The following is a 67,709-nucleotide window of genomic DNA, read 5'->3' on the forward strand; positions in this document are numbered from 1 at the left end:
GGTGGAGTCACCATCCCTGGAGGTGTTTAAAAGCCATTTAGTTGTGGCATTTGGGGACATGGTTTAGTGGTGGGCTTGGCAGTGCTGGGGGAATGGTTGGACTCAATAATCTTAGAGATCTTTTCCAACCTAAACAATTCTATGTTCCCCTTCTGGATGGCTGAATCCATGCTAGAGACCCTGCAAGGAACCCAGATTGGTTGATCTTTGACCATTGCAAGGCAGAAGCTGGACTAGCAGCTATGGGGAGACCACTTTCACACCATTCTCCAGAGGTCAGGTTCATGCCCGCAAGGCTCAGCCCAAACCTTCTCCTATTTCCTCTCACTGTGACCATCAGAGAGGAGCCCCAGATCAGCTCTGACTGTGAGCCAGGCAGGGGCTGTCCTCCTTGCCAGTGTGTTGGGGTTCTTTTTCTGTCCTCACCAGGCTGACTGCCATAAGAAGCATTATTTAATTCTGTGAGGTGGTTATTTACTTGGAGTTGGGGATTTTTTGATTGTTTTGGGGTTTGGCTATTTTTTTAATTTCTAGGTGAATGGTAAAATGATTCCTATTTGTGCTCCCCTCCTCCTCCCAGTCTGGTAATAGACACAATCAATGAGACGGCCTTAACTGGTGTTTCCCTGCAGCCACCTGCCCTCCAAAACAGAGCAAGGAGAGAAATGCAAGGTCACACATTGCATTGCCCTCCCTCTGCCACCCACTGCACTTCACATCCTGCCGGGATCCCGGTGCCTGTCCCGTCACACCCCCTCCAGCCGGGCAGGAGGTCACAGCTTCGGCCTCACGGGAGCGAGGGCAGTTGTCCAACGCAGCCAGCTCGCCCCAGCCCCTGGGGATGATCAGGGATCTCCGTGCGAGCAGTCGCTTCCCATCTCTATTATTTTTGATAAATATGCACATTGGAAATGTCTTGTTCTTCCATAGGAGCTATGGAAATGCACAAATGTGCTTTTAACGTGTGCATCCTTGGAGTGCAATAACCTCCCCTGGCCCATGGCTGTCCTGGACTGGGGCCGTGGCTGTCAGCAAGGCACAGAGGATCCTGCTGTGGGGGGACAGCCTGATTTCAAGAACCATGTAGCAAATATCCAATGGAAGAGCCAATTGGAACTTCAGTCCATGGTGGGCAAGGCCTGTTACAGTGCTGAAGGCTGACAGGGAGACGTGTTTTCCTTTTCCCTAAGAATTACCTACTACGAAACTCTGAGTTTCTTCAAAGCTCCCCGTTATGCCTATATCATTCCTCCATAAATCTCTCAGTCTAATACAGAGGAAAATTTTTTTATTGTCTGTATATAGTATATATAAATAAAAAAATATATAAATTATATCTATACGCAAATTTATGTCTTGTTTTACAAACAAGAAAGATTAAATATATTAATCTTAATATCCAAACTAGCATTTGTGTCTTTTTTAAAGAACTCTGTGGAAATGTAGCTATTCTTAGATGTACAAGACACTGTTTGTAAGCAAAACCTATTTTTGTTGCTGTGGAAATGCAGATTATCTCACACAGGTTTGAAACGAACCATTCGACTTGCCAAGGTCACTTTTACTTTGTTAATGGTTGTTTTGGCTTAATTCTCCCCCAGAAGGGGAAGGCAGCAGCAGTCACCCCTTCAGCGCTGGCACTGGGCACTGTGGCCATGCTGGGACACCCTCCTGCCCTAAAGCTGGGGAGAAAGGGGTGCTTTAACAAAGCCCTGCCTGATCCCTTTCAGCTGAGCCAAGGTGAGCACCCACTGACCAGCTCCAGTCTGTGTTTTCACCCAAGCCTTTCCCTGGCTCTCCTGCCTGGGAAGAGGTGACAGTGTGGACCTGCCATCAGTTGCCTGATGGTTTTGCTGCCCTGTGGGCAGGTGTGTCTGCAGGGGAAAGCCCAGCAAAGCAGAATGCCACACCTGGGGAGAAATCTGAGCCAGGCAAACAATTTCCTAGCTACAGATGATATCCAATGTACATCTTTTTGCCTGGCACCACGAACTGCTCTCTGTTTATCAGGGAGGAAGGAGTTGATGTGTGTTCTCTCTATACATCCCAAAGCCTGCAGGAATTATAAAAGCCAAGTCTAATAAGGATCCAACACAAAAAAAACCCTATAGGAACTGGGTCATTCTCTGTACGGGGGTTGAATGTGTTGTCTAAAGCAAAGGCGGCAGCACTTGAGACTCACACACATTCTCTGTGCCTCCAGGCTCGTTATTTTAATCTGCATCACACCATTTCCCATGCTGAACTAACGATGACACTGAATGGGACAAAACCCACCTATTTATAAAGCTGGATATGGATCAAAAACATGGAAAAGCCAAGAGGTTTGATAACAACCCCCAGAGCCCAAAAATGTTACTGAAAGCAGGCGGTTTAATCAGCGATTTCAGACTCGGTGCTTAGTACCATCTAGAGGGCAAGAAGCACACCATCAGAATGTTGTTATTTGTACAGGATATATTATCCAGGAGCAGCCAAATGTCCCTGTGTGAACAGAGCAGCTGGACTGGTGCATACCCTGAAGGATGATGTTGCTGTACTCGTCTCTTAGGTGCACTCCCTGAACTTATTGGGGACTTGTAAATACTCTCAAAGGAAATAGTCCAGGTAAAACATTCTTGTTAATGGTTCTGAATCACGGATATTTCAAAAAACTGCACCTCAGTAACACAGCACAGAGAATTAAAAGTGGTTTTTCCCCCCAAATCTAGTTCCCATTTCACTGCCCATCTAGTTTATCTCCCCACAGACTGCCTGGTTCTCATTTAGCATCAGCAGTTCCTCACTTCAAAGCCACTGTGCCCCAGGAAGTCAAAGCAAGTCTAAATGCTGTGTTGTTTCCAGGTGTGTCTGCACAAAGATAAACCAATTTTTCTGCATCCCCTCCCACCAGAGCAATCTGTCTGAGAGTGGCAGGTTGTGTTTGCTGCCCTTCAGCACCTTCTCAGAGCAGCACCAACAGTACCTGCCCTTCTCACTCTGCCTTCACCCCACATGTTTTGCTGTAGCCTCACAGCTGGTGCAGATTTCCTCCAGGACCTGCCCAGCTCCCAGGAGCATGGCTCAGCCACAGCATGCACTCCTGGGCATCTGATATCCCTGCACCCCCATAGTCCACTCCCTCCCTTAATCTCCTCTCAAGGAGTTCTCACCAAGGCTCTATCAGTGATGATGGATAGGAAAGGAACAGAATTTGGGCCTCTGCTGGTCCCTCTAATGCTCAGGAAACCAACAGAAGACCTGGTGTGCTGGTTTTGGCTGGGGTAGAGTTAATTTCCTTCACAGCAGCTGCTGTGGGGCTGGGTTTTGGCTCTGTGCTGGAAACAGGGCTGATAACACAGGGATGTTTGAGTTATCACTGAGCAGGGATTACACACAGCCAGGGCCTTTCCTGCTCCTCACCCTCATCCGTGAGGAGGTTGGGGGGCACAAGGAGCTGGGGGGGGACACAGCCAGGACAGCTGAGCCCAGCTGAGCCCAGGGATATCCCAGAGCATACAGCACCACCCTCAGCACATGAAGCTGGGGAGAAGGAGGAAGGGAAGACATTCTGGGTTTGTCTTCCCAAGTCACTGTTCCACGTGATGGAGCCCTGCCTTCCTGGAGCACCTGCCTGCCATGGGAGGCAGGGGATGAATTCCTTGTTTTGCTTTGCTTGCTTGTGCAGCTTTTGCTTTATCTGTTCAGCTGTGTGGTGCTGCTTTGCCAGCTGAGGTTTAACCTCACTACCTGGCTGTCAGGGGTTAAAGTGTCAAAGGCAGAGGATGGAAAATCAGCAGGCCTCAAGCAGCAGTCCCAAGATAGGTTTTGTGTCTCCATGGACTTTGCTGGTCACTGTCAGCTGGAGACAACAACTGGGCACCGTGGTTGAGAGCACTTTGAACTCTAATCCCCATGGCGGAGCAGACGCATTCTCCTGTCGGGATTTCCATCCTCTCCAAGGTCTTGGCAACACTACACAGGACTTGCAGGAGCCCCAGATACAACAGCAGAGTGAGCTGAATAGCTGGGACCCACTGCTGCTTTCATCATGCCCAGGGGAGCTGACAGTCAAATGGAAATGAGTAATGTCTAAATTTTATCCTCATTTAAAGCACAGTGTCTGGATTCCTGTGTGAAATATCCTAACAAATTCCTCACGTGGCCAGTCACAGTGGGGCTGGGCAGGACACCTATGGCTTTATGTGGACATGGGAGAAGTCTGCCTGGAAACACAGGTATCTCAGCCTATTTACAGCACCCAAACATATCTAACATACATGAAAACAGCCTGTACACTTGATAGGAAACTTTTCCAAAGGTTTTTGTGTCAGGCCATGTAATTCCATGTCAGGGCATGAGCAGACACCTCATCCCACTGCAGCTGCTGCACAGCCTCCCAGGACGGCTGAGAGGGTGCCCCTTGCTGTCACTTGTCCCCCACATACAGAATGGATGGAGGGGGCTTTCTGCAGCGGGAATATTAAAGTCATTAAAAAGCAAACACACCATGCCCGAAGTGGCAGAAATTCCAGTGCTGCCCCTCTAAGGTTTGTTGCCCATACCAAGGGCTGGTGAGAAGATGAAAGGGCTGGAAACATGCACCAGGTCAGGACATTTTACAATGCTTTACTAAATCCCACTTTCAAAAAGCACCTGGGAAATACTCCTAAATCTAATGAATATTCACCTCTTCCTAAGGCAAGACAGCTAATTCCTCAAACTTTTACCTGGGCTCCTTAGAAAGGCACAGTAAAAACGCCGAGTGGAAAGATCAGGAACGCAAAGGGAACCAGTCAGCATCCTTTAAAAACGATCTCTCAGATCTCTACGTCTGTATTGTTGTCTAGTGGAGATTTGACAGCACCATTTATTTCCCAGGGTTTTCGCCTTTTCCTGACAAATGGTGTGCTTTTCCTTGGTGGGTGTGGTCCAGCGATGTCCTGTGCAACTCTGGTAATATTTACAGTGCTAAGGGTGAGCACCATTCCTAAACACTTTCCCCCTCTCCGCCAGCCTCTTCTTCTGCCCTCATGCCGGTGTCTCACCCCTTTTTGGCCTCTATTTCTCAGCCTTCCAAACTTTTTTGGCATTAATTTTGTTCTCAGCCTGTACTTTCCTATCCATCCTCCCACCCTATCTCTGCCTCTACTTTTCATTACCTTTTTTTGACCTCCACTCTTCTCCGGCTCCGACTTTCAGCCACCAAGGCAAAAGGGCAGAGCCCGGTGTTATTTCCATCGAGTGCCATTCATTAACAGAATCGGCTGTGAAGCATTGAAGTCACAAGGCAACAGAAAGAAATAACAGCCCTCAGCCACCGGCTTTTTGCATGAAAATGTGCTCTTGATTAATGGCTGGTGGTAATTGAGTGGCAATTGTATGCAGGAAAGTGCCAAGAGGGGAACATGGGCTACTTGTCTTGATTGACGTGGCCATGAAATTCGATGCTATTAATGTGCTGCTTAAAACTTCCTGGAAAATGCATTCCCATCTCGCGACACACGAAGGTATTTCTGATTAATTGCATCTCCTTAGAATCAGGTAAGTAAAACCGATTTTTTTGCTGTTTGTGTGTTTTCAGGTTCTCAGTTGGACGGTAATTTAATTCAGTTTACAGAACTTGAGGGAACACAGCACCTCAGGCTATGAGCTTGTCCTTTCCGCTTGTCCAGGCCAGCTTGTGCTTGTCCGTACTGTAAACAAAAGGAAAATTAAATAAAATTCTTTAGATTGAAAGTAAGTAATTCAATTTATTGCATTTTGCTTTCAGAATGAAGCAAGCCAGCTGGAATGAGGTGCTTTAATTCTGAATAAGGGCATCCACACAGGAGTTCACATACTCCAATGCACTTTCATGATCTGTGATCATTTCCCTGAGCATCCTTTGACAGAAAATCTGACTTCCAAGCCAGTGCGAGTTTGGTTTTCAATGGATGCAACCACACAGTCTCCTTTCATCCCAAGAACCAGATAAACCTCTCACTCTTCAAAGCTGCTTCTCCTTGTCCCTGCATGGCAAAGCAAACTGCTCGTAGACAAGCTGTGGCTGAGGAACCTCCTGAGCGAGTTTTTTGCTTTGTTTAACTTAGACTTTGGTGCATTAAGAGCTTCTCCTTAATCAAATCCCTGAGGTTATCCTGTTCCAAGAGCTTTGTGAGTCGTTAGTGGAGGTGGACTTTTGTCCTCAGGAACAAAGCGCTGTCTAATCTACAAAGGCTGAAAGACTGAGGAAAGCAGGTGGGTGTGAAAACACACCTGGCCGCCAGCTCAGAAAGGGGAAAAAATAGCTTTGATTTTACACATAACAGGTTGCCCGTTCCTGGTTTTAGGATTCAGGAATTAATTCCTTTTTTTTTTTTTTTGGTCAGATTTTTCACTCCTGCAAGTCGCATCTCTGTGATGCCAGGAAGAACCTGATAGGAAAGCTACTTCCAAAGTCCTGGGTAGGGAAAGCCAGGAAGGGCTCATCAATGAGAGGCATAATTTGCATGTTTAAATACACCCTCAGCTGCCTTCAGGCTCAGGATCCCAGTGCCTGCTTCACAAATAAACTGAGGGGAGCCTGGGATGTTGGGGAACAGAGGACTCTCATTCTGTATTCAAGAATGGGGGAGAAAAAAATGGAATTTAAAACAAGAGTGAAGCAAATACTTCAAAACCAAGGTGTGCCCCAGACCAAAGTCCAGGAGTCAGTGGTGAATGGCTGCAGTGATGCGGATTTGGGGCAAGAATGTGGCTGCTGGAAATTTGGGAGGTATCCACAAATCCCATCACTTGAACCATCAGGTAGCCACCCACCAGTGAAGTTTTCTTCACCGCTGAGATTAATTTTGTTTGTTAAGATGAGCAATGATTAGCAACAAATTAGAAGGGCTTTATTCTTCCTTCCTCATTGCCTGGATTTGTTGTGTGTCACAGCATCTCACAACTGCTACAGCTACACCAGAAGATAATCAAAATTACCATATACTGATATTCCAGTTCCCAAAGTATGGGAATCAGCATCTATTTTAATCCAGATGAATCCCAAGTTTAATGACACTGTACCAAGTGTTATAGAAAAACTTCCTCCAAGTATGGTTTTGTAGTCATTAATTTACGGGTCCTTGGGGATAATGGCAGCAGCATCTGGGGCCAGGACAGCTGTAAGGTGAAATAAATAAAACATGGCCAGCACCCCCCTTGATTGTGGATGATTTCTTCTGGTTGAATTCTCAAGGACTCGAAGCAAATCAATGTCAAATTCACTGCAGAAGTTTACTGTCTCTCAGTCAGTCAGATAACACGAATAGGAATTACACAACTGCATGAAAACTCTCAAGAAGCTGGCTGTGGCTTATTTTCTATATTTCTTTTGTATATTTATATACATGTGTCAATCTTCCTCCTTCACTGTGCGGGGAAAATAACAAGCACAGACAGGGAGTGCAGAGTCACTGACTTGGTGTCATCATTACACTGGACTTGTGTTGTGTGTCTGACAGAAACACAGAAACGTGAGCAATTATCAATTCCTGCATTTTCTGTGTTGAACCACAGGGCCTTTTTTTGCAGGGTTTATAATAATACATACATACAAGCTAAAATTTGAGTATCATTTCCTTCAAAATAGTGAAGAGTAATTTCAGGTAATTAAGTCCTTAAAAAAGGACAGGACTATATTGGCCTATTAACAATAAATAGAGACTGGATCAGAAATTTAGAATGAGAATAAACCACTATAAAAATCACATTAGCGGGATTTTTGGGGGTGTCCTGTGCAGGGCCAGGAGGCAGGGCTTTGACAACCCTTGTGATTCCCTTCCAACCCAGGATATTCTACGATAAAATGATATACAGGTTTAAAGGTTAACAATCCAGGTTTAAAGGTTAAAAACCCTTAAGCACTATGTTTATTTTCGCTAAAGATAAATTAATGGGCATAATGCAGTAACATATAGCTGACAGCTCACAGAAGACTAATTTGGTAGTAGTCTACAGTTAGTTACATATATAATTTTATGTAAGACATAGATATATACACACACATCTGTATATGTATCTATGTATATGTATCAATATATAATTTGGTATGGAATTGGGTACAAAATCCCGACTATAAACCTAAGAACCCCACAGAAGCGAATCGCCCTGTTAAAACAGCCCCCACGCGGGTTGCAGCGCGGATCCAAAACCAAAACAACCTTTGAAGGGCACGGCCGGGGCCTCCGCAGCGCTGCCCGCACGGCCCGTCCCGGGGCACGGCGGTGCCGCAGCGGGCCCGGTGCCACCCGGTGTCACCCGGTACCGCCTCACACGGGGCCGCCGGGTGACGCCAGCTCAGCGCAGCGCCGCGCAGGGCGGCGGGGGACGGACGCGGCGGGCGCGGGCACGCCGGCATGCTGAGGTAACAAACGCCGCGGCGCCGCGGGGCTCGCAGCCGGCGGGTCCGGCGGTGAGAGGCGGGCGGGGGGCGCGGGCGCGGCGCTCTGAGGCGGCAGCGCGGCCATTGCCCGCTGCCTTCCCCGCGGCGCGCTGGCAGCCATCATGGCCGCCGGGGGGGGCGGCTGCCGCCGCCGCGGCCACGTGGGGCAGGGCCGGTCGCGCGCTCCGGCCGAGGCCGTCCTGGCCAATCGCAGCCCAGGCTGCCAGGCAGGGACCAATCGCAGGCCACCTCCTGCGCTAGGCCCCGCCCCCAGCGGGCGGCCGCGCGCACCTTCCCTCGCCCTCAGGGAGAGGGAGGTGCCCCAAGCCACGCCCACCACTGCTGTGCGGGCGAGCGGGACCCCGCCCCCTGCAGCGGCGGAGCCAATGGGAAGCGAGCGAGGGCGTGTCCTCGGGCAGAGAGGCTATAAAGGGTTGGTGCGGCAGGCGGGAACGGGTAAGATGGCGGCGTAGGGGCGACTGGTGTGACCTGTACCCACCGTGCCGCGTCCTCGCAGGAGGCGGGCGGGTCCCCGCGCGGCAGCCGCGGGCACTGCGTGGCGGAGCGACGAGAAGGAGGGGAAAAAGGGCGCCGCTGCCGCAGCCGCCGCCATGCCCAACATCAAGATCTTCAGCGGGAGCTCACACCAGGACCTGTCCCAGAAGATCGCCGACCGTCTGGGCCTGGAGCTGGGCAAGGTGGTCACCAAGAAGTTTAGCAACCAGGAGACATGGTGAGTCGGGGCGGGGCGCGGCCGCACTATAGCTCCCGGCGGGCCGCGCGGCGCTGCGGTGCTGGGCACGGCGCGGCCTCCGCGCGGGGGTTGATGGGGGTTGTAGTTCGGGGGCCGTGCGGTCGGGCCCAGCAGCGGAGCCGCGCTCAGAGACACCCCCGGAGCGCTCCCGCCGGGCCCCTGCTGGCCCAGAGCCCTCGGGTGCATCGCGCACGGCCCCCGCGGGCGGAGCCGGGTATCGGTGCGGGGCTCCGCCGGGCCGCGATGCGCCCCGGGAGCCATGTGCGGCCCGGGCCGTGTCTCCAGCGGCCCCCGCTGCACGGCGCCGGCCCCGCGCGGGCTCCCACGGCCGCGTTTGGGGCTTCCCCCGCACGCGGGGTTCCTGAACTTGGAGGATTTGTGTGACCTGGCCGCTGTGGCAAGTGTTGGAGCGGTGGAATTCCCCACCCGGAGCTTACCCCTTCCACCCCAAAGCCGCGAGCTGATGGGATGGCACCTCTCGGAGTTACACCTACACTGCTTGGGCTTTTTCGTGCCTAGAGCTAAACCGTGATGACTTGAAGCTTGGTATTTTTGTGCTCAGTATGTAGCTGGTATCTTTAAGCTACTCTGAAGACTTTCAGAGTCTTAAAAAGTATTGATAGAATTCTTGAGGAAAGAGAAGAGGCTCACACCTCCGTGCATCCCACGACGCATTTGCAGTCATGCAGTCTGTTTCGCTCAAGCTCTGATACCTAACATTTGCCTTGTGTTATGTATCTGTGCTTTAAAAATCTTGCTGCCATCCTACGTAAAGATAAAAAGGAGATTTAAAGTTGTTCAGGGCTCCTGAAGCTTGTTTTAGTGAGTACACTAACCGTGTATACACTACAGAGTATAATATGAAGAACCTTGGTTGCTCCAACCCACTCCTTTTGCAAACAGTAATTTTTTTTTTCCACGAAAGTCCAGGATGTACGTGTGACGTACAATATTATGTTTCTCTTGCACGGGCATTGATTGTAAAACCTCAGTGGTAGTACAAAGAGTTGTAGAGGAGTTAAAAAAAGTTCCGTTTGATTTACAGCCCTTGCACTGTTCCCATTGTTCTTTATTAACTGCTCTTACCCATCTAGTTGGCTGGCTGGCAGGTTCCTATGTCAGTCAGTAATTTGACTTGAAGACTTAAAAGACATCTTATTTACCCCAATAAACTGACACCAGGTGCTTCCCCGAAAGAGTAAGACTGTTTTAACAGAATAATTCATAGCCATTTTTGTACCATAAATGTCTTAAATCACCCCAATATTGGAGATTGGGGGCTAACTGCTGTTAATCAGACACTTACCCAGCAGAGACTTCTCATTGACTGAAACTCTCCATGAGAGATGGATGCATCCTGTAAGTCAGTGTGCAGTAAAGATGACAGCAGCTCGCTGATGGATATTGAGCAGTAAGGCTATAAATAGATAATAGTCATCAAAAAAAGTTGGAAGAAGAGATCAGAAAGGTCAGAGAAGGAAATAATAAAATCAGAACTTACCCTGAGGGCTTATACAAGTGAAGTGGTTTCTTTTCCACTGTTTCTGGTGCAGGTGTCTCCATACGTGCGCTGGAGCTGGCATTTTGCTGCTGGCAAACAGGACCTTTGGCTTGTATTCAGGGATTAGTGTGCATTGCATCCAGGAGGAAATTAACCCCAAAAGCCTTTCCAGAGTGAAGTGCTGGAGTGCTTCTCTGCTGGAGCCAGTGGATGGCTGTTATGCCTCTCAATCTGATAACTGGCTGTGGTGTTGCTTTGGTAGCAGTTTGACCCCACTCTGTCTGGTAATTGGCTGTGGTCCTTGCTCCTTTGTACACTGCTGCTTTTAGAGGTAGCTGTGCTTGTGAGTCCAGGGGAACAGGGCCTGCTCTGGAGTGTTTACATGCTCAGCTTGCATTGAGACCGAGAGTACAGGCTGAGTGCTTTTAGCTTTACTGGCTGGACCATTAAATCTGATCAGTGAGCGCTGTAAAATAGCCACTGAGCAAATAAACAACAGTGTTCCTGCTCAACAGCCTTGATTATGTGGCACTGTCACCCACAGACCCTTGGGAGTGCAGTGCCTTAGTTGCTCTGCAGGCACGGGTGACAGCTGTGCTATAATTTGTGTTTGGCTACAACTCTGTTCTCATCTGTTTCCAGCGTGGAAATAGGCGAGAGTGTTCGTGGGGAGGATGTCTACATTGTGCAGAGCGGCTGTGGGGAAATCAATGACAATCTGATGGAGCTCCTCATCATGATAAATGCCTGTAAGATTGCCTCAGCCAGCAGAGTCACAGCTGTCATCCCCTGCTTCCCTTACGCTCGGCAGGACAAAAAGGACAAGGTAAGGCATGGGGTATAGGTTTCTACAGGGAAGTTAAATACACACCTTGAAAGTCCTGACTGCTGGAGAAGATTTAAATGCAGTTTTGTTGCCTCCTCTGCATATGCAACTTCTTTTCAGTTCTTTAAACTTCAGGATACTGGACTGCAAAATAATCTTTTCATAAAGATCTAGTTCTTCATGAAAATATACTAAAGTCTAATCACTAGCTGATGCAAAGATGCAATGTTAATGAGTGCTCCTTTTAGTAACTGCTTGTGAATCACTGCCTGAAAGCAGAAGGCTGACATCTTGATGAAGGAGTTGAACTTGTCTTATACTGTCTTTTTTTTTCCTGTACTAGAGTCGAGCTCCAATCTCTGCCAAGTTGGTTGCAAACATGCTCTCTGTGGCAGGTGCAGATCATATAATCACCATGGACCTGCATGCATCTCAGATTCAGGTAGGAGCAAAAATCAGGAAAGGATTTAACAGCTTCCACTCTGAGCTTCTTGACTGCTTTACAAGCTTTCCAGTCATCTGCTTTTTTGAGGCACAGCAGTGATCAAGACTGGGGAATTTGGGACCGGATGGGGAGGTGGATAACAGGTTAACCTGTAAATGAAAGTATAGTTGTTCATGATCAGACTGAGTGTATTGAGTCTTATGTAAATGAACTAGGAAATGATCACTACAGCTTTGTTGCCACACAGTGCCACTGTGTATTCTTCACTAGACCTTTGAGGAATGTGAGGCGGAGAGTGTCCTTAAATTCTGAGTAGAGATTTCTGATACTTAGTGTGTTGTCTTGGAGAAGTGAGCAGTTAGTTCTGCCCTCGGGTGTCCTGGCACAGCTGCTTTTGTGGGTTTAGCTGACCAGGACGATGATCTGATAGCTTGCCTCAGGCGAGACGGGCAATCCCACTTGTATCCATTCAGTGCCACCCTCTCAAATAAGCTGGGTTTGGTTCTCTGCCGTGCTGGTGGTGAATTGAAAGTCATTCATAGACTTTGTTGGCTTATGAACAGAATATCTCGCAGAGCAACTTAAGTCTTGACCTGGGCTGTGTAAGAAAAATGGCAAGAATATTTGCCAGGGAGAGGAGGGGCTGCAAGCTGTATTTGGTTTTGTTTGTGTCCACCTTGAGCAAGTGCTCAAGACCGAGAAACCCAACTCAGTGCAACTGAGAGGGGTGTGACAGAGGGAAGGCTGTCTCTTGTATTGTTGCAAAGGGTAAGGTAGCTACTGCCTGGTGGCTGGCTGTCATTGTGACAGTTGGAAGTGCAGTCATTCACACTTCAGTATGATTTGCCCAGAAATGCTGTCTCAGATTAAAAAAAAACCTGTGGGGGCACCGCTGAGAGGAGTCTCAGAAAGAGCATGAAATAACTGAGCCCAAGGGGGTCCCCCTCTTCCTTAAGAGCTTGGAGTTGATGAGTGCCATGGGGCTGACCTTGCAGCAGCAGCGGTGAGATTTAATGGGATCATATGTGCTTCCAGCATCGCAGTGAAGGTGAGAAGGGTCTGTTATCCCTGTACCTTGAAGCATTCCTCAGGAGCAGCTGCCCCCCACTCTCCTGCTTGCTACTCCAGGTTAGCTTCGGGCATTCAGTGACCTTTGAGGTTTGCCTGGAGAAGTCTGCAGGGTCACTGTAAAGTTAAGGAACCAGCTGCCTTAGTTTAAGACAGATGTTGCTCAAGCCTATTTTGTAGATGTGAACAGTTTGGGTAATGAGCTTTAAAGACTGACTGTAAACAGGCAGCCAGCTGCTCTGGAAATGAGTGCATTTGATGCGGGCTTTCTGCACCCCTTAGGACAGAACTAGTTTCATTTTGTGGAGGTGTTAGATGTAAAGTGTTATTTTATGCTGCTGAACTATTTCTGGCTCTGAAGACTTCTTACATTACTATTCTGTGTATCCCAAAGACTACTGCACTTACATCAAGGGAAGTAAAAAGGAAAGCTGAAAGCTGTGGAAAGGTGATGACTCCATGCCTGATCATATAGAAGGCTTCTTGCAATTGTTTCTGGAGTGTGACTTTCAGCTACATCTGTTTCTGTTGTCTTCCTTGCAGGGTTTTTTTGATATCCCTGTTGATAATTTATATGCCGAGCCTGCTGTACTGAAATGGATCAAAGAGAATATTCCAGAGTGGAAGAACTGCACCATTGTTTCACCAGATGCTGGTGGAGCCAAGAGGTGAGCTGTCAGACAGGTAGCTTGGGATGCTGCTTCTGTGTCTACTTCAGTTCCTAAGAATACTTGAGACCCTATTTTTAAAACATGTTCTTTCTGCCAGTCTGCCTTCTCTCAGACAGTCTGGGACAGCTGGTGAAGAGTGGTCAGATATTCTTCCTAGGGAGTGTTTAGAAGGTTTCTTGGGCTGCATGGAGGATTAAATAGCTTCTGGAATCACAGCTGCATAGGTAGGAATTGCACAACAGCTACATCCTGTGGACTAAACCAATTTGTACAGGAGTATTTATGCCAGTTGAAGGAGGAAATAGTGTAGCTTACACCCCTATGCTAAGGAAAGGTTACTGCTGCTGATTAATGATACATTCTTATCCAGGCTGCTTTCTTTGCAGAATTAAGCTTAATCTGTTGAGGCATTTTCTTACTTTATTACTCTGGATTTGACTATCTAGCTGTGATTTAAGTCTGCTGCTGCTCTTCATCTTCCCTGAGAGTGAGGAAGATAGATGGTTCTATATGCAGCATATGTTATAGCACGTTTCTGTTTTGAAAGCCTGACAATCTCCCATCTCCCTGCCGACAGACATACCAGTTTTTGGGCAGCTCAGAGTGTTCTCAGGTGCTTTTTAGGAGAAACTAGGCTGTTCCTTGATGCTTCTGTCTGAGGGCTACATGTGGACAGTAAAGGGACACAGATGTGTTCTTTAATCAAGGACCATCACACCAAAATGTTGGCGTGTGCTGATCTGATTCGTGTGCCTCAGAATGTTTTAAGTTGTGTGTTACAAGCAGCCAAGAGACACACTGTAGTCACTGTATGTCTTCTGTAGCTTTGCTGTGGTCTGTGTATTGAGCAGGACCTTCTGTATATTCAGCTATTTCTGTAGCTGGTTGCATAACAGTGTATGAAATACCAAACCAGCCAGATATAATCTGACTCATGAAAAAATCTGCTCAAAAGCCTCTTATACTGAAATGTGTCGATCTTGGCTGGTGCAGTATTTTATGGAGATACGCAAAGCTAAATACTTCAGTTTAGTTTAATAGTCTTGTGTAGGACCCTCAGGATGATAAGTCTGATCTAGTGGGGCTAAGAGTTTGCTTATCTAAAGTGCAGAATTTCCTGGGGGCATGTGTGTTTTATTCCTTCCACTCTTAATGCTTTTAAACTCTGTATTACTCATCAGTATCAATATATAAAGTTAAGATCCCTCTAGTAAGGTTGTTCTGCAGTCACTTGAGTGGAAATAAATTTGAGGTGGTGTATTTGCATTTGCTGGATGTGTAATCCTGCCATAATCTGTGCCAGCACTTGTGTGCATGATGATTGAGTGCTTACAAGAGTGAAAGTAGAGCCCTGTCATAGCACTACTTAAGCCTTTCCAGTGTAGTGTTACAAAGATGACAACTGTCCAAGTGTTTGGATCACTTCAGGTTTGCTGACCTTGCTGGTTAAGGTTTGTTTATCTTAAATGCAACCTAGTTTACAGTGGTCATGATGAAAGATGAGATCTATATGCTGTCACTGAGAGAGATTAGATCAGAGATTGCAGTTTAGCTGCTTGAAGGGAAACTAAGGTGGCAGAGTGCCTTTTATTAATTGCTTGGGAGCAGTAGCAGATGTGGTGACAGCTCCTCTTAGTGCAGTGTGCTTGATATTGAAAGAGCTTTGATGGAAGCTGCTGTGCGGAGTTAAGTGTTGTTTGGAAACTGTTCTCTCTTCAGAGTGACCTCCATTGCAGATCGGTTGAATGTAGACTTTGCCCTCATTCACAAGGAGCGCAAGAAGGCCAACGAGGTCGATCGCATGGTGCTGGTGGGGGACGTCAAGGACAGAGTGGCCATCCTGGTAGATGACATGGCAGACACGTGTGGCACCATCTGCCACGCTGCAGACAAGTGAGTGGGGCTGACTGCTGCCTTCCTAATCCAGGAACCTGCTCGTACTGAACACTGTGGAATGAGTTAAGCAGATTATTTGCATGTTGAGTTTCACAAGGTCTCCTGCAGTTTCTTGATTATTCGTGTCATACAAAATAAAGGAAGAAAACCCAGTTAAAGTTCTTGCAGTGGGAATAGGCAGAAGACCATGGTTGTCTTTTTTTTAATTTGAAAAATGTGTCTGTTGAAAATGGACCATCACTGACCATGCCAGGTAGAACTAAGTGTTGTCTGGTCCATCATCTGATTTTGTATTAGAAATAAGCCTTGCAAACTTTGATATTGTTCATGCCCTTTACACTAGAAACACCAATATATGTAAGACTGTTAACTATGAAATACAGTATTAAATATTAGCTACAATTATTATTAGCTACAAATATTAGCTATAATATTTAATATTACATATTAAATATTGAATATTTCATACTGTATTAAATACAGTATTAAAGTATTAACACAGTATTAAATATCTGCTGCCTTGTGTAGGCAAAAATTACAGGAGGTGATTTGTATGATCTGGTCCAAATATTCCAGAGCTAAGAACAAAGGGGTTTTTTCAGTGTGTGCTTTGCCTGTGGTGGATTTCATGGGACCTGTAAAACTGTTTTCTTCCCCCAAGTCAATAGAGAGGGGGAATCAAAGGTAGCCTGTCCCCTAAGCACATGGTGCTGTGTCCTGTCATTCTTACCATGTGCCCTACACTAATGTCAGCTTAATACTTGCTGAGAATTACTCAACCTTCTCCTTTACTACTCCCTTGCAGGCTTGTGTCAGCTGGAGCCACCAAAGTTTATGCCATCTTAACTCATGGGATCTTTTCTGGGCCAGCAATTTCCCGGATCAACAATGCCTGTTTTGAGGCAGTTGTAGTCACAAACACAATACCCCAGGAGGACAAGATGAAGCAGTGCCCTAAAATCCAGGTGAGCATCTATTTTCTGTCACACCTGGTGGGCAGTAGCCTTGTCTGTGCACCTGTTGGGGGGGAAAACCCCACAATAAATACTGTGTAGTGCCAACTGTGGTTCTGTTGGTACTGCCATCAGTGTTGGCTAGTTCTCTTGGCCCTATTGCTGTGGGGTAACAGATGTGTTACACTGATATAAAACGGCTTCTGTTCCACACTGTCTCAAACAGTTCACTAAAAGATCTTTTTTTTCAGGGCTTGTTTTACCTACATCAGGTGTCTGATTTAATGGGGCCACAATGTAGGCAAGTAGTTGGATGTGTGCCCTTTGGAGGAGTGATGTGCTGATGATGTGCAATGCTGAAATAGAGGTAGACAGGGACTTCTGATGCTGGTGCTGACAGCTTTGTTGTATATCTGTCACTTCATGCCCAGCCTTTGCCATCCATATGAAAGCTAAAAGCTGATCATGAGTCCCAGAAGCTGCTGTTCAGCCAGTTGTCAATCCGCTCATCCAGTGCATTCTTCTTGAGTTTGCCTGTGAGGATTTCACAAGAGACAGTGTCAAAAACCTTGCTGAACTCAACAATATCCATGGCTCCCCCCTCACCCATCCAGGCAGTTGCTTCATCATAGAAGGTGATTAGGTTGGTTCAAGCCTGATGTACCTTTGGTGAATCCATGCTGACTATTCCTGATCATGTTGATGTCATCCACGTGCATAGAGATGGCTTCCAGAACAGAGTGCTCCATCACCTTTCGAGGGATTGGGGTGAGGCTGGCTGGCCAGTAATTCTGGGTTGGCTTTGCTTTCTTCCAGTCCTCAGGCACCTTTGCTGATCTCCAGAACCTTTCAAAGTTGATCATGAGTGCCTGGCTGTAATGTCTGCCAGCTCTCTCAGTACTCACGGATGTATCCCATCAGGGCCCATGGACTTGTGGATATCAAGTCTTTCCAAGTGTCCTCTAACCCAGTCCTCCTTGACTAAGGAAAAGTTCTCCTTCCAACATTCCCTTACCCTGGTCTCCTGTTTGTCAGTGCAGACTGATACAAAGAAGGTGCTCACTAACTGCTTTCTCTGCATCCTTGGTCACCAGGGTCCCCCTTCCCTTTAGTAACAGGCCCACATTATTATTAGATTTTTCCAAATACATCAGTAACAAAAGGAAAACATTCTTGTTTTCCTTGACATCCTTGGCCAGATTTAATTCCAGGTGGGCCTTGGCTTCACAGCACAAATACCTAGGACACAGGCATTTGGAGAAGTTCTGGCACTACTCAGACTCCACCAATACTGTGGTGTGAGTGTAGAAGCTTCCTTACTACTGGGCTGCTGGTGAAAGGGAAGTTGAGCTGGTTGAAGCTGCAGTCAATTTTAAGCTGCTTTTGGAAATATGTTATAAGCTGATTTCAAGCTGCTGTTGCGTTGTATTTCTTTCAGTATCTGGATGATACTCCTGCAACATCTAAAACATGTCTGGTGCTTTACGTTGTTTTCAAGCTCCACACTGCAGCTGGTGTAGGCAAAAATGTTAAACTGGCAACCTCTGTGTAAATAGCTGTAGCCAAAGATTGCAGTGGAGCGGTTTTCCAGGCTCTCCTTAAATACCTCACTTTTACACACTGATGTTTGATGTTGAGGAGCACAGAGCTAAATGATTTGTCACAAGTCACAGGCTTTACTCTGCAGCTTGTTGGTTTTTTCTTCCCTTCAGAGACAAACTTAGCCAAAAGATAAAAAATATTAAGTATAGTTTTCACTTGGTTTCCTTAATGCACCATGAATATGGTGGTTCTTACTAGACTACGTATATTGAAATGCTTTAGCTGTGGGGATTCAGAGCTGGATTTGGCTGAGACTTGACTTTCCCTCCTGGTACCTCTGTGACCCCACCAGATGGAGCCAGCACAGCATCTGGGAGCTGAGCTGCAGCACAGCAGCTTCATCTCTCAGGCTGCTGGCAGCAGTGGTAAAACCTCTTGGCTCAAGGGAAGTGATTTCATCTTGATTTAGACTGCCCTAACTTCTTTGCACAAAGTGAATACGAGTTCTGTGGTAAACAGGCTGAGCCTAGGGAGTCTGAGCAAAGCAAGGCGATGGTAGACCGTAACTCTGACAGACCAACTACAGTATTTGTAGTGCTATTTGTAGAGTATCTTCGGGCTTATATGTAATTAAATCCTAATCCTGTGTAGAAGTAATTTGTCTGCATCTGGCATGTTATAAATGTGGGTGATGAGTTTATTCTTTAGGTTCTCCCTGACTTCCCAGCCAGTCTTTCAAGCTTGATGCCTTTTCTCAATGGCACTGATGCATCTTTCTTCCCTTCCAGGTGATTGACATCTCAATGATCCTTGCGGAGGCCATCAGGAGGACTCATAATGGGGAATCCGTTTCCTACCTATTCAGCCATGTCCCTTTATAACAACAGATGTCAGCTGCTGCTTGTATGGCTTTTTTTTTTAAAACCAAAAGTTGTTCAGCTTGTTGTAAAGTTCAGTAGAAGACTCTGCTTGTTCCAGTGCAGTTCTCCACAGCTCCTGCTTAAGTCAGGCTTACTGGCTCTGTTCCCAACACTGGGAGGCTGGAGGGGGAAAGCTCTTCTCTGTAACAGCCAACTCCACCAGCACCCTGTGCATGGAGCTGATCAGTAGCACTGACTCAATTCTGCAGGTCTGTGGAGAGCAGGACTGACACATGGCTAATTGCCACAATTATTTTGAGGGGGGGAGGGAGAGGGTTTGTCTGTGGGCAGGGTTAGATGATCTGGCATGCACACCCTAAATTGTTTGGGAAGTAGAGCTCTCTAGGACATGTTGATCTGGATCTACAGCAAGAGCCCAAGAGACTGCTGGCTGTCTTACCACTCTGTACCTGACAGAGCCCTTGGAGAGTGGTGGGGAAGGCTTGTGTCTTGGCCAAGCTTGACCCTTGGTGAAGCCCTAGGGGACACCTAGGAGGTGGTTCCACTACAACTTCCTCCCGTGAAAGGAGATCAGTGTAGCTTGCAAACTTGAATTCCTTGTAATTGTTGATGAAATTAAATGCCCTTTAGTGTGCTACACAGCAAAGTGAGGATGAGAGCAGGGTCTGTGCAGTGCTGTGTTAGCTTAGGGAGGAAGGTGCATCCTGGGCAAGTGTTGTTTTCCAAAAACTCTTGACGTAGGGAACTTGGGATGGTTGTGTGCTTTGGTTTCTTAGTGCAGGCTAAAACCAGCTTCTCAATTTCACAGCTTCCTGTTAGCCTTGCTAGCTAACTAGAGGACTGCTGTCATGTACTGCAGCTGCACCTTGACCTGCTGTGCAACCCCCGACCCTTTTTTTTTTTTTTTATCAGTACAGTAGTAAACAGAGCCTCTTTATCCAACAGCAGCAGGATTGTTGCATCTAGCAAGTGCCTGCTCAGATGCTGGGGTGACCTGAAACACAACAGCTTTGTGTCCAGCTGGCTTAGCCTCTCATTCATTGCCTGTTAACAGTCCTGTTATCCTATAAGTTACTGACACATCATTTGTCCTGCTCAATTGTCTGCCTTTCCTTGAAAGCATTGCTTCTTGCAAAATACCTTAAGCTAAGGAGCATGGCAGGTTGCAGGACAGCAAAACCTGAAGGAACCCTTGGAGTGGGTCTGATGCGTCTCAGGAGTGTTTATGGCAATGGGTTGAAGAGGCTGGTGATCCGTAGTACAGGGAAAACGGCAGATTTAACACCAACCTGACAGGCCACAAAGTGCCTGAAAAAAATACCAAAACTAGAGCTGGCTGGATGTAAGAAGTATCATCTGAAACTTGAATACTTAGAAAATGTACCAGACAATCGTAAGGTAAACTGCTAAGTCTCTCTTGAACTCTTATGGTTTATAGACCAAACTGTTTTGTTCTGGTTTTGTTTTGGTTTTTGGGTTGGTTTTTTTGTTTGTTTTTTTTTAATAAGCACTCCTCTTTTATTTGTTTTTGAGCTGGAGGAAGGGAAAAAGGGAAAAGAAGGAACTTGAAATTACTTTCTAGAGTAACCAGCATGACTTTGAGGGGCTGGGGTATAAGTGGAACTAACTGAAAGATGTGGTTAAAATCTAGGGAAGTACTTCTTTAGCTGTGCCTTTTACTGAAGACTTCTCTCCCTTCCTAAACTCCTGTCCTGTGGCAACGTTAACACTTCTATTAGTGTAGAACTTTTCTTTTTGTATAAGAATTGATGTTTGTCTGGAAACTGTGCATCTCTTGCTTCTTTGCTTTGCATCCTGCACTGAGCTCTCCTGAGAGTCTGTGATCCCACCTCCTGTATGGGAGCCCCTGCTGCCATCCTGCTGCTGCTCTGAGAGCCAAAAGCCAGGACATCAGAGCAGCGCTGGGAGGATTTTCAGCAGCATTTGTGTTTAAAGTTAAGACCTGATGAAGGAATTAAACTTTTATTTAAAAACCACGGCCTCTGCCTGTAAGTGCTTCTAAATATCTTAAGTGACATGAATCTTCCGAGTTGGGTCATTTTAAGGGCAGATCATGAAGTAATTTTGTTTGGAAGGGGCCTTGGAAGGTCATCTGGTTTAACCCTTGTGCATGAGGCCAGCTGTGAGGTTCAGCTTAGCTCTGCTCATATTGCATGGAAAGAAAAGCGTGGGACCAAGCACTGAGCAATTGCTTTTGTGCATATTTGATTTCCTGGACTTAATTGTCAGAGGTGGTAGTGCAGCTTCTCTTGTACTGTTCAATTATGTATCTGAGCAGATTTGTTCACATAATGTTCAGGTGGGGGAAGCTTGAATATTTTAACAAGTACAAATGAAGAATTTGTAAGTGTCTTGCACAAAGCTGATGATCAGAGACAGCAAGATTATGTCCTGAGAAGCACTTGTTCTGACTAAACCCTGATTCTTTCTCATTTTGTGTGGCAGATGGGAAATGAAGTCAGAAGGATGAGATGGCAGGTCTAGAGAAAGGTCTTTGGTATTACAAATAGACTTCCAGGTCTAGACTGAACATGACCATGGCCTCAGGCAGACATTTGCAGAGGATCACAATTGTCATCCATCTGTTAAAATGTCTTGCAGTACTGGCCAGTGAGTAAGTGGAAAAAGTGGGGGTTTTTTCCCCCCAAATAGCAGGGTGGGTGCTGTGGGTCTTGTCAGGATGATGTAGCAGATTTCACCCTCTCTGACAGCGAAACAGAGCAGAGCTTTACACCTATTTGTACACAGGAGACCATTGCTATTAGTGTATACAATGTTTTCTTAGTTACTTTAATAGAACCAGGGGTTCAGGTTGGGAGAGGGCACAGGCTTAATATGCTGTATGACATTGTAGCTCTTAAAAAGGATGGGAGATACCTCCTTGGGACCCTTCTCATACCTGTGTGAAGTTACTCTGCTCTGAAACCTTCAGATAGGAACGGATGGAGTCTTTACCAAAGTCTGGAGGTGAGCTGTGGGGTGCCTTAGGCTTTCCTCACAGCTGCCTGAGTTACTACTATAGAAAACAAGTTATTCACCAGGAGAAAATCTCAACAGAGTCATTTGCTGTGCTCCTGCAGTTGCAGGTCTGGAAGAGCAGGACAGAGCTCCAGCAGCTCCCTCTACCACAGGTACAGGAGTGTGGCTGCAGGTGTGAGGATGGTGGTATTGGTGCCAGTAGCCATCTCGTGCCTGTCTGCTGCCTGCTGTTAATTCAGCGGGAACAAGGAACACATCAGTCACTAGTCCTGTATCAGCCCTGCTCACCTGCCTGGGTACCTGAAACTAATGCACAGGGTGGGAGCTGAGCTTACCAGGTGTGCCTTGCAGGTAGCAGGATGTGTCCACTGTTTAAAGCAAAATGAGACACATCTCAAAATAATTTGCTGGCAGCTCCCTCCTGCCTTACTGATACAAGGAGGTCTCCTGGAGCTGGTGTTTCTGTGATCTAAAGAAAGCAGCACCTTGTCTTGCTGGTGTTGGGCAAGGGGAAAATGGTGTTAGCAAGCCCTTCTGTAAACTGCAGCAACATCCACAGGAGGAATGAGCCCAGTAAGACACAACAGCCCTGGTATGTTGCTGCCTTCCTGGGGCTCTCTGCTCCTGTCCTAATGGATGTGAAGAGTTGTGACAGGAGGCTGGGCTAAAAACGGGAGAAGGTGCTCTGGCCCTGTGGAATGGCTCAGCCTGGCAGCTGTCATGGTGGTGCCCTGCAGGCAGATGGGTCAGGAGGCTGAGAAAAACGTCTGATCAGAGAAAACTTCCTGCCTCCTTCCTGTACAGGAGAATAAAGCATTCCTGGAAATGGCCATCAAGGAGGCTGTATCAGCCTTGGCAGCCTTGTTCTGTGCGAGATTTAAAACCCATCTAAAATGGCTGGCACTCAGTCTGTGCTATTTCAGGTCAGGGCTGTTTTTGCTTTCTCCCTATCTGTTGATGTCTCAGTTCTTTTGTTATAAATTATTGAAAGCAGAAATGCCAAAAGACGTAAGAAAGAAGCTGGTTGTGCAGTTACGGGAGGCTTTGCTAATTTGTCAGGGGGAAAAGCTCTTGCTGGGATATAAGCTCCTTTCTTGTTCTTTGTGCAAGATGGGTTTTAGCAGCTCCCCGGCAGCAGCCCCACCTCTCCCCTGCTGGCAGCGCAAAGGGTTGGCTTTAAAGTGCTCTGGCCGTGGTTTGTGCGAGCGTGGTGGTGCCTGTGTGGCTTGAGGAAGGGGGAGCTTCCCTTCCCCTGCCTTCGTGGCCACCGTGGTGGCTTTGTGCCCAGACAAAGACCCGGGAGTTGCAGCATTAGGAGATGCAACACATTACCCAGGGGCTGTGCCTTGCCTGTGGCGGGTGCAGCTGGTTCTGCTGAGGGGCTGGGAGGATGGTGACCAGGTTTTTGGGTGCAGCTGGTGCTGGCGAGGGGCTGTGCACAGGCAGGGTGGGGATTGGGTTCTTTCACACTCACTGCCTGCCAGGGACAAAAGCTACGTCAGACTGCAGCATCCACAAAGGAGAGAAGCATGTGGAGAACAGGCAAGCAAAGGGGGAAGCTGAGGGGAAGGTGAGCACAGCCAGAGAGTAAACACATGGTAAAACACTTGTCTGACTATTTGCATGAAGGCAAAAAGGATTTCCTGCATTCATTTTGAAACTGCATGGATGTTTTGGTTCCTGCTGGCTGTGCAGGAAAGATGAGCCTTTTCTCACTGGGGCTGGGCTGTGTGATGCAGGCTCTGCAGGGTGGGTTTGAAGGATGCTTGTGAAGGTGTCCCTGCCTGGGCTTGCAGCTCCTGGCTCTGTGGCACTCTCCAGACCTGGCCCTGCCGGGGGCTGCACCACCAAATCAGAGCTGCTCTGGGAGCAGCCTGGCCTGGAGCTTTGCCTGCAGCCTTTCCCTCCCTCCCCCAGGCACAGAGATGGGAGGCTGTTTGCTATCCCGACTCCTCTCGGGGGAGCAACCTGGCCTTAGATCTTGGCCTTTGCCTTTTCAGCATTTGCCAACTCTTGGCGCTGCTTGAGTTCAGAGCCCATATTCTGGCTGGAGTGAGAAGGTGCCTCAGGGCTTGTGGCAAAGGGCCACCTCCGGCCATGACCTGCTGTCGCTGGATAGCACCAGTCCCGCCTGCCAAGACGGCAGTCGTCTTGTTAAAGAACAAAGCAAGTGTTTCCTCCGGATTGCTGGGGATTTTCTCTGCAAAATCTCCAATAAGCCCTGAGCGAAACCCAGAGGCTGGCAGGCCAGGAGGAGGTGGAGGTGAGAGCTGCTGCAGCACAGCTGCTACCCCTCGTGCTCTCTAACAGGTTCCTGCTCACCATGACACCAAGATGTCTGCGGAAAGATTTTGGCAAGCCTCATCTGCAGTCAGGATACTTTTTCTTTTGCTTCCTCCCCTTCCCCTCATTCCCTTCAGCACCTACAGGACCCTCCTGGCCCTCTACCCCCTCTCTATCCTGGTGGCCAGCATGCAGGTGCCCCCCATACTGCCACTGTCCTTCCTGCTGGGATCAGATAGGCTGCCTGCACTGCCCCTCGGCTTTTTCCCACCAAAGGTGTTTCTTCCAATTGCATACCAGCCCATTTGCACAGTTTGGGCTGCTCCCCAGGCTTGCTGCAGCCAAGCAAGAGCCTGTGAGTCTGGTCAGGTTCTTGCCCACCCGTGCTGCTTCTTTAGTGACCAGATCTCCCCAGGAAGCGCTGTGGCCAAAGACAGGGTAGACATGAGCTGGCCACAGTGGCCAAGCACCTCTCACAGGTGTGAGAATAGGGCGCTGGGTTTAGCCCAAGGCTTCCTTTATTCAGGTTCTGCTTCAGCAGCGGGTGCATCCCTGGGCACACACACGGGCCACAGCTGCCTCCGTTGCTGTAGGGAACTTGCTGCTGGCGGGAGGGGGAGGGTGGGGCTGGGACAGTGGCTTTGGAGTCACCTGGTCTCATGGGAGCCGGCCTGCTGCCCCTCACACCCGGCACCTAGGTGCGTGTGCGCACAGGAGGGGCAGTGGGAACCATGCCCGTGTGTGGGGGCAGCAGGAGCTGTGTCCCCGCGCGCGCGAGGGGCTGTGCGGCCTCTGCCCGTGTGTGTTGCGAGGAGGTGCGTGACCCGCGTCCCCGTCCCCGGTGCCCCCCTCATTCGGCCTCTCCCTTTCCCGTTGTCCGCTCTCTCCCCGTCTCCCTCACGCCCCTCACGCTCGGCCCCGCTCGCGCCCCCGTCGCGCGGCGCGGCGGCAGCGGCCGCCCCCTGGCGGGCCACGCGCTTCCCGGCAGGCGCGGCGGGCGGACAGCCAATGGGCGCGCGGGCTGGGCGGCGGCCGGGGTATAAAAGGCTCCGCCCCGCGCGGCGCGCGCTCCAGACTCACCTGGACGCGCAGGGAGCGGGACCGGCGCCGGCACCGATCGATCGCGCACCGCACCCGCCGCACACCGCATCCGCCGCACATCGCACCGCACAGCGCCGCAGGTACGGGCTGGGCCGCGGAGGGGGGGGACCCCGCGCAGCGCTGCTGCGAGGAGGAACTCGCCGGGGCGCCCCGGGGTGGGGGCTGCGGGCGCGGCGGGTCCCGGGGGGGACATGGCTGCCGTATGCGGGGAGGGCTCCCCCGGCGTGTGCGGGCACCGGGGAGCCGCCCCTCACGGCTGGCCGGGCCCGGGGAGCGGCGCGGTGCCCGGGGCGGCGGCGCGCCCCGCCCTGCGCTATTGTCCGCGGCGGGGGCCGGGGGGGGCCGGGGCCGCCTTTGTCTTCCCGTCCCCATCCCTCGGCTGACTGCGGCGGGGGTCTCGCAGGCAAAATGTGCGACAAACCAGACCTCTCGGAGGTGGAGAAATTCGACAAGAAGAAGCTGAAGAAAACCAACACGGAGGAGAAGAACACGCTGCCCTCCAAGGAGAGTGAGTGCGGGGCCGGGGGCTGGCGGGGCGGGGCGGGGCGGGAGGCACGACCGGCGGGGCAGTGCCCTCGGGGGCCGGTCTCGCCGCCGAGGCATCCGGGGGAGAGGGGCAATTTGGAGCGGCAGGGCTGTGGCCCCGAGAAAGCCACGGGCAGAGGTGTGTGCAGCCCGGGGGAGCGGGCATGGGCACTCGGAGAGGGCTGTTGCGCCAAACTGATGCCTCAGGGCATCGCTTTCCTGCGGACGGACGCAGACAGGTGCCCGACTTGCTGCCACGCACGCGTGTGGCTTGCCATTTTCTAACTTGACTGTAAAACCACCCCATTTGGGGTCAAATCACAAAACTGGGCACCAGGGCCTGAGTGAATCCTCTGAAACCTTCTCCGGTGGGTGCTTCCACAAAAGAAAAAGCGCTATAGACTAATGGGCCTCTATTCTTTTGCAGCTATTGAGCAGGAGAAGGAATGTGTGAAGTCTTCCTAGAGAGAGATTGCCTGGCAGGAAGAGCGACTACTCAATTATTTTGCTTTGAAATGAATCATGTGGGTTTTTTTAAATTTACATCACGTACATGTATAGAAAACAGCTGTATCACCTAACACACTGTCCCATTTTGCTGGCAGCTTTGGCAGGTGGGGGGACAAAGCGTGGTCCTCTCAGTCCATCAGTAGCCTGACCTGATGCCATCTCTGCTGCCCAGCTGCCTCCTGTGACAGCACTGATCTTGCTCTGATGCAGTGGGGAGATGAGCAAGGGCCATGGAGGCTTCTGGGGATGGACCCCTTCTGCCTGGGGGAGTGGGGAACCTTTCTGGCCTCACCTCCAGCTTGGGTCTGTCTTGCATATTCTTCACTGACAGTGTTCTGTAGCCTCACTCACAGTTTTTTGTCTTCCTTGGGGGAAAAATGAGAAGTTTATTATAAAATAAAAAATTGTAATGATCTACCTATGGCTCGTGGCTTCTTCACTGGCAAAGGTTCTGGCTGTAGCTTGCCTTGGAGGGTGGGGAGGTCTCTGCCTGGTGCTGCAGCAGTGCTGGTTGTTCAGCATTGCTCAGAGGGTGATGTGGGATGGTTCCCTGCAGGGTGAATCCAGGTTGGTGTTTGCTTGGGGATCAGTTCCTGGAGGAACTGGGAGCATTGCTGGCGTGACCATGGCCACTGTGCTCCACCACCATTGTGGTTTCTTGGTGTATCTTAAAAGTAGAGGCTGATCTAGTCCTTGCTGCCTGTGTGAAGGCAGAGCCTCCTGCCTTGGTATCCCCTGCCTAAAGCCTTGTGGAGCTGAGCTGGTGCCTTGTCAGCATGGCTGGAGGTGCTGGCAGTGGAGATGCTGGCCTGGGTCCTGCTGCTGTGCTGGCCAGGCCAGCTCTGCCCACCCAGTTCTTGGAGCACAGTTCTCCCATCACTGCCTGGCAGTGCCCTTCTGTTCCCCTTGAGCCAACCTCTGCCCCTACCCTTGACTGAAGGTGGTTTTTGCAGCCCTGTAAGGATGGGTTCTAATGCAGTAAATCCCTTGGATACTCTCTGGGGTGATCCCAGTCCTACCTCGCAGGGGTGGAGATCCCTGGGTCCTGCAGTTGGCCACCAGCACAGTGTGGGTGAGCTCTGACAGTGCCTCCAGGTCTATGCTGAGGCTTCCTGGCTACTGCCAGGATTTCCTCACCTGCACCTGGCCTGCAGGGCCACTGAACAGACCAGGCCACTTATGGAGGAGGTGGAGGCAGATTAGCCAAAACTTGCCAGCTAACAGTTTTGGTCAGTGTTCCTAATGAGCCTGGTCAGCTGGGAGCAAACATGGGGCTGTTGTGCCTGTCTGGACATGGTGCCTATCTGCCTGCTGCCTCCACCCACGCTGCCTGCCAAGGACTGCAAATAACACTGCCTGTGTGGTTGCCCTTGCCTCCACCCCTTAAAAAGCAGAATTGAAAGAGCTGCAGGTAAGATTTGGTGTTTGTGTGCTGTCGGGGCAGTGTGTGGGGTTTTCCGTGGGGTGAGGGCAGTGGAGAGCAATGCAGAGGCCCAGATGGGGCTGCTGCTATGTTGGGCTGAGCATTGGGAAGCCCAGCGCATGCCAGGGTGGCTGTGCCCCTTCAGCACCCTGATGTCCCCAGGACAGAACCCTATCCTGGATGTAGGAATCTTTTCCCAGTGCCACCTGGCAGGTGGTTTGTCAGGGTGACAATGTGTCCCTGCTCAGGGGTGGTTTTTCTCATGGAGCAGGGGCAGGCAGGTAAAGCCAGCCTGAACCCTTTCTGCATCCCTCAGAGCCAGAGCCTGAGTTGAACCAAGTGAAGCTTTTGGGATGGAAACACAAAGAGGCAGTGCTGATCTCCCCTCCTCAGTGCTGCTTTTGGGGATAGGGAGGTCCCAGTCGCTGCCCAGAGCACCCTGGCTGCTCCTGACACCGCCTCGCTGCCTCTCCCTGCTACGTGCTGCAACGGGCCCCTCTGCCGGCATGGAAAAGCACCAGGGTAAAGCACCAGGGTACTTATCTCTCCCTGAGTCACATGGACGTCTGCAAGGCCGCAGCAGGAGTGTCCCCTCCCTGGCACTGCTGTGCTTACAGTAACTTTCCCCTCACCCTGTGCTCTGCGTACAGGCAACAGAGCCTGCCAGGGGTGCTGGGCACCCCAATCCTACAGAGCCAGCTGGTTTGCCAGCCAGGACCAGGGCTCTGGGTTGCTCCACATGGCAGGGTGGCTGGTGCCACAGGCCGGTGATGCTCCAGCATTGACCCTGAGTCTGTGGAAGCAGCCCATGGGACCCCCATGCATCCTGGGGAGCTGTAGGGGTGTTGATGCATCTGGGTTTGGGTTGCTTTTTCACTGCAGCCAACCCAAGCATGTAGTGATACAGATTTAGACATGGGGTTAAGTGCTGGCACAGCCAGGTCTGTGCCCCAAGGAAGCCACCCCAGGGGCTGGCAGTCCCAGCCTGGACCCAGGGACATCAGCTGGAGCTGGGAGCAGCTGCCCAGCAAACACATCTCCATGTGTTTTATGGCCAATGTGGCTGTGTTCACCCAAAATGAGGGCAGTCCAGGCGCTTTTCCCAACCACATTCCTGACAGAATGGTGCACAGGAAGTACCAGAACAAGTTGCCTAAATGCCCTATCCTCAATACTGAGGGTAAAGGGTTACCTATTCTGCTAACCAGTGTCCAAAATGTCCCTGTTGCCAGCAGAGTGTGAGCCAGTAAGGGGAGAACCATTACAGAAAAGCTTTTTATATCAACATTTTCTCTCCCCATCCCAGACCTTCCCCTTTTCACCCTGGCACACAGCTGCCAGTGGTGTGGGAGGCCAGGACACATGCCAGACTGATGTCCTCTAGAAACGTGGTGGCTTCAACAGCATGGGCTGCCCCAGCAACCACCCACGCACAGAAGATGCTATCCCAGGAGCTGGGCCTTCCGGACAGGGCTCTATGACCCTTCCCTCGCTGGGTACCAGGTGAGTTACTCATGTCAGCCCCTCTTGGCAATGCCAGGAGAATATAATCCGTGCCTCTCCCATCTGGGGCCCATCCCACTGCTTCTCGGTGGTTTCCTCCCATGCTCAGTGAGATGGTGAGCTGTGGCCTCACTGCAGAGGAGGGAGGAGAAGGCTGAGTCACCATCAGGAGGAATTTGGGAAAATACCTGGTGACCAGCAGCATGAGGTGAATTCAGATCAGGGCTTGTGGCTGGGATGGGTGTCTGCCCCTGCCACTGCTCCATCCCCTCTGACTCAGACAGGAGAGGATTTGGCCCAACACACACATGTGTGGAGGATCATAACAACCCCATTTCTGGCAGGAGGTGCCTGAGTCAGCCTGTACATGGCCCTGCACTGGGCTCCCCTGTGCCCCACTGCTCCCTGCCAGTCTGTGGCACCTTCCTCATGTCCCTCAGCACCACATTGGTTTGTAGCACCACTCACCCAGGGCAAGGGAGGCTTTTGCACTCTGACAGCCGGGGTTTTCCCTTTGCCACTTGTCACCCAGCAGCCCTCAGAGCTGTGGAAGAAAGTGGTGAGAGCCAAGAGGTGTCAGCAATCAAGGCCTGTGACAGCCCCTGAGCAGCAGGAAATTGCCAACCTCAACCTGAACCGCAGCTGGTCCAAGCAAACCGCCCTTGGAAGGTGTGTGTTTGGCACCAGAGCAAACAGGATAAGGTGAAGCCAGGCTGCACAGACAGGTGGATGCTGCAGCTCCCCAGTGGGTGGATCCTGCCTACCCCCACCTCCCCGCATCCCTGGGGAAAACACATCACCACCTCTGTGTCGCTTGGGTTGGCCTTTCCATGCCGGGTCTCTGCTGCCTGCATGGACACATTGCCAAGCACAGAGCTCAAACCATCCCATGGTGGCAGGGGTTGAGAGGGGAAGCAAGGGGCAGCAAGCATGAGCTGCCAGGGAAAACCTCTGTTGGGAGTGCTTGGGGAGGATCTGTGCATGCGTGCATGGGGACAGTTAAAGAGGAAACCATGTGGCTGTAAAAGAGGAAAGCAGAAGGGAAGGAGCAATAGTGGGGAAATGAAAGTGTTGTATGGCTTAGTGACCACAGTCCTTTGGCAAAGGAGTTGATAGTAGGCCACCATGATGTGCAAGAGTTGTGTGATGGGGCCACTTGGTGACACAGGGGAAGGATGGATAGACAAACTGTCCCCATCCTGTGGTGGGGAGCAGCACTGTGCTGGAGAACCCCCATGGCCATGGGGAGGGAAAGCCACCGTCCCTGACCAGTGGGTGCAAAGGCACCCACACAGCAAGCCAGGAACCTTTGGACACCTGCACTGGCAAACTGACCTGTGTGCTGCACCCACTCAGCACAACCCAACACCTTCCCCAGCAGCGCAAAAGTTATTGCTGCTCTTGAAATAACGCCCTGGAGGTCAGGTTTACCAGCAGGAGCTTATTCATCCCCTGCCAGCGAGGGCTCAGCATGAGTAGTGGTGAACCGGGAGCACGCAGAGCTTCCTGCTCCCGCCAGCACCTGGCTCTAAACAAAGCCGGGAAGTCACGCACTGAGCCCCCCTGCAGCCCCGCGCTGCCCGCATTTGCCGGGGCTGTCGCGGGCTCGAGGCGCAGGTGGCAGCAGCCTGGCTGCGTGCCTTGGCCGGGCGACCTGCGCGCTGCCGGCGCCGCGGATGCCGAGCCCTGCGGGGGCTCCCAGCCCGCTCCTGACCGCGGCCGCAACTCAGAGCTCACTTCGGGCCCCCCCCGGTTGCATTCTGCAGATTCCCGCGGGCCCGAGGGGCCGTGCCCGGGGCTGCGGCAGCATGTGCTCCTGCGGGAACGCGGCTCCGGTGTCTGCGGCAGCGCCCGCACTTGCACCCGAGCCGGGGCAGCTGACGGAGCAGAGGAGCGCTTTATTTTAGGAAGCAGCTGGCTCACACAGGAGACATTGTTTATCATCTTTCTTGCCTCTGGTGTTTTATTACAAAGGATTATGGCATGAAAAGCCATTTTGTTCCCCTGTTCCCAATGCATAGCCCCCTCTCCACGATTTATTCCTCTCCACAGGCAACAGCTGGGGTATGACATCCCAGGAAGCGGCGGGGGGGGAAATAAGGTGGGGGCCCGAATCCATGGCAGTGATGGCAGCAGGGATGTACCCAGTGCCCCCAGTCATGGCACAGCTGGCAGGAGTTTGCCGGGGGTGCCTGAGACTGCTCATGCACCTTCATGATGTGAGGGGTGGAAAAACAAAATCAAAGCCTTTCCTCGGTGGGTGTCACCTGTAAGACAATGTCGGACACTGCTGTCCCCAAGCCTGTGTGCCCCACTGCCCGTGCTGGTGGCATCCTGTGGTGTGACAGCCCCAAACCTGCTTGGATGAACGTGTATGGGAGTGTCCTGCTCCCCACGGGGAACCTGGGGCCAGGCTGGGCACAGCATGGTGCAGGGTACAAGCTGGGCACAGTGGGTGGGATGCAGGGTACAAATTGGGAGGTCAGCTTGGGAATATGATTCTTTGCCACTCCCCCCAGCATCACCATCAGGCAGGGTAGAGGCAGCTCCAGAGCCACAGCAGGAGCAGCTTCTCGTTGTCCCTCCGACCAGACGCTTTCCTTGCCAAGTGACAGCCAGGGTACCATGTGCTCCCTGTCTCCTTCCTCTGTCCTTGCTGCCGTGTGCCTTTCCTGTGGGTCCCAGAGCAGAGTCCGTGGCAGCACAGGCTGAACTCCCCTCCCCCCGGCTGCAAGCCAGTGCCTGACAGACTCCTCTGTGGTTTTCCAGGAACCAGCTCCGGAGCTATGGGCAGCAGATAAGCATGTTGCAACAGATGCCTTGTGCTGTCTCCAGAAGGCCCATCCTGTCTGTGCACCTACGTCAGGGCAGAACTATGTCTGGTGCTGCCTCCTATGGTGCTACCTGCTCTGTCACCTTGTCATTTAACATGTCCCTAAAAACCAAGAGGTTCTGGGGAAGAGCTGGGGATGGGCAGGGAGGTGAGGGCAGTGGTGTGTGGCTCAGCCACTGCCAGGTCTGTGGTTGCACTGAGGCTGGGACAAGCCCCTGCCTGCAGTGCTGTGTCTGAGAGGCAGCTCCACAGCCCAGGCATGTCCCCCTCCCTGCTGCCTCAGACCCTCTCACAAAAAACAACCCAGGCCACTTCTTTAGGGCAGGTTGAGCTGTGTGGGGTAGAGGAGGATGAATGATGGGGTCTTCCCCAGTTTTGCTCTAGCTATGGAGCTCTTTCCTAGGGAGGTAAATGGATGATGGGGTACCTGGCAATCACTGCTCAGAGCTGTAGGCTCAGGGCAAGTGGGGGTGGCCAAGGCTACGGGTGCTAGGACTGCTCAGGAGGTTCCTGTGCTGGAAGTGCTTCAGAGCAGATGCCATGGACTGGAGCTGCTGCCGGGTACACGCCTTGGAGAAGCAGCTGCAGAGCCGTGCATCGGGGCTGGAACAAAGGCAGAGGCCCAAGCCCCAGCTGCAGCACGGGACGTGTGATGAATTAATCGGGGCATGTGCTGGCAGCATTGTGTGACCACAGGCTGGCAGGGGGTCGAAGCTGGATCAGAGCTCCTCACCTTGGCACCGGCTTCCTGTTGTTTGCCATAACTTCCAGAGCTGGCAGTGAGAGCCAAGCAGCCGCACACATGCTGCAGCCTCTCTGGGCAGGGATGCAGCTGAGCCAGGGGAGTTAAACCTCTCACGCTGAAGGAGCCCTGCACCGTGCAGAGTCCCTGCCCTGCTGCCCCAGTGCAGCTCCTGCAGCCCTGGTACTGCTCACCCAGCACATGGCTCCTGGGCCATGTCACCATCTCCAAACAAATCCCCCTGGTGCCCAGAACCCACAGGCAAGGTCCCATCCTGCCCAACAGTGCTGCTCTCAGCGGGTTCCCACCAGCACAAGGCCATGTCTAGATAAGCCCGTTCCTTAACTTGTGCTAAGTGTGCTTTAGTCATAGTAGTTACTAAGTAGGCAGCTCCTGTTGGGTCACAGTGTTTCTTGGCTGCATTTCTTATCTCTTTACTTTGCTGGGCTTTGGGAACATGCTGGTACAAACCATAGCTCTGTGCTTCGCCCAGGCGCTGCTGGCCTTGCTCCGCTGGGGGAGCTGCCTTGTGGAGAGGATCAGGGAATACATCTCCCTCTGCTTACCCAGGACTGATGTGGGTGGCATTACTGTGCAGGCTCGTGAGGTCCCTGCTCACCCTTACATGGGCTGTTTAAAACTACTAATTAACAACCGGGTGTTTGTGGCAGCAATTTACAGTCTCTGCAGGAAGCTCCTCTCAAGCGTGAGGGCAAGATATCTATCCAGGGAAGATCTTGTGAACTACTCAGGAAAGTGGACCAGCACAGGTGAAGGTATCCAGCACCTGAGAGAATCAAGTGGTGCTGGAGGTCATCGACAGTGATCTGGACAATGAAGACATCGACAAAGATCCAGAAGGTGTCTTGTGCACACCGTGTGGAGGAAGGTGATTCAGAGTGCCCCAGTGTCATTCTGACAGCTTGGCAGCAACGTATTGTCCAGATATGAAAACACCATCTGTGAAGAACACATCATCTCTGCTCCAGAACTTTGAAGAAATATCTGTCCTTCCTCATCCCTAGAAGCCAGTGCCTTGGCTGTCAGGGCCACCCCGACAAGTCAGTCCCCTCCTGCCCTGGTCAGAGGGAGAGTGAGCCCCAGGTGCATGTGGTGCACTCTGGTTCCTCTTGGCTGACCACGGGAGCACAATAAGCAGTGGGATGGTGAACCCAGCTTTAAGCTGGAAGCCCATGTATGAGACATGAGAGGGAAGAGAGCTGTTAAGAGGAAGAAATCCCAAGGAAGCTGCCAATGTAATTACTGTAGAGACATAAGAAGGCAACCATCTTTCAGAGCAACTACTATGAATGCTTAAGCCCTACTTCCCAGACAGCAGCTGAACATCACCTGCTGATGGGAAGTAGAGAATAAATCCTTTCCTTAGCTTCTGCATGCAGCTTTTGCTTTATTAATCTGCCTTTATATTGACCCACAAGTTTTTTCCATCTTACTTTCTCCCTGCCATATCCTGCTGAGAAGGAGAATGATAGAGCAGCTTGGTGGGTACCTGGTGTCCACCACAGATGCCAAACAGGTTGTTGTCCAGCTCAGCAAGACAACCAGACTGCACAGCCACTGGTAGCCAAACTAGACCAGGCATATCCCTGCTCAGGTGGGCAAGCAACTCCAACAGCTGCCAGCACCCATGGATTACCCTGGAGGTACATGGGGGCCCCTCCACCATGAGCACGGTCAGCTGGGGTCACTGGCCATGTGGTGTCTTTGGCTGAGCTGCAGGGACGTGCTGCCCTCCCTAAACCCTGCAAGCAGCATCCCCTGAGGATTAGGTGTCTGCCAGGCCTGACAAGGGCGGTGCAGGAAGGCAGAGCATGGCACAGTGCTGCAGCAGAGCACCATGCCCCTGTTGCCTTGGCAGGATCTGTCGTGGTGGCTCTTTCTTGTTCAGGATCAGGGCTCACCCCTTACATGCTAAATCAGATCCCTAATCAATAAATACTGGCATATAACAGGACTGAATGGTTGCCAGGCAAAGGGAACTTGGCAGGGGCAAGAGTGCCACGCTCAGAGGCTTCCTCCAGCAATGCACGGTCCTGACAGAGCTGCCATGGGGACCTAGACTGGTTTGGAGGGATCTCCCAGCAGATGGTGCTGGCTGGGTCTGCCACTGGTACCAGCAGCAATCCTGAGCTTCTGCCCTGGCGCTGCTGTTTTCAATGGTGCCCCAAATGCAAACCCCCAGAGCTCCCTCATTTTTCCTAGGCTCCCCTGGTCCCCGACTGCCAACACCTTCGACCTTGGGCCCCTGTGCTGCCCACCCCCTCCTCACCCCCCTAGGCTTCCCTTGTTCCCCATCTCTTCTGACAGATCACCGAGGTCGGTATTAATATAATCCCTGGCTTAATTTAAATCCTCCTCCCATCTCATGCTTTTCCGGGGGGAGAAGGAAATTGGTGCACTTTTGTGGCATCCACTCAGCCCTGGAGCTGATGCAGGATCCAGAGGGCCAAAAGCCCCAGCCGTCCATGCAAAAGGTCCCTGCTGTTCCCCCCACCCCATGGAAGGTGTCCAGGGCATGTTGCAGCCTCAGTGGGATGTGTCCCCAATTTTCAAAGGTGTATCTTAGTGAGCACCAGGCACTAATAGGAAGAAGAGCTTGATTATGCCAACCACAGGGGAACACATAAGTGCCTCCTGCTCCCCAAAACCCCTCTGCAGCCATCTGGGGGTCTGGTTTCCCCCTCCCTCTGCCCTCACTGTCTGGGCGAGGCCGGCATGACCTTGCCACTATTTTCCCCTTCAACTCTCCGTAATGTTCGTATTAGCCGTTCTTCCCCAGAAACCTCCTTAAAGATATTCTTGATCCTGAGCCCGTGGGCTACTGTGAGGGTAGGGGAGCCTTGCTCTTTCGGGCAGCTGTCACTGAAGTGACAAAGTGGAGACGGGGGGACTATGAGAGGAGTGGCAGGGGCAGGCAGCGAGGGGGCACAGGGGGGACTGTGAGGGGAGTGACAGCGAAGGGCGGTGACGGGCTGCGGTGCGACATGTGCGACTGTGAGGAGACGAGAGATCGGGGAGTGACAGGGCCTGGCACTGAGGGGGCTGCGGGGGGCAGGGGACATGCGGGGACTGTGAGGAGAGTGACAGAGGGGACTGTGAGGGGGCACAGGCGGGACTGTGAGGAGAGTGACAGAGGGGACTGTGAGGAGAGTGACAGAGGGGACTGTGAGGAGAGTGCCGGGGACGAGCAGTGCGGGGCTGCAGGGCACAGTGGGGACACGCAGCGAGTGTGGAGGGGAGTGACGGGGGGTACTGTGGGGGGCTGCGGGGCGACATGCCGGACTGTTTGGGGGAACGACAGGGCGGGCAGTGAGGGGCTTCGGAGCACAGGGGGACACTGAGGGGACGGGATCTCGAGGACAGCGAGGGGGCACAGGTGGGACTGTGAGGAGGGAGTGTGAGGCGGCTGAGCAGGCACAGAGGGAACATGCGGGACGCACACCAAGAACGAGGACCCGGCGGGGCTGCGAGGGGCTGCGGGGCGGGTCCTGCCCGCCGAGGGCGGGCCCTGCCGGCCGGCGGGAGGCGCGTGCGCGGCGCAGGCGCGGGGCTGAGCGGCACCTGCGCCCCGCGGGCCGGGCGGCGGCGGCGGCAGCGGCCGGAGGGCGGTGAGGGCGAGGTGAGGGCGGTGCGGGCGAGGTAAGGGCGGGCCCGGCGCCGCCGCCCCCGGCCCGGGCTCCCGCAGAGGGGGGGCTGAAGAGCCGCCCCTTGACCCCGGCTCCTGGCGAGGGGCCCCTCGCGGGTGCCGCTCCTCGGGTGCGGGCACCTCCTCGGCAGCTCCCGTGGGGCGGGAGGGGACCTGCCGGAGGGTCTCGCCTCTGCCGAATCGGGGCCTGGGGAGCGGGGGGGAGTCGGGCCCGGCGTGCCCACCCATCTGTTGGTACCTGCACACAGGTGCTGGCGCCCTGCGAGAGCGGGTCGGCCCTGCTGCAGTGGGGTTCAGCCTCCGGAACAGCTCGCAACGGGGCCAGCGATATCCCGGCTGTGTCACGGCTGCCGACAGCGTGCTGACCTGCAGGCCCTGGAGCAGCCCGATGTAGCCTATTAGTAATTTTTTAAACGAATCACTTGCTAACTGACCATTTCTAAACAGAAACTCTGCTCGGGGCTGATGGCCTGTGCCAGGAGGGGCTTTGGTGACAGCGACTGTCTTAAACATCCCTCAGGAAGGTTTGGGAAAGGAACCAAGGGTATTGAACAGCTCTCCTGCTCATGGGGCAAGAGTTCCCTTGAGCCATGGGCCATGGGCGCCTGTGCTGCAGTTCCTGTTTGTCTCTTCTGACATTTGCATTTTGGTCTTTTCTTTAGAACTACTGGGTCACACACTGCTCCTCAAATAGCCCATCAGGTTAGCTCAGCTGTGCTTGGTTTGAGGCGTTTCTGTCCAGGGAAGTGAAATTTGTGAGCCTTTTGTGCACAAAGTGCAGAAACTCACTTAAAGCAGAAGTTTCTGCTTTTGGCTTTGCTGTAAGCTCTGTTTGAAAGGGCTGCAAAAAGAGCAGAATCAAGATTGAACAGGGCCCCTCGAGGTTAAGGCAGAAAGCAGGGTTTGGCCTGGAAGGAGTAGGAGTGCTGATCTGAGCAGTGCCACAAAATCCTGCTTCAATGGGTTGGAGATGTCATCACCAAGCAGCACTACTCATCCACACCCTTCCCAGGAATGTTGGTAGCAGGTGTAAGCAAGCTCCATCTCTTCATACCAGGCTCTTGCCAGCTGGCTTACACTCCTGATTAGCAGATTCAGGTGCATGTTCAATCCTCAAATCAGATTCCAGGGTGTGTGAGTAGGCAGGATAAGCAGATCACAGTTGTTACCATCCCCTGGATTGAGGGGAGGCACAGGGTGCACATCCTGTGCACTCATGTCAGAGCTCCTTCTCTTTGTTCTGTTCTTATCTGGGGTTCAGCATGCACATTGTACTGCCTCTGCCCTGGCCAGAAGTGGGCTGTGTTCCATTTCACTCAGGGCAAGGGAAACTCTTCAGTGCTTTGTTCTTGCTGTTTTACTCCAGATGTCAGTACTGTGTGTGCAGGTTCCTAGAGCTCTGCTGTTGTCCTTCCATCCTGGATCCACATCACAAACTGAAAGACAACGAGGGCAGCTCTGGTAACCTTGATGACTGATGTTTGTTTTTTAGTGACTGTTACACTGGAGGAAGGTGTTCCCTGGACAGTCCTGGAGACAGAGCAGGTACAGTACAACAGCCAAACAAACACCTTATTCCATGTCAGGCCTTTACCTTCGCCTGCAGAGTGTCCCTGGGAGGGGTAGGATGCATCAGCACTTGGCCTGGAGGGTGCTGACTAAGAAACCTGTGGTGTCTGGGTTGTTGCAATGTGAACTTGCAGCTGAGCCCAAGCAAACGGGGCTGTGACAGGCATTGCCAGCAAAGAGCAGCTGGGTGCCTGGGAAACCCCTTCTGTGCCATGGAGATCACGTGCAGCTCCACTGGCAAGGTGAGTCAGCATCCTCGGGGTGATTAAGAACTGGCTTGACAAATGACTTGTATCGATATTAGACCTGCACATCTATTATATCCTTTCAGTAGAGCAAGTCAGAGGGGAGAAATTATTTAGCTGGTGATGATACAGTGGAAAGGAAGGCCTGGTGGCAGTGATTTTGCTGTTTCTGTGATAGCCTCAGGATGCAGGCCCGGAGAGATGTTTAAGTAGTGATGATGTGTTTGGAAAAACTGAGCAAGCTTTCTGATACAAGAGTTTTCACCACAAGTGGTGTAATTGATACTAAACTCTCAGCAGTTGTTTTCACCTTGCGCTTAAAAGGGGTCACCTGCTGCATCCATTTTGGACCTGGTGGAGGACTTGAGTGCCTGAAAGCTTGTCCAGTTCCTGGTTCTAAACTCTCTAGTAAGAGAGATTAGGATACTAAGATCTCTCTAAAAAGAGATATCACCTCCTATATACGAAACTTCAGAAATGGGGATGGAAACACCATATTCTGTTCTTCTGTGTGTCTTTCTGCAGAACCCACAAGTCAAATGGCTGTTTTGTGCTATTTCTGAACCCTGCAGATTGCCTTGCTACCCCGCCCCTCCGTCCTGCTGCAATGAGTGGGAAGTCCTTGCTCCTGAAGGTCATTCTCCTCGGAGATGGTGGAGTTGGGAAGAGCTCCCTCATGAATCGGTATGTCACCAACAAGTTTGACTCGCAGGCGTTCCACACGATTGGGGTGGAGTTCTTGAACCGAGACCTGGAGGTGGACGGGCGTTTTGTGACCCTCCAGATTTGGGACACTGCGGGACAGGAGAGGTTCAAGAGCCTGCGGACCCCCTTTTACCGGGGAGCAGACTGCTGCCTGCTGACCTTCAGTGTGGATGACCGGCAGAGCTTTGAGAACCTCAGTAACTGGCAGAAGGAGTTTATCTATTACGCTGATGTGAAGGACCCTGAACACTTCCCATTCGTAGTCCTGGGCAACAAGATAGACAAACTGGAGAGACAGGTGAGCACAGAGGAGGCCCGGGCCTGGTGCATGGAAAACGGTAACTATCCGTACCTGGAGACTAGTGCCAAGGATGACACCAATGTGACAGTGGCTTTTGAGGAAGCCGTGAGACAGGTGCTGGCGGTGGAGGAGCAGCTGGAGCACTGTATGCTGGGCCACACCGTTGACCTGCACTCCAGCTCCAAATCGGGGTCTTCCTGTTGTTGAGAGTGGCTGCTGCTTCAGGAACGGCGCTCGAGCCAGCGGCTGGATTGGAACACACCTGAGCAGCCCTGGGGCACTCTTAGGAGAGTGGCCACAAGGACAAGAGGTGGTTTGCTCACTGGGGAGCTGCAGCCTCACCATCTGAATCCTGCCTGGAGTTTTCAGGCACAGAGCATGTATCTGCAGGAGGGAGGTGTTAACAGAGCATGTGAGCATAGTCGTGCTTCCATCTCTGTTTTAGCAGGTTTGAAGGGCTGGGTTAAAGTCCTTTAAATTCACTAAAGACGATAGGGATTTGTTCTGTACCAAGAACTGCCTGCAGAGCAAAGCTGAGAGCATCCTAGACACTGAAGTATTTTAGTCCTGAATTTAAAAAAATACTAGACCCACTCATGACCATACTGCCAAAGGAAATCCCACTCAGCATACTGAACAAAACCTGTTGTAAAGACTCTGGCCCATATGACTGTGAGAAAGCCAAATATTGGAGTGGCTGGGATGTGTGTATCTGTTGTTTGGGATAAGTGCATTGTGTCCTGAGGCTGAATTGTGATGAGAATTGTTAGAGCTCTGACCTGAAGCAACATATGAAGGAGAGATGGGCCTGTGTTAGAATGTGACAGCATTGTTTGTTCATAGCTGCCTATTTCTGGTCTGTTTTTCCTCACCTCTGACTTTGTCTTGTGTGAGTGTTATTTTTTGGAGAGACTGTCTGCTTGTTGTTTAATACATGTTTCCTTGTGTCTTGTGGAGGCTCAGCCTTGAAGCCCTCTGTGAAAAACACTGATGTGGACACTCACTGGGTCATGTCAAAGGATTACTCAGGAGATCTGGAGTGTGAAACTTCAGCTGGTTTCTGTCACAAGTAATCACTGTGTTCAGGTGATGTGCTCTAGCAGACCAGATGGCGGGTGGGTGGGCTGTCTCCTAGGTGTGCAGGTGGTTGGGGGACTCCTGTGTGGTCAGCTGTTAAGCCCACTTGCAGTCTGGCACTGGTGGCCACTGTGCCTCGTTAACTGGCAGATCCATGCCTTCAGTGTCTCTGGCATGAGAATGCTGCAGCATGGCACCATTCACCTGTTGTGTCAGGCACAGGTCTGCTGAACACAGTTAACCCATGCCATTGGCCTGGCCCTTGATCCCTCGTGGGAAATCCAGGATGTTTTATCTGTAATTCCTATGAGAGACTGGTCATGAGTGTCTGCTCCGTTAGCTGACTGCTGTGTTCAGTCCAGCGGGGAGAAAGCTGCACCACTTCCTCTGTTCAGGATGGCTGAAAAATAGGCATGGGGGCCCCAAGGAACCTTCTAGAAGGGATGCCAGGCTTTGCTCCCATCTCCTGCTCCCTGCTAGGTGTTAGTCCCAGGCTGTCTGTGTAGCAGAGATGAGTTTGCTGACTGCTGTCTTTGCCATTCAAACCTCGTGCCGTGCAAGCATTTGCCCACAGGCACGTAGGAGCCTGCCCCGAGCACGTATCCACTGGCTGCCGGGTGTGATTCCCACTGTGATCAGCTGCTGGATGGTAAATCTTGTAGCTCAAATCAGGCAGCCCTCCATTAAGCTGTGCTTTAGAGCAGGGCAGTCTCTGCAGCTTGTCTCCATCACAGCACAGTCTCTGAGCATGCAGAGCATGAACATTCCCCCATTTCCTCTGGGGTAATCCAGGGAGATCTTGTCCTCTGCAGGGCAACTGTGTGTGGAAGGCACTGGAGTATTAATGCTTTAGGGGGGTCTGATTTCCAAACAGGCCTGAACAGTTGTATTCATGGGGAGTGAATGCTATCCAGGCAGCTCTTGCAGCCTCTGGAAAAACAGGTCCCTTAAGGTTCTGCCTCTGTAGGGTGCAAGATTTTACAGGATGTTATTGTTCCTGTTTATTTACCTGGCTGACCTCCCGAGGCCTCTAGATTTTTCTTCTTTAACACTGCTTGATATTTCCTTCAAGGTCCCAGGCTCTGTGACCTGTGGTTCCAGTTTCCATCCCTGAACAGCCTCATTCCTAGAGCTGGTTTGCACATGGGCTCGGGGTCAGAACAGACTCAAGCCCTCGTGTGCTGGCTGGCCCTGGGAGCTCCCTGCAGGTGAAACTGCCACTTCCCCATGGATCTCCTGGGATCTGTGTGAGGACTGGCACATGCTGTGGAAGAGGGCAGAGATTCAGCATGCCACGGTGCAGGAGGCACATGTGCAGCTGTTTGCAGCACACTGTGCATGTCAATGCTGGTAGCTAAAGCTCAAGAGCCTCGTTATGCACGTGTTATACAGCACCTTTTTATTTCTAACAGACATGGTATCGTTGACTTTTTTAATATTAAAGCCCCCTATTATATTAGGCTTACATGTTTTTTTAAAAAAGGTATAGTATAATATATTTAAGTTGTTAAATTTATTTTAAATGAAACGCACAATTCCCAAAGAAGCCAGGATTTTGAACTCTGTTGGAAGTTCGGTGCCAACAGCCATCCCTTCCTTGTGTCCACTCGTGCTGCTGCAGTTGTTGCTATTGCTACAGAACTGGAATTGTAAAACCAAGATTCTACCTTTATTTAAACAAATAAAACATGGATGTATTCAAGTGAGTTTGGGAAGTGGCTGCCTTCATGGTTTATCAATGTTCAAGTCAGCTTTTGTTCTTCTGAGGACTGGTTAGTTACAGCATCTGGCGGAGAGGAGTCACCAAGGGATTAGAGGGATTGATTATTCCTTTGTGTATACCTGGACCAGGAGCTGAAGGATCAGAACTCAGCAGCTGAATCCAGTGACCAGTTTTGTCTTTTCAAGAGTATCAGAAAACAGTTTCCAAACAGAAATATTGCACATTGCTTCCTTCTGTCACTACAGCTTAAATTCCCAGCCTGGGTTCTCAGCAGCAAGTCCGGTACTTTCCTGTGAATTCTTCCGGTGATCTTGGAACTGGTTCCTCAGGCTCCAGGGGGTTTTAACCAGGCATGATTTCCATAGGATGCCGAGAAGGAAATCAGCATATGGGAGCTGTTCTGTTTTGCTGTCCTGCCAGGATGGCTGCTTATTTTGGGAGGCTTTCTCTGTGTTTGCAGAGCCTCTGCCTGCTGTTTCTTTTGGCAGAACGTTTTAGTTTATTTTCCTCCCAGGTCTGTTTGCCCTATCCATGATTCCAGGAGGCAGTTTAGGGTCCAAAGCCCTTGGAAACCGTGCATTTTAAATGTGGGCTGGAATATCTGGGGTCCTCCAACATCTTACTTCAGCTGTTTCAAAAGGCAGCTGAAAACACACAGTCATCATGGCCTGGTGGGAGATGGCTCTGGCCTTGGAGCGTTGCAGGGTTTGAGGTTGAGCAGAAAGAATAATGAGTTAAAAAATGCTTTTTTAGGAGCCTCTGAACCCTACTCCAGGCTCCAGTTCCATACAGGGGCTTGGGGGCAGCTCTGACACTGGGGCACTGGCATGTTGTGCTCTGGACTAAGGAACACGCCGCACTGCCCAGGTGGGAGGTGATTGCAGCTTCCTCGGTGGTTGTTTGAAGGCCACAGGTGAGTCAGAGTCCCTTGACGGGGAGATTGGGCTAATCTGTGAAACGGTGGATAACCTGCTGAGGTGATTGCTCCTGCAAAAGCAATCAGAAATGGACAGAGATATCCCCTGGCCCCAGTGCTTGCCTGGCTGGTGCAGCAGCTCTTTCCTCGTGGCTTCATGGAGTCCTTTGGGGGCTGCTGCTCGTGGCCACGTGCAGGTACAGGACTCCTGGAACAGGTTGCTTGGAGAAGCTGTGGATGCCCCATCCCTGGAAGTGTTCAGGTCCAGGCTGAATGGAGCTCTCAGCAACCTGGTCTAGTGGAAGCTGTCCCTGCTCATGGCAGGGGGCTGGACCTGGATGATTGTTAAGGTCCCTTTGAACCCAGGCCATTCTATAATTCTGTGACTTTCCAGTTGCTATTCCCTCCTCCTCTTCACACATCCTCCTGGCAGAACTGGACTGTGCAGAGATGGAGAGAAAGCAGCTGGCTGCCTGATGAGGTGCAGGTGAGGACTTTAGCCAGGTCAGGTGGGTGCTAGTACCGTGCCCTGGCAGGCAGCGCTGCTTACCGGGCATGGCTTATCCAAAGCATAGCTCTGTACTAGCCACTGTGAAGAAAATGAGCTCTACCCCAGCTGAAACCAGCACATCATCCTACCCAGCCTTTCCAGGGCTGAGTCCGAATCCGTACTAAGAGAAGTGAGACTTTGGTGGTGTTTCTCGTGTGTCCCGGTGGGCTCTCTGAGTTCCGGAGGCTCGGGGAAGGAGCACCGCCAGCCGCAGGGACAGGGACCGGGGCTGCGGGGGGAACCGGGGCTGCGGGGGGAACCGGGGCTCGCTTGCCTCTCTACCCGAGGAGCCGGCGCTGCGTCCGACGGCCGCGGGGAGGAGCCGCAGCACCGGGGATGCGGAGGCGGCCGGGAGCAGCATCAGCCCGGCGGCCCTTCGCCCTTGCTGGGGAACCGTGGTCATCACCAACTCCCTTGGGTGCCGCCACCCTCTCCTCTCTCTTTTGCTCTTCCCAAGGCACACAGGGCCGTCTCCCGGGGCGGCAGGGCACGGGATGGAGGGATGGGAGTCGCCTTCTTGCCAGCAAGCCAGTCCATGGGACTTGCTCCAGGGTGCCTTTCTCTGGTCCAGCCTTTGTGGGAGCAAAGTACAGCCACATTTTAGCTGCTAGACAAGGGAAAACAGGTGATTGCAACGGCTCCCCTGCTCGGAGCTCTCCTGATGGGCCAGTTTACAGAGATGCGGTTTGGTACGAGGCTGAGCTTATTCCCTGTCTTTTCTCAGCCAGTTCCTGGAGGGCGCTGGGTGCCCAGGAAAGGAGATGTGAGGACAGGTCCCATGTCCCCAGCTGGGGTGACAGCGGGACGCGACCAAGGGCACACCTGATGAGGCTACATGTGTCCTTTGGCCCTCGGACTTGCCCGGCACCCTGGCCTTGCTGGCTGCTCTCACACACCACCTTGCACTTGCTGTCCCCAGCCCTCACCCCGGCCGGGGGGGCACCAGTCTCTGCCAGGGAAAAGAGATGGTGTTTTGTTCCCCAGCTCGCTGCTGCCCAGCGGCCGATTGTGCACACACAGGACCCTTTCAGCATGGGGAGAGGAGGGTGATGGCATCTGGGAACGCAGGGAACAAAAGGCCCTATTGATGCTGGCTGCAGCCCCAGGGGTTTCTGTCAGCCAGGGCAAGGCCGAGCTGTGCCACTGAGCTGGGGCAGCAGCAGTGCATGAGCTAAACCTCCCCTGGCCATTGTGCATGGAGGGGGCTGAAGCCAGGGAAGAGAGGGGGCAGTGGGATTTGGGCTAGACTCCCATTTAGGAAGAGCAGTGATGGTTCCACCCTGCCACTCCTGGGCATGTGGCTGTGCCTGAAATCTGCCAACAGCAGAGTAGGGCTGGGAGCATCCCTCTATGGCCTCACTCCCTGGAGGCCCCCGAGCACAGCTCCTGGGGAGATTTCCAAGAGAAACAACATTTGAATCAATAATTTTTGAGCAGCTGCTGTGGAAAGATGCACCTAAGGGTTTCTGGGGCAGAAAGGCAGCAGCTGATGCCCTCCATGCACACTGTTAACGATCCTGCAGCAAATGGCACGTGGCCACCACAGAGCCACAGACAGGACATGTAGGGCTCTGGGACAGTCCAGCATGCCCGTGTGCTTAAGCAAGACCGTCCTTTTCCACACAGGGCTCTCTGCAAGAAAAAGAATCGCCCACCCTGCATGGCTCTGGACATGTTCATCCCACACATGCTGCCTAGCGCCAGCCAGCTTGGCTTGAGCTGTCCTGTTAGTTTTGTTGTGGTTTTGTTGTGCTACATGAGGAGACATAGCAGAGGCTGTCACCACGTGGGCTGAGTGTTAAAGGGCAGCAGCACCACCAAACACGAGCAAGCAGCTGCTACAAGACCCCAGCTTTCCTCAGGGTGGCTGGAGGAAAAATAGAGGTTTTAAGGGCCCCCCAGCTGGGAACAATGATTTTGAAGTCAGAGTTATGAACCTCGTGGCTGGAGTGGGCAGAGCCCTGCAGGGGCTGCTGGCCCACACATGGGTCTGCAAGTGCTGCTCCTCTGAGACATTCTCCTCTGCAGCCTCCCCTTTCTTTTTTGTCGGTGGGTTCAGGGTTGGGAAAGGCAGCACAACAAATGGACAGGCAGACGTACATCTTGTTCAGAATGTTCTTAATTTTAATGTATTTTCTTTAATTTTTATAAAATACATCCTGTAAGATAAGTCTTTAAAAACTTGCTCCTTTTTATTGCTGGTTAACAAGTTGAAATTCTAGATCAGAAATGAAGGAAACACTTTCAGTCGATTAACTCTCTTTGTGTGTGTGTGTGTGTGTGTGTGTGCGTGTGTGTGTGCGTGTGTGGGGTCTGGGGACAAGGGTGGGAAGGAGGACCTGGTTATTTTTTGTTAAATGGATATGAAAAAAAACCCCAGCAAACCCCCAAGAGAGATAGCATTGATGTGAATTTCCAGATCTTGGCTGGTTTCTCCCCACCCTGCCATCCCTCCTGGCATCTCCCCCCCTTCCCCATCCCATGTGCGTTGGTAGCCTGGCCAACCTATTTCAGCATTCCCGGTGGCAAGGATCCTTCAAATGCACTGCTCAGCAGATCTGCCTCCTTATCCTTGCCCCTGCTGAAACCAGCACTTAAAAATATATATAACAATAATACAGACACAAAAAAAGAAAAGAAATCCATGCAAGATGGAGCTACAGTCTGCCACTGAAAGTAGTTTCTCCAATAAATAAACACAAAGATTAGCATTAAGAAGAGAGGCAGAGAGAGCAAAACAAATCACCAGTTGTCAGGGAGGACTAGAAACAGCACTTCTGCAGGTCTGGCTGGACCCATGCTACCCAGCCAGAGGGCTTTCCTCCAGCTGGAGAACAGTCATGGAGGAGAGGTCTCCACCCAACCCCTTGTCCCCCTACCCCTCTCCACGGGAAAAAACTGGCACCAGAAAGGGTCTGGATTGCAGAGATGGGCTGTGTTTGCACCCTGTGACCCCCAAACCGCCACCTTTCCTTCCCTCCTCTCTTTCTTCATGGGTTTCACCTGGAAGCGAGATGCTGCCAGTCCCTCCCACCCCGGCAGGCACAAGACAGTTGTCCTGACTTGCAGGAAAAAAAGTGAGGGGACGAGGGGGACAGAAGGAGGGGCGGTTACATTTGACACGGGTGAGAAGCGAGCCGAGCTCTCCGGCACAGCGGAGGTTAGAGAAGCAGACGTCACCCCAGAGAAGAGCACCATTGTGAAGGGCACTGGCAGGGCAGGAGAAGGCACGCGGTCCCGAGGGTTATCCCCTGCCTAGGAGGGATGGCTCTGGCTTTACGCTCCCAGGGCTTGGTGCAGAGATGTCCCCTCCTCAGTCAAACCTATTTGCTGCCTCTCTGCTGCCTGGAGGGTAAAGCCAAGAGTCCCCCTTGTCTACAGAGACACCAAACTCCTTTAGGCTTTAATAGGGGCAGCTGGGTTAGGGCTTTATCAGCATTGGGGTCAGCACTCTCTTCTCCACACTGGGAAGATCCTTGCCCTGAACTCCCTTTGCCGTGGCTGCAGCAGGCAATTTAGGTTAAAATCATCTTTCTCTGCTAAGGGAAAAAAAATCCTTCTCTTTTCTCCATCCATGGGTGGTGACAGCAGACAGCTCCAGGAGAGTCTCTAGCAATGGTACCAGGACTGGGTCAACTTCCTTTTCTCTCTACGTAGCCTCTTGCTACTCATGGAGCAACCTACATGGATTTCCTCCTCCCAGGGGCTTGAAGGCCTTTGCTCATCCCTAGGCAACATTGGGACACTGGAATAAGTCCCTCCTCTTCTCTGGCTGGTTTTGATGGGCTTGGCTCTAGAGCGAACCAGTTACGGACGAGCAACGAGAGAAAAGTGCATGAAGAGGTGTCCACTGGTGGGAAGCTCTCCTTCCTGGTCATGCTCAGCACAATGGATGCGAGGGAGGAAGAGGAGGGGAGTCATCAGCAAAGGCAGAGTTAACGCAGGAGACCTGGTGTCGGGTGGCTGCAGTGTTAAAGCCTCGGGGTTAGACAAAAGAAGGGCGTTTGGTCTGGCTGGGCTCCGCCGCGCACGGGCTAGAACTTGGTGCCTCGGCCCATCAGCTTGAGGACTGCGAAGTTGTAGGTGGCGGCGATGATGAAGGTGAGCTGTGGGTGGGAAGAGAGTGAGCGAGGGGGCAGCCCCCAGCCCCACACCCCAACAGAGCAGTGCCCGGCAGAGCCCCACAGCCCCACTGCACCGTCGGGACACCGCGGTGCCGGGTCACTGGCGTAAAGCAAGAGGAGAGGCGGGGAAAGGCAGGGGGGCTCAGTGCATTGGCATCAGGATCTCTCCCTGGCGGTCTCCTAAAGCCTCTCCAGATCCCCTCCTGCTGCCACCTCTACCTTATGGCCTGGATTCACCATCTGCACTTACGTGCCAGAAAATGACACGAGCACAGGCTCTGTCCCATCCATGCCCACCACCTTCGCTGTCCTTTTCCCCCACATCTTTGCCAGGCGGAGAAGAACGGCTGGGCAGGGGGAGCACTGACTCACCAGCGAGACCAGCGTGGCAGCTGCCCCCACAAAGGCTGCGATGAAGAGGTGGAAAGTCATCTGGAACTGCAAGGGAAGAGGAGGGTGATCTCACAGGGTCTCATGTGCTGCCTGGGGAGGCCAGTGCTGAGGTGATCCACTGAGGGGAGCACATGTGGGGTGGCAGGAGTTACTCACCTCACTGGTCTTGCAGATGGAGAGCAGGTTGGAGCCACACACCTTGCCAGGGAAAGCATTCCAGGGCAGGACACCTGTGGAGATGTGGGAGCCAGGTGAGTGGGGCATGGCTGACAGCTGACTTCCTTGCTCAGCTTCCTGCAGCCATGTGTGTCACACACACCCCAGCATTTTGGGGCTCTTCAGCACTTGCCCTGCTTTATCCCAGCCCAATGTGCTTGGGCCCTGTCCTCCATCCCCTCTCCTCTGCCTTGAGCCCTGGCTCCTGGGTGGTGAACCCAGCACTCACCGTACATCCTGGCATCCGCACACAGGGTGCCAATGCTGGCCGAGGTCTTGGTGGGGTTGGCAATGGACTGGCAGGTGGTCCAAGTGTTAAAATAGATGTAGACGGGCACCGCAGAGCAGGCGAACACCAGGAGCCAGATGATGGTCAGGACGTAGGTAATGCCCACAAACTGCAAGGGGCAGGACAAACCCGGGCAGAGCCGTGGTTACCAAGTGGCCAAGGACACGGACAGGGGAGCGCGAGGTTCCCCAGGCAGGGGAGGGCGTGGGGCAGGTGGGGGACTGCGATGCTGCCTGCGCCCAGATCTGCACCGCCTGCCAGACCCAGCGTGTCCCCAGGCAGGCGGCACAGGACAGCAGCCCGAGCTGGGGGCTCCTGCAGCTCACAGAGCCAGTGCCAGTCCCAGATTCACACCCAGCTGTGTGCACGTGGGGGTGACCAGCAGCAGCAGGACGGCTGCCACCTTTGAGGGGGGGATAACCGTGCCCACAGCCAAGCAGGGTTTGGTCTCTGCGGGAGGACAGCTGCAAAAGCTGCCTTGGCATGTCAACGTGGCTCTCCTGCCCTCCCTCCATGGTGCCACCCCAACCAGCCCCTGAGGGAACCACAGCCGTGCCCCTCTGCTCCCCCAGGCCACAGGACCCCTTTGCCAGCACTTTGTCATGGTTCCCAAGCCCAGCAGAGAGGATGACCCCAGGGGTACCAGGTGCCATAGAGCTTCGAGCTGCCAGCACTGCAGGGATGCTCAGATTCTCCCTGCCTCCATTTAAACATGAAGAAGTTTTGTTACGCGTAGCCATGTGGGCCGCTTTGGTCGCCAGGGACCATGACGGGCCTGGGGGAGGGCAGCCAGGCTGTGCTTCCCTTTGGGATATCCCAAAACCCGGACGGCCACAGTCTCCTGCCCTTTGGCCACACCGAGCGTGGTGAACCCGCTGGGGCGCGCGCAGGGGTGCCAAACCCCGGTTAAGATCACCTTGTCAGGATGTCCTAGCCACTTTCCCAAACAATGACACACCCGCTGCCACGAGTGAGCTCGCTGGGGGCCTCGCGCTCCCCTCCCTTTCGGGCCCCCAGTTACCGTTGCGCTGAGGCCCTTGCCGCAGATGGTGGTCCTGTAGTCCCCAAAGATTTGCCGGACGGCGCCGGTGGTGTAGAAACCTTCGGCCAACAGCAGGGCTCCATAGAGGAAGAAGAAGGCAGCTGTGCCATAGATGAAGTACTGAAAACCGTGGATGCTGTGGGGGGAGAGGAGGGGGCAGGGATGCTCAAGTGCCAGGGCGGTGCTGGAGAGCTCAGCCCTGTGTGTGGCAGCCCGGCCGCTGCCACTTTCCCTCCCCACGCTGTCCCAAGGGGACCAAAACAGAGGGTGAAGCCACAAGAAGAGCAAGATGGGGCAAAGCTCTGGTGAGCAAGGCTGCCACTGATTCCCCCATATCCTCCATACCTACCCAGTGCAGAGGTCCAGCTCTACCCAGGACACCTAGCAAGGGTCAGATAAAAACTGGTGTGAAATGAAAACAAGTGGCCACTTAGACCCTGCCACAGAGCCATGGGCAAAGGTAGCTTGGAGTCTCCCTGGTGCCCGGGTGAGAGCCTGGCCCTGACCAGCCCAGCCAGACACCTCAGCCTGGCACAGAGCAGGATGAAGCTGTGAGGGTGATGCTCTGCAGCGGGGTACTTACACATCGATGAGAAACTCATAGTCCTGGTAGTTTTTGGAGAAGTAGGTCTCGATGAGCTGCTCAGTGCCTGTGAGGGCTTCGTGCCCACAGCCACAAAACAGCGCTACCCCAAAGAAGCACAGGCCAGTGGCAACCAAGGAAGCAAAGGGTGCCCCGATGAGACATCTGGCACAGCACTCGAGTAAACCTACGGAGAAAAGAGGTGAGGTGGGACAAGATTGCCAGGACAAGGATTGCTTGGAGCCCCCAGCTCAGGAGCACAAGAGCAGTGGGAGAAAGGTACCCAGCAGGAGGACGGAAACAGGTTGAAGGAAAACCCCAGAAATGACCCATTGCAGTGCTGGAGAGCCAAACCCAGCAGCTTCCCAGAGAGCTCTCTAAGCAGCCTCACAGGAAGCTACCCAAGGGTGCTCAGCGACGGTGGCAGGGTGGGGCACAGGGGCTGTGAGGAGCTGAGGCGAGCCAGCCATGCTGACCTGTGACAAACAGATGGAAATAGAGCGTGATGTAGCGTAATGCCAGTGGGAGCTGGCAAACAAGCTGCTAATGGGCTCCCCACTGCCACCACAGCCCGGCTGCCTGCAGCTTTATTTTGCCTTCGAAGATGGAGGGGAACCCAGCACCTCCACAGAGACAAACCCCAGGGAAGATCCAGCAAGGTGGCCCTGCTTGGGGCAGCACAGCAGGACTCAAGCACTCTGGACTTCCAGGTGGCACCCTGGGCACTCGTCCCTTGCCTGGCACCCCACAGGCAGCTCGGGCTGCAGCCGCCCCTTTATGCAGGCAGACGTGCTTATAGGAAGGAGCTGTGTAAGTTCCACAAATGACAGCCCTTGTGTAATAGGTTCTGTCCTCCAGGACCTGTGTGTGGGCAGGGAAAGCGAGGACACACGCCAGTGTGCTGCTTGGAGTGCCTAAATGCTGGGTTTTTTCAGCAGTGAGGCCATGGGCACCTGCTCCCTCTGCACGCTGGGGCTCTAACATGCAGGAGTGTTGGCTCAGTTTCCCGGTGGGCTGGGTTTGGAGGTGCCCAGCCAGCTGCTCTCCTGCCTGCTTTGGGGGCAGGCAGCCAGGTGGGTTTGCACCCACCAGCATCTGGCTCCAGTTTGGCTCCAACTAAGCCAGGACAAGCTGCTGCCCTGGCTGTGTGCCACCTGCCCCCAGGGAAGCTGCTGCCCTTCCCCAAGACGTGGGCTCTGGCACCCCAGGGCACCGTGGCTGCCTGGGCACATCCCATCTGGGCATAGCATTTCTGCCCTGAATGCCAAAAAGGCACCCACACCAAACCCACGCTCCCCCCACGAATCCCACAGCGCTTATCTCCTCCCCAAGAGGACCAGAAAGCCGTGGGGTCCTGGCCAGTTCTCCCCTCCCCACTGGGAGCAAGGTTGCGCAGTGGCACCAAGGACAATGGGGGATTGTCCCGGCACTGCCACCCCGGTGGCTGCCCCATGCCAAGAGCAAACAGGGAACAAAGGCAGCGCTATAGGGGAGTGCTGGGACCCCTCCCTCTTGTTTGCCTTGGACGAAGCAGGTCCAGGGAGAGTCTCGCTCATCCTGACCCCCAACCTCGCTGGGACCCACTGGGACGGCCCTGTGCACCCAGCAGGCTGCTGGGCCAAACTTGCCTTTTCTGGTTTTATTTTTGGGCACCTGGGAGGTGGCTCAGAGGTGCCCACTCTGGGACAGTGAACAGCTCCATTCCCAGGCGACTGCAAGTGCCGGGATGCAGCAGGGCCTGGCAGGCTCCTTGCCACAGCCCCTCGCGCTTTGGGAAGCTGCAGTGGGGGAGCCTGGGGAGGGGAAAGGAGGGGAGAAAGAGCCCTTGTGCCACACAGTCCTTAGCCTTGTACCCAGGCTCCGCTGCTGCCAGCGCCAAACAATGTGCTGCAGACAGGAGGAGGAGGCAGGGGGCCAGCAGCACGAGGCACCCCTGGGAACAGAGCACCCCCAGGAACAGAGCACCCCGCTGTCCCAGGGGTACGCTGGTAAGTATTAGCTCTGCTGCACCGGTAGGGAAACTGAGGCACCAGGCGTGCCTCCGTGTGCCACGAGCTGTGACAGGCTCAGTGCTCTGCCCGGACCTCCCAGCTCCTGCCAGCCCCAGGCAGGAGCTCTCACCTCTCCATGTGGTGAGGGCTCAGGTGGGACCGGCTGTGGGGATGGCATCTGCCCCCACAGACAGCACAAGGGGACAGAGAACTGCCTTGGGAAAGAAAACGTCACCGCTGCCATGCCAAGGCATCCTCCCCTCGGCTGGCACGGGCACACCGGGGTCACCAGGACTTCACCGGTGCCAGAAGAAAGTTTCAGCGGGCTCTGTTCTGGGATAAGGTCCCCAGAGACACCGGCAGCAGCTCTCGCACCCTCACCCCATACTCACCCATGGTGCTGGACTTGGTCAACTCCCCCGACCGCCTGCTCTGCTGCTTCGGCGCTGTGTGCGGAGCCCTTCCCTGCCAGGCGGTCCCACGCCCTGTATTTCCCCCTCTGGGTGCCTGTCCGGCTCTCCAGCAAAGAAAAGGGCTCTCTGAGTGACAGCCACCCCCCTTAAAGGGACCGGGCCCGCCCTCCCCCGGCCCCCCCAGCACCCCTTGGCTGCCAGCTCCTGGGTGCCCGGCGGCTGCTGGGCAGAGCTGCCCAATGGCCCTGCTCTGGGGGTAAAAGGCTTTTGCAAAAGTAAGAGAGCAGTCTAGGGGCAGGGGAGGGCGTTGTCCCCCTTCACTGGTGGCTCTGGGGACATCCCCCAGGCCCGCCAGGCTGTGTTTGTCCCAGCTGCCCACTGTGGCAGTGGGGGAGTCTGGCCCTATGGGAGAGCAGTGGTGTCCCCCTGTCACCTCCCTGACTCCCAGCATCTGTCAGTAGGGAATAGCGGTTCCCCATCCCAGGGACCTGCTTTCAGCTTTGGGGGCTCCAAACTGGAAGCTTTCCACCTTTTGATGGGAATCCTGCAGCCACTTTCCCCAGCCCCATGACCCCCATTAGGGAGGGAATGGCATCCCGGAGGGAACACACGTGGGTCCCCACGGCCGCAGGGCTGGAGCAGCTGGAGCCTGGTCCCTTGGGTGCCCCATGTCCCCCACAGTTCCCAGGGTGCCTGTGGTCCCCTGCAGCTGTGGAGCCAGCACAGGGCCAAGGGAGCCTGCAGAGGGCAACCGGCCCCTTCCTGGCAGGCACAGGGTGGACAAAGCCCTGCTGTGTCCCTCAATGCCCCACTCTGTGCCAGGCAGCGAGGTGGCAGGGCCTGGCTGTCCCTGGGCTTGGGGACACTGGTGGGCTGGGGAGTCTCAGGCCAGGAGCAGGGTGGGCCACCCTGTGGGGACCCTGCCTCTTCCCCACAAACCCAAAAAGCCACCCCTTGGTTTGCCCATGGGTGGGCTGGGGGGGAAATACCACTTGGGCATCTGTGCAAATGATGCCACGGCTTTGTGGTGGCCAACTGCACCCCAAATCAGTGGGACACAGCTCCTGACCCCCAGCACCTCTCCCTGCCTCAGTTTCCCACTGCAAGGCAGGATGGCAGAGGGGCTGCCTGGTGTCCTCAGCCGGGTGTGGCATGGGAAGGGACAACAGAGCAGGGGGAGCACTCCCTTAGCTCCCAAGGTGGCACCCAGGTGGCGTGGCAGCAATGTCACCTGGCCATGGTTTCCTCATAATGGCCACGGGAAGGCGACAGACTTGCAACAGCCCTTTGGAAATAACCGTAACCCCTCCAGCCACTGGAAACGAGCAGAGCCCTGCCTGCATCCCAGGGAAGCCCAGAGGGATCCCCGGCCACCAGGAGGAAAAAGTATAACATAAAATGTTCCCCATAAATAAAATATATAAATTGCAACGTAAGAGGAAAGGAATAAAATATGACATGGGGGAAAAACCGTATCAACCCCTCTTTTTGTTTCCACAGAAGTTCCAGGCTTGCTGACTCTGCCATTTCTGAACACCCTGGAGGGAAGTGGGAGTTTTATCTCACTGAGCACAAGGTAAGCAGCTAAGAGGGACTGTGATTTCTGCACCAAGTGCAGAAATTCTGGCAAAAAATCTTGGCTATTGGGCACTTTTTGTCAGCAGGTGTTTCCCTCCTGGGATGGAAACCCCTTGGCCCTGTCATCAGTGGCAGTAGGGACCAGCCCACCACCTCCTGGCAGTGATCCACAGATGCTCCAGGCAAGACAGGGAAAAGGGAGAAATCCCCTCCCTGGATTTCTAAGGCTTGAGGGAGAAGAAAATGTGCAGGGAAAGTGTTTGGAGTTGCCTTTGGCTGCCCCAAGCAGCTGGGTGGGCAGCCCAGAGCCCACTCCAAACACTGCCCTGTGCCTGCACTTTGGGGGCCAGAGCTCCTGGGCCACCTGTGGCCATGGGGATGCTGCAAATCCCTTACTGCATCCCTTCCCCTTTGCATTTCAGTTGGAGAGTTTGTGAGAGCCTCTGCTGCAAACCCTCAGTGCACAACCTCACACTTCTGCACGCTTGGAGCAATCCTGCAGCTCAGCCCCTTCCTGGATGAGGCCCCAGGGGAGCTGCAGGGAGCCTGCCAGGCCACATCAAAGTCCTCTCGTTGGCTTGTCCCTGCCAGAGAAAACACTGCTGCTTCCCAGGTGGGGAAGGGAGGACGCATCCCTGTTTGCCAGCCAGGAGGGGAACACGCCAGGCTGGTAAAAATAAACGTGCTTATAAATCAATATGGATCACCTTGCAATTTGTTCTGACCCTTGGGCAGTGACCAATTGCATCCAAAACCACCCCCCAGGGAAATGAAGGGTCCCTCATTAATAGAGCCTGGGACTGCCACACTTTGCCCCCTGTGAGGTGTGCTGGGGGCTGGCAGGGGGGAGGCTTGGAGGGGATTTTCCTTCCCCAGCCACCCACAACCGGCACCGAGATGCTGCAAAGGGCTGCACCAAAATGAAGTATTTGGATGGGCACACACACACATCTCTAAATATACCCCCCACGTGGACAGGGCTCTCTGGAGTTTTTGTGGGTTTTTATCTTCACAGCTGCAGCTCAGACTTCCCCTGGGGAGCAAACTTGGGGCTGGGGGGACAAGCAAGGGGCGTCAATGGCAAAGGGACAGCCACACAGGCACCACTGATCCATGCCACCCCACTGCTTTAGGGCAAAGATGAAGTGAGGTGGAAAGTGAGATGGAGAAGCAAGCAGGGGCATGTGGGGCAGAGGACCAAAGCATCCTCCCTGTCCCTGTCTCCACGTGCAGCCACCTCATCCACAATCACCACAGACTGTCACACTTGTCCCATCGCTCTGATGGCACAGGACAGCCTCCTGCTTGTCCTGCACCCTCCCAGCACATGCTGGGCATGCAGGCAGCCCTCCCTGGAGTGAGGCAGCAGGGGGCCACCTGGGAGAAGGGGGTTTCCTGCAGTTTCAGGGAGGATTTGTATTCCCTGCTAATTGATTTCTTTGCTTACAGCCCCACAGGGGCGGCACTCTTTTCTGCGCTCCTCATTTTCTGCACTCCCCTGGGCACAGGGCTGGGTTTTCAAAGATGCACAGTGGCCAAAATCAGTGTGTGCTGACCCTGCAAACGCAGCCAGCCCCTCTGCTCTGCCCCCCAAAATGCAGGCACAGCCCTGGGTCCACCTGAGAGGCGCCAGCAGTGGCACGTGCAGTGCCCTTATCCATTATACATCTGCCAGCAGGAGAAATCCCAGCGTATCTTGTCACAGCTGAGAACCTTGCTGCTATTTTTAGGCACTCGCTTCCCTGGTCAGGATGAATTTCTTGTCATCTGCTGCTGATTTTAACTCTCCTCCTTCACCCACCTCCCTGCCCCGCTTCACCCACCAGCAGGGTGAAACCACCCCGGCCAGGGAACCCGAGCAGTGGGGATTTTCCTGCCCTGCAAAATCTCCTTTTTTCCCAGGCAGCCTCGACCAAACCGAGAGGAGATAGTGACCATGGTGGGAAGGTTGTGGTGGCTCCAGCAGCATCTGTCCAGCTGCCTCCTCCTGGGATGCCAAGGACTCCCTCCAGAGCCAGCCCTGCTCCTGCTGCCCGGGCCTGGCTGTCCTCACTGTCCTATTTGTATTCCCAGGTTGCTGCAAGGCTGCAAAATGTGCTAATAAAAATTAAATTAAAAAAAGAAGAAGCTGGTAGAGTCTGTCAGAGGACAGGGGAGGTGTGCTGAAGGACAGACAGACAGGCCAGTGTTGCAGGATAACAGAGGAAGGGCAGGGGCTGCTCAGGAGAGGAGAGAAGAAGCTAAAACCCTTGTGAGGCTCAGCCAAGGGCTGGGCAGAGGGTGCCAGCCTTGGGTGTGGGATCCAGCAGCAGCGAGACCCTGCACCCTGAGCCCCCCAGGGATGCTCTGGGGCTCTCAGGACCCTCCCCAGCAAGCAGGGGTGCAGGCAGTGCAACAAAGCCCTGCTGGATAAGCCGGGGACAGAGCCCTCCTCCCTGGCACCAGCGCTCATCTCCTGCCTGTCCCGACTTCATCTGGGACCACAGAGGCCACAGAGGCAGCCAGGAGGTGCTGGCCAGCAGGGATGGCACCGAGATGAGCTCACCTCCCACACAGTCACCCTTTAGAGAAGATGAGCAGATGTCTGCCCTTCTGTTTTGGTGTGTCTGGCTGACGTTTCCCTCTGCAGGACCCTGACTTTTTAAACCTACCAAGTTTTTAAGTTTGGAAGATCTTGTCCAGCCTCTGCACTGTGCTTGGGCTCACTGCTGGGGGGCAGGGGTGACCACCAGCTCCCCAGCCATGCTCGGGGCAGGGTTCCTGCCATCCTGGAGGTGACACATGCAGGAGCCTCACTGCTGTCCCCACACCTTTCACGGGCTGTGTCACCCAGGTGAGTGCAGGTGTTCAGGCTGTGTTTGTGCCTGGGGCTGATCAGGGGCTCAGGCAGCTGCTGGCAGCAGAACCCAGGGTACACCCAAGAGGTGCCAGCGCTGGCACCTGCAGTGCCCTTAACCCAGGGCCCAGCTGATGGGAGGGCAGCCCAGGCACTGGAAGGCTTCCTGGCTGCTCGCTGCTCCTTTTATCCACCAAACAGCCCTGTTATTTACTGCAGAAGTAGGGGCTAATACAGTGCTACAAACAACTTTCTTATTCTGGTTTCTAATTTCCAAAAGAAATTCCCAACAAGCGTCTCGCCCAGTGCAATGAGTCCCTCAGACTAATTACAGGTTTGTGGAGAAGGTGATTTCTTTTCCCCTGGCTCCTTTTCCAGCAGATTTGCCTTTCACATCCACTGCCTTTCTCCTTGATTTTCTTCCTGCTGGAGGGTAAACAGATGCCTCACTCTGATGTTCTCTGGGCTGTTCATTACTGTCTTGCTCTGCCATTCATGGGGTCAGATTCTCGAACTGTTCTCATTTACTTTTCAGAAAAACCTGGAAGGGAAAGACAAATGTCATCCTGCCTCCTTGACGGGGATGGTATATGAGAACAGCAAATACAGCCCAGGATCATTCTGTGTCTGTGAAGCTGGAGTGGGCTCTGAAGAGGGAGGATGCAGGAAATGCCAGCACCAGGCTCCATTCTGGGGTGTCCCCATTTATTTCTCACTGCCCAGGGGACCCATTTTAAAAGGCTCAGGTGAATTCATGTGCTTCCAAATAGCCAAGGAGGTGTTAACTTGTCCCACACCTTCCCTGAGCCCATGGGGAGGTCCAGGGTCAGTCAGAACAGCCCTTGAGCAGTGGGGGTTGTGCCTGCAGTGTTCAGTCTTGGATTCCTACACAGAGTGAGAGCCTGTCCCTGTACTTCCCTCGTGAGCCCAGGAAGATGTGTTTCATGCCTGTCCCCATGGCAGCCCCAGTCCCCACACATGCCAGGGTGATGCCCCCCTCAGGGACCAGGGGACAGGATCTGACCCAGCTGCTCTGAGCCCTCTCCCCAGGCTGGCAGGATGCCCAGCAGGTGCCAGCAGCAGCAGGGCTCTCCTGAAGGATGAGCAAGTGGGCACTGGGAGGTGCTGGCTGGGCTGGGCAGCAAAAGGACAGCAGTGACAGCCCCCAGGGTGGCGTTACTGCCACAGCTCCTTGTGCCTGAGCCACAGAGACCATGCTGTGGCGTTTCCTGGAGAGCAAACCCAACGGTAGGAGCAGGAGGTGGGTGTGAGAGATGCGGACATTCCTCACCTGGCACCCACTGCCTCTCCCCAGAGCTGCAGACACGGGCAGCTCTCAGAGAGTGGGCTGGGAACAGCGGCCATACAACCCTCCTGTGGTGGCCATACAACACCCCCTCCAGCTGGGAACAACTCACAAACACTGAGACACTCCTAGGGTGGTTCTGGGGACCATTTGTGGCTCCAGGCATTACCTTTCCCGAGGGGATGTCCCTGTGCAGCCCTGCCGTGCCAGCAGCTGCACAGGGAATCAGCCTCAGCCCCCGGGGATGGCAAGGTGGTGACGTGGGGACAGAGCAGATGCTTTGCCAGGATGGCACTTGCAGCAGGGACCCCAGGACAGACAGCACAGAGCCCATAGCAGTGGGAGGCGGAGGATGGGGTGGGGATGAACCCGGGATCACAGCAGGCTCCTCATGGCACCATCCTCTGCAGCCACTGGACGAACACCACCCGGGTGGCACTCAGCATGCTGTCCCCTCCCAGCCGTGGCTTCTCTGGCACAGTGACACCTACCAGCTCTGTGGGGTGCAGGGGCCACCGGGGCAGCTCCATACACCGACTCCCCCAGCCAAAATTCCCCCCAGAACCAGCTGCTGCCTGACCTGCTGCTGTTGTATCTGCGCAGCAGTGGGAGGATTGGCCATCGGAATGAATCCTCCATCTCCACCACAGAGGCCGTGCTGGGGGTGGAGGGGAGCAGCAGGGGCACAGGGCAGGGGGCAGGGGGCACAGGGATTGGTTTCTTATTCCTTGTTCCCTGCGCTTGCCACCTGATGTGTAATGTTCTATTTTCTGAACTTGCCCCTCCTGGGGGTCTCCAGTTGAAGAAAAAATAAAACCAGTCCCACCCAGTGAAGTGGGGGGCAGGCAGCCTGCAGGGAATGGCACACAGCACGACCCCACGGTCTGCTCCTGGTGATCTCCTTCTGCTTTCCTGCTTGGAGGCTGCTGGGGCTGAGGGTGGGAGGTCTGTGGAAGCCAGAACAGTGAACAGAGCCCATCAAACCCCAGTGCTCCTGCCGCAGGGAGAGATGTGCATCACCATGGCAACCGTGGCCGAGGATGCACAGTGCTGGGTACCCCAAATGGGGAGGAGGCTGCGGGACCACGCTGACCCTGTCCCCACTCCCCCACTGCCACCCCTTAGCCCAGCACCTGCCGAGGCATTGATTTGGCACAGCAGCTCCTCCCCTGCCATGCTCAGGCAGGGTGAAGAGCTGTGGGGGATGAGGGGAAGGCAGAGATGAGGGCTGAGGGGTCTTGCAGTGTCAAAGTCCAGTAGATTTTCTCCAGAGTCATTGGAAATGCTGGAAGCAACCAGAGCAGGGGTCAGGCCAGCACCCTGGGGAAGCGAGGTGTCCTCTGAGGGTTTTGGAATCCATGCCAGGCTTTGCTGCTGTCCCCAAAAGTCTTGCTTGACACTTATCTAAATTAAATCTCCCTGTTCATCCTGCCGACTTGCCAAGGTCACAGGATCAGGCAGTACCATTTCTCCAGCCTTCCCTCTGTCTGCAGCTCCCTCCTTGCTTGCTCCATCTGCAAATACAACCCACAGAGTTCACCCAAAGCAGAGCACTGCCAGCACCAGGAGACACAAGGTCTGCAGCCCATGGACAAAGGAAAGTTTGGACCATCCAGTCCATGTCTTCAGGCCAGGGTGGCAGTCCCTAGGTTGGACATGATGGGTGGCATGCACACAAAATAATTCCTTGAGAACCTGCCATAAAAGATCAGAAATATGTCAGACAGGTGAGGATAAGCCCCTGTTGTTGAGCGGATGGTTTTGAAGAATAAGCACTGGACTCTCTTTTCTTTGACAGCTTTCAGAGCAACAGCTGAAACACCTCCCAACCTGCAGGGAAGGTGCCCAGGGGCTCCAGGATGATCACTCAGAGGAGTGATCTGCTTGGATGGGCAGAGAGGAGCAGGGCTGAGCTGCTCCCCATGGCCAGGAGGGCACTGAAGTGGGATGGGGCTGGCCCAGCTGGATCCTGCCACGCTGGGATTGCATCCAAGCCTCAGAGAGGCTCGTCAACCCTGCCTCCTCTGGTGTCCCAAACCCACCTCCCCAGCAGCTCGGACACACAGGGACAGCTAAGTGTCCTCTCAGCCCAGTGATGTCCCCCCACAGCTGTGTGGAGGGTCTGGGGGCACATTTCCTTAGCACACGCAGCAGCCCCACAACCACAGTGATGGGCTGAGCTCCTCAGGCCTCTCTGCACCTCGTTAGGAAAATGAGCCCTGCTGTAACATCCCACCCCCTGAGGAGCTCCCAGATGAGCCTAAGTGACCCTCTGAGATCAGCAAAGAACCCAGTGCTGGGCTGAAATACAGCTCAAAGCGCTCACTGGGGATGCTCTGTCCCCACACGGTGTTTTGGGGACTGATGGATGAGCAGCTGCATCTGGCACAGCCCTGGAGAGAGGTGCCAGGTCATCTGGAGCGAGAGAAGAGGTGACCTCTGCGCCTGGCTGCTCATGGAGCAGGAGGGGCAGCCCCATGGCTGCTGGCAGGGCCACCCCAGCCTGATGGTCCAGCTGCCCTTGGCCAGTCCCGCAGCACAGAGCGTCCCTTCACAGCCGCTGCACGCAGAGCCCACCCCCAGCACCAACATCAGGGGTATTTTTAGCCTGGAAAAGTGCCACAAAATCATAGAGCAACGTTTGCTGGAGTTGGGACCAATGTCTCAGTTCACCTTGCAATCCTCTCTGGGTCACCCTGCCCAGCTTGGTGAGGCACCGGGTCCTGCTGGCACTGCCACATAAACACCAAACCCCCACTGGGGTCCCCAGGGCCACCTGCCCCCTCCTCCCACACCACGGTGCTACCTTCCTTCAGGAGCAGCTCCAAATCCCTGCCAGCAACCCCTGACCTTCCCAGGCCACAGAAAGGGACATCCTGCCCTGTTCCTCTGGTAGCTACACCTGAACCCAGTGCCTGTTTGCCCTGCTAAGAAATGGGGGGATGTTTGGGCTTTCTGCCCATGCTCTGGTACCAGTCCCCCCCCCCCCCCCCCCCCCAAAGCACCACTACAGTTACTCATCCCTTCGCCATTTATTGCAATGAGATGATTTTTGCTCCTGCCAGGAAAGGAAAGCACCCACAGCCTATTATACAGCTTCTCCAGGGAAAGGCAGGGACCAGCACGACACCGGAAAAACAGTGACATTACATGACAACCCAGTGTCCAAACTGGGCTCACGCCGGGCAGCCATGGAGAGCCTCGGGCTGGCAGCAGTGCACAGCCACCCACGAGAATGTGTTTTCTCCAGCATTAATTTCACACCCCATTAAATGCCTCAAAATGTTTGCTTTGAGGGACTCTGCCTCCGTGTCCCCCCCAGGGTGGAGGGGATGTTGTCTCCCCGAGTGCAGGCACGTGGGGTTTTCCTGTTTGTGTTGCTGCTTTCCTTAGAAACAGTGATGAGACTGTGCCTGCTCACCCTTATTTTCACTGGTCAGAGGATTAAAAAAGGGAAAGGAGAGCTGACATAGCCCTAAACTGAAGGCACAAGGAATGCTTTGCTCCCCAGGGCTCATTAAGCATTTAAGCAGTTGGTCCAGAGAAGAAGGGCACGGCAGCACTTGCATGCTGGCTGGCTGGCAGAGCCCTCTGCACACAGCAGCTCTGTTTCACATCTTGGTTTGTGCAAAAGAAAATCCCAGTCCTGGGACAAAAGAGACAGGAGGATGTCCAGAGCTGGCTGGGCTGGCTGGGACCCTTGGGAGAGGGGAAGGAAGTCAGGAGAGAATTAGGAGACAGGATGGAGGTGCCTGTGTTGTGGTGCTTTCTAATTACAATAAGCACAGTCTCCCAGAGCATCAGACTCGGTGCCTGATGAATTGCAGAGTTGTTATCCTGTCCTGGCCCACGTGCCAGCCCTTCACTGGGTCTGGGGCTGAAAGATGCAGAGCAAGCAATGCCCCCAAAACAGGAGCTGCCTCTAAGCTGCTACCAAGGCCTTCCCAGAGGAACTGACCCTCCAAGCTGCTGCAGGGGTGCTGAAGCAGGTTGCTCAAAGCCCACCACAAACCTGTACCCAGCTGAAGCTTCTGTCCCTCCTGATGCTTCAGGAGTCTTCCTGGCTCTAGGACAAAGGCAGATCTCTGTGCTCACTCCAAAAGGAGAGACTGAGGATGAGTGGGAAGCAGCAGAGTGGTTTTGTGGTCCTACATGAAGAGCAAAGTGAGCTCCTTTGCCTGCTGTCCTTCCTCTCCCTCACCCCTCAACACAAATAGCACAAAGCTGGTCTTCTTTATCCTGAAATTGAGCTTAAGCACCTGAACTTTTCCTCTGGAAAAAAGCCCAAACCTGTTTTCAAGTGTTTGAATGACTCACTCCCACCTTGTAATTGTGTTGTCTGCGAATACACTTCAGGGTTTCATTTTTCAGACAGGATTAAATCTATAGATGTGGCAATGCGGGGCTGAGCAGCAGAGAGAGGTTGGGGTACAGGCAGTGTGGACTGGCACAGCCCTTCTCCAGGCTCTGGAGCCAGGCAGATTTGAGGCAGGTGAGTCTGTGGCCTCAAAAAAGCAGTTTGATGTGAACTCAGAAATAGTGGAGGGAAAGGGAAAAAAGATATCCCACTTTTCTCCCCATCTGAGCAAACCCAGTCTCTGTTAGCAGAGCCTGGCACTGTGACAGGGACAGCTTTGGGGCAGGGACACAGGGATCCTCCTGGGGACTGCATCAGGCTGGCAGCCACTGGGTCAGAGAGTGGTCTTTGCCCTCTGCCCCCTGCCCAGTCTTGCTGCCTCTGGGGAGAGCAGCCACAGGGCAACCTGGTGGTGGGTGCCTGTCTCCATGAGCCCAATGCTGACAGCTGCCCTCTGGCTGGAATCTTGGCTGTTTACAGAAAACTCACCTCATGCTTTGATTCGAGGGACATGGGGGATAAGCCTATTCTTGTCGCTCCCAAAAATCCCCTGGTCGGGATGAGGTGCAATCCTGGGATCCCCTGGGCACTGCTGGGGCTCTGGTTGTGCAGGTCCTGCTCCATCCCCCCGACCCAGCCAGCAACAAAGCAGCACTGCCTTCGCCCTCCTGATGGGATGCTCGCTGCCTTCATTTTCTCAGAGCTTATTTTCAGCACTGCTTCACTCCTCGCAGTGCTGGCTGCCTGCAGAGCTGCCAGGCAGGCAGGAGGGCTGTGGCTGCAGCATCCCCCACAGTGCTGCCCATCAGGGAGCCACATTGGCTTTAGCAGCCTCTCCAAGAGCCTTGTTAGCTCGGTCCCAGCATCCTGCTGGCCACAGTATGTGCAGTCATGGCTTGTAGCTGGTTATCTCCCATGCTCATGGCCACACTAGCCCCACAGCTGCTCTGAGCATCCTCAGGCCCCTCAGCTGATGCAGGCACACGAGGGCAGTGCCTCAGTTTCCCCAGAGAGCAGAGAGGACACACTGGCTCCCCTCCTCCCGACGGTGTCAGGTCCGCTTAGCTCGGACAGCGGCTGGAAGAGGAGCTGTCACACAGCGCGCGTTTGCTCTGCTCCCTGGGGCTCCGGATCGTGCCTTGCGCCTCCCAGCACCGTGGCCCCGTAAACATTAATGGCAACGGTAATCAGAGGAGACTTCTCCCAGCTCCTGCTGCTGAGAGAGCCGATGAGTGGGGATGAGGACTCCTGCACGCTGCCTCGAGCTAAGTGCCCGCTGGCTCCAGCCTCCAGCCCCCTCTGCCCTGCTCTGGACCAGCCACCCCAGGCTTGGCAACCACACAGCCAGCCCTCATTCACACCGCCTTCCTGCAGCAAATCCACTGGGGAGCTCCCAAAGCCCTGGGAAGCCCCTCACTCGCCCTGGGGAGAGCAGGCACAGAGGCACCATGCTCTCCTCCTCGGCTGAGATCTTCCTCTGTGGACCCCTGAAGCAATGGCTTTATACAGCAGCTCCCAGCCATTATCAGACTGCAATTAATATAAATAAACGAGATGAGCCAGCCACAGTAGAGTGAACAGAAACCTGATTGACGTATCTGCCAGGAATCATTTATTCTGCACTTTTATCTTATTTTATTACTATTTACTTCCTTGCAAATTAATCACAGATTGCCTTGGACCAGAGGCGACTCTGCGGCTTGGCCGGGTGGCCCCAGGGGACAGAGCAGAGGCAGCCGAGCAGCCCGAGTCCCAGCCCTGCCTCTGGTTAACAAGGCAGCTCCCCTCCCTCTGCCTTGGTTTCCCTCTCCCTGGCAGCCGCTGCAGCTCCCGCATCACGCAGACATGACTGTCCATCTCGTGTTCTCCAAGGAGCTCACCCAGGACCGTCTTGTCCATCTGCTGAGCCTCTGGGAAAGGCAAGCGCAGGGGTCCCGGCAGGAGGGCTGAGCCCCCCGGCCCTGAGCAGCGGCCCCAAGGCCAGGCAGAAGGATTTAGGAGCCCGGTTTTCCCCAGCCGCTCCCCCCCATCCGACGGGCGGTTCCTCTGGGACATCCCTCAGCCCCTGCACAGCCCTCGCTCCCCTCACGTCCTCTGATCCCAGTACGCTTCTCGTCTTCCGAGCATCCCTTGCACAGCCATCAGCGCTGCCACATTCCGAAACCCCGGCGCATCCCTCGACCCCACCAGCCCCGACCCCGCTGCGCCCCGGGACCCTCCCAAGCCCCGCAGGAGCCCCTCCCTCCCCGCGCCCGGGGGACGGGGGCTCCGGGACAGCCCCGGCTGGGCGGCAGAGGGCCCCGAGGGGACGGGGAGGAGGCGGGCACGGGGCCGGGAGCCCCCCACCGCCGCGCCCGCCTCCTCCCCGCCGCGGCGGGCGAAGCTCCGCCCGGCTCCCGGGGCCCGCAGCCGGCCGGCGCCCACCCCGCGGCGGGCGCCCGGACTATGAGGAGCGGGACCGGGCGGGGGGCGGCGGCAGCGGCGGCGGCAGCGGCCCCGGTGCGGCGGGAGCGGGAGCGGGGACGCCGCCGCCGCCGGCCGGGTCATGCCCGTGCGCCCGGGGCGGCGGGGCTGCGGGCTGCGGCGGGATGGGCGCGCTCCGGGCCGGTGCCCTCGCCTTCCTCCTCCTCCTCCTCCTCGGCTGCCTCCTGCCCCGGCGCGGCCCGCTCAGGTGAGCGCACGGCGCGGGTGCTCGGTGCTGCGCGGGGCTGCGGGACCGCTGCTCGCCGAGCCGCTCCCCGGCACCCCGACCCCATCCCCCGGCAGCCGCGATTCCCCTCCGGCACCCGGTATCACCCCCTCTCGGAGACAGATCTCTCCTGCGGGACCTGGGCATCTCCTTTCAGACCCGGACGAGTCCCGGAACCCTTACCCCGACCCCCGATCCGGACCTGTCTCCGGGGCCTGATGCCCCAGACAGAACGCTCCCGGCTCCTTTCTGGACCTCCCCGCAAATCTGGCCTCGCTCCCCATTCCCCAGGACCCTGGCCCAGCACCCCGGGGGACCCACCAGACCTTCCCCCTCCGTTCCCCCATCGCACACAGCCAGACCCTGCCGGTCCCCAGCAGTCCCTGAGGGTTTCCCTGGCCCGGGGCCAGCGGGAGAGTCTCACCACCATGGGAGAAAGGGCGAGCTGAGCCAGGTGATAGCCCAGGCAGCTCCTTCTCCGGTGCTGCAAAGCCCCTGAGATGTCCAGATCCTTTCCTGGCTCATAGTGTTTGGGGGAGGAGAGCTCAGGACAGTCCCTGACCCAGACCCTGAGACACTCGGGACAGTGGGTGGGTGCCTCAGGTCCCATGGGTGCAGAAACAACTCTTGGCCCACTTGGGTGGAAAATCTAAAGCCCCCAGGTCCCTTTTTCCATCTCTGCCCACCTTGGGTGCTGTCTGGGACAAGGTGGGATGCAGGGGAGAGCGGGCAAGGAAGGGAGGGGTTGGGGGGCTGCAGGACTTCTGGGCTGAGCCTGCTCCCAGTCCCCCTCCCACCACTCGGCCAGTATGGCTGGAGCAGCATGGGGGGATCTACAACATTTATGGCAGGGAGGGGTAAAATAGAATTTTACTTCTCGTGCAGAACCTGCTTGTTTCAGGGCAGCGTTTTTAGGCAGACATCAGCATTTTCCAGCCCTACCATCCACTCGCTCCACAGAGGTGCTGAGCTCCAGGGCCCTGCAGTGCCCAGCTGAGGGTCGGGGCAGAGGCTGCAGGGCAGGCAGTGCCTGAAGTGGGGAGCTGCAGGCAGGGGCTGTGCCCCAAGACTGTGTTCCAGCATGGCCCTGCCAGGGATGCCATGGGAAGTGGCTGCACTCTGGGCATTTTGGCATCCCCCACGCAGGTCTGAGCATCAGCGGGGCTGCAGATGTGCTGTGGCTCAGCCAGTTATCTGAGCCTCTTCAAGGAGCTACCTGCCAAGGGAGCCCGGGAGCCTCCCTGCCACGTGCTCCAGGGGAGAACCCTCAGTGTCCAGCTGAGGAGGACATGGTGCACAGCTATGTGGCAGGCAGAAGCCTCGCTTAACTCCTTGTCAGCCTGGCCTCTTTGAGCCCTCCTCCCAAAGGCACCACACCTTGCTCGTGCAGCTCCTGGTGGGGAATTTCTCCAAGCCTTTTGGTCAGGATGAGTCTCAGGTACTCTCTGCTGCCATTCTCCAATTAAAGGAAATTGAGAACATTTTGGGATGGCTATTGTGGCCATTTCTAGCTGGCAAGGATGCACATAAGCCCCTCTAGGATGAATTTCCCCCTCTTGAAAAGAGGTACGAACAAGGTGTATTGGTAGGAACAATGAGGTAGGAAGAAGGACCACAGGGTTCCCAGCATCATCCTCTTCTTGCGGTGATAGGGTTGTAGTTCCAAGCAGCAGTAAGATCCACCTGGACATAGACCTGGTGGAGTTATAAGGCAGCATGCAGCAGCACCAGCAGCATGCTCAAAGCTCTTTTTGTGTCCAGAGATCCCTGGCTAATTCCTCTCCATCACAGCCACACGCCTGGCAATGTGGTGAGTGAACATCTCTCCCATTGTTCCTTGAAATTATCATTATAGACTGATGGGAGGAGAGAAACCGGCTAGCTAAGATGCATTCACAAAAATATCCCCTCCAGCGTCAGCTTAAATAAATCTCCATCATCATTCAGAGAGCTGTGTGGGAGAGCTCATCACCATGGCTGGTGTGGAGGTGGGCTTTGCTGCTCCTCTCCTGCCACATCTCCTTGGCCCCTGGCAAGGTGTCAGAACCCAGCTGTGCTCTGGACACCTCCTCACTCAGGCAGGGCTGTTGTGTCCCCCAGCCCCCCCAAGCCATAAGTCCACGACAGGCAGTGTGTGATTGTTTGCTCAGCAGCTCAAGCTGGAGCTGGAGGTGGAACCTGAGAGGAAGCCTCCCTGCTTTCCCCCTCCAGCACTGGCACAGAGCCTGGCACGGAGCACAAGGCATGGCCTGCTGTGCCCTGTCACCACCACAGCCCTGGAGCCAGGAGGCACTGG

The 67,709-nt window shown here is 54.0% G+C and overlaps 5 protein-coding genes across 7 annotated transcripts in view; 4 read left to right on the top strand and 1 right to left on the bottom strand.

Annotated features, from left to right (window-relative positions):
- The first annotated feature begins 8,264 nt into the window (after positions 1–8,264).
- PRPS1 (phosphoribosyl pyrophosphate synthetase 1) lies at positions 8,265–20,920 on the top strand. The gene is made up of 8 exons (XM_082289742.1): positions 8,265–8,368; positions 8,904–9,119; positions 11,284–11,467; positions 11,811–11,909; positions 13,524–13,648; positions 15,371–15,544; positions 16,353–16,512; positions 18,831–20,920. Exons 1-8 carry the CDS (start codon positions 8,361–8,363, stop codon positions 18,921–18,923), a joined length of 1,059 nt encoding a protein of 352 aa, XP_082145868.1. The 5' UTR covers positions 8,265–8,360; the 3' UTR covers positions 18,924–20,920.
- A 4,375-nt stretch (positions 20,921–25,295) lies between these two features.
- Positions 25,296–26,623, top strand: LOC309577577 (thymosin beta-15A homolog). Its single transcript, XM_082289704.1, has 3 exons — positions 25,296–25,387; positions 25,711–25,815; positions 26,260–26,623. Exons 2-3 carry the CDS (start codon positions 25,716–25,718, stop codon positions 26,295–26,297), a joined length of 138 nt encoding a protein of 45 aa, XP_082145830.1. The 5' UTR covers positions 25,296–25,387; positions 25,711–25,715; the 3' UTR covers positions 26,298–26,623.
- A 9,799-nt stretch (positions 26,624–36,422) lies between these two features.
- On the top strand, positions 36,423–42,098 carry RAB9B (RAB9B, member RAS oncogene family). Of its 3 annotated transcripts, none has more exons than XM_082289240.1 (3): positions 36,423–36,483; positions 38,003–38,055; positions 38,897–42,098. In XM_082289240.1, the coding sequence occupies exon 3, from the start codon at positions 38,932–38,934 to the stop codon at positions 39,535–39,537; it is 606 nt and encodes a 201-aa protein (XP_082145366.1). In that variant the 5' UTR covers positions 36,423–36,483; positions 38,003–38,055; positions 38,897–38,931; the 3' UTR covers positions 39,538–42,098. The 3 variants fall into 3 exon arrangements, with proteins under 3 accessions (XP_082145366.1, XP_082145367.1, XP_082145368.1); XM_082289241.1 differs by having other exon boundaries at positions 36,432–36,503; XM_082289242.1 differs by lacking the exon at positions 36,423–36,483 and having other exon boundaries at positions 37,890–38,055; positions 38,850–42,098.
- Positions 42,099–45,763: 3,665 nt separating this feature from the next.
- Positions 45,764–52,724, bottom strand: PLP1 (proteolipid protein 1). The gene is made up of 7 exons (XM_082289427.1): positions 52,627–52,724; positions 50,244–50,430; positions 49,535–49,796; positions 48,559–48,727; positions 48,270–48,343; positions 48,093–48,158; positions 45,764–47,702 (listed from the first exon to the last, which is right to left on the bottom strand). The coding sequence occupies exons 1-7, from the start codon at positions 52,628–52,630 to the stop codon at positions 47,631–47,633; spliced, it is 834 nt and encodes a 277-aa protein (XP_082145553.1). The 5' UTR covers positions 52,631–52,724; the 3' UTR covers positions 45,764–47,630.
- Positions 52,725–65,312: 12,588 nt separating this feature from the next.
- LOC309577363 (glycine receptor subunit alpha-4-like) overlaps positions 65,313–67,709 on the top strand; it is a gene marked incomplete at both ends in the record, with an annotated part of 8,960 nt that continues 6,563 nt past the window's right edge. The window contains one exon of the mRNA XM_082289326.1: positions 65,313–65,395. Coding sequence (XP_082145452.1) covers positions 65,313–65,395 — 83 coding nt within the window. The remainder of the gene's footprint in view (positions 65,396–67,709) is intronic.

This window comes from Coloeus monedula (assembly GCF_965178545.1).
Source record: "Coloeus monedula genome assembly, chromosome: 12".
Lineage (NCBI taxonomy): Eukaryota > Metazoa > Chordata > Aves > Passeriformes > Corvidae > Coloeus > Coloeus monedula.

Excerpts from the sequence above, each read along its gene's own strand:
- PRPS1 (XM_082289742.1), top strand. Across the intron at positions 9,120-11,283 it reads TTTAGCAACCAGGAGACATG|CGTGGAAATAGGCGAGAGTG; the intron begins GTGAGTCGGGGC and ends ATCTGTTTCCAG. Across the intron at positions 11,910-13,523 it reads TGCATGCATCTCAGATTCAG|GGTTTTTTTGATATCCCTGT; the intron begins GTAGGAGCAAAA and ends TCTTCCTTGCAG.
- LOC309577577 (XM_082289704.1), top strand. The coding sequence starts at position 25,716 with ATGTGCGACAAACCAGACCTCTCGGAGGTGGAGAAATTCGACAAGAAG. Across the intron at positions 25,816-26,259 it reads CACGCTGCCCTCCAAGGAGA|CTATTGAGCAGGAGAAGGAA; the intron begins GTGAGTGCGGGG and ends ATTCTTTTGCAG.
- RAB9B (XM_082289240.1), top strand. The coding sequence starts at position 38,932 with ATGAGTGGGAAGTCCTTGCTCCTGAAGGTCATTCTCCTCGGAGATGGT.
- PLP1 (XM_082289427.1), bottom strand. Across the intron at positions 48,728-49,534 it reads GGCTAGGACATCCTGACAAG|TTTGTGGGCATTACCTACGT; the intron begins GTGATCTTAACC and ends TGCCCCTTGCAG. Across the intron at positions 47,703-48,092 it reads CTGCCACGCTGGTCTCGCTG|CTCACCTTCATCATCGCCGC; the intron begins GTGAGTCAGTGC and ends TCCCACCCACAG.